The sequence below is a fragment of the Vipera ursinii genome, assembly GCF_947247035.1.
Source record: "Vipera ursinii genome assembly, chromosome: 3".
Taxonomy (NCBI): Eukaryota; Metazoa; Chordata; class Lepidosauria; order Squamata; family Viperidae; genus Vipera; species Vipera ursinii.
The window spans coordinates 189135695-189195294 of record NC_139516.1 but is presented as its reverse complement, the minus strand read 5'-3'; the positions used below and the strand labels follow the sequence as shown (position 1 = coordinate 189195294).

The window sequence follows — 59600 nt, the reverse complement described above, 5'->3', positions numbered from 1 at the left end:
GTAAAACAAATGCCTCAATCTTTCTGTCTTCATGTTATAACTGCAGGAGGTAAGAAAGATGTCACTGTCTATTCCCCTTGATCTCTGTGGTCAATGGCAGTGTAACATATCTCTCATATCTCCACTTCCATTAGGAAAATATTTTGGGTTAGACACTTCTAGAAGAAAAAACTACAAGAGGCACCATTGGCCTAATGGAGCCTCTCAGACTGGATAAGTGGTCACAATTTATTTTCTTGAAGGAGCATTTTCCAAGTGAGAACATGTTACAAGAGTGATGGAGATATCTACAGATTTCCTCTTTTCTCCTTTACTTTGCTTCCTTTATCCCCAATAAAGATTTAGTTCTCACATTCTAGTTCTAGAGTAAAGTTACAGTTTTTGCTAATATTTTTGGACCAAGAAGGATACTTCATCAATGAATTGGGCAGAAGACTCCTGTCTATAGAAACTAGTTTTGAAGGTCATCTAGAACATAAGAAATATATTAACTGTATAATTCCAAATATTTTTCTGGTCAGTTATGAAACGTTTACAAGATTGCTTCTTGTCTCTCAAGAGACATTTAAGCATTTCCACAAATGAGGATTATATTGATTTTATTCTTTCGGCTCCAGCCATTCAGTTGAAAAATACTGGTTTTTTATTACATCCATATACATATTACATTGAAGACTTCTAATGCTTGAGAGTTTTAACAACTAAAATTTTGTATAGTGTGTATACATACACACACACACACACACACACACACACAAACATATAATTTTAGTTGTTAAAATACTAAAGCACTACAAGTCTTCAATGATCCTGGGTTAACAAAATAATCTTGTTTAATGGATTTTAGTACTATGCACAATAGATTTAGTATCAGTATCTACATTTCTTATTTGTAACCTTGAGTTACTAACACATTAAATATTTTCCAGACACACACACACACACACACACACACACAGTGCACTTGTTTTAATAAATTTGAAAATTTGAAAATGGTGATTCATAAGTAAAATTGTCTACTTGTGATCCTGGATTTTATCTTGTTTTTAATTTTTTTATGAAAAGGAGTTCTGCTAAAGTCTAACACTTTCCAATGAATAAATGTTAATAATATAAATGATAATGTCTTTCCTGTCTTTTCTTATATTGTATGTAAGTAGAGCTGTGGCTGCAACAAATAGGCTGTTAGTATTAAGGAAACATTAAAATGGCATGCTTAATCATGCCAGTTAATCAGAGGTAGCATTTTGTGTAAACTGATAAACTTACTAACCCAGTCAGTATTGGGGCAAGTGAGGATAATTTTGAACCAGAAGTGTTGTTCAGTTACTTCTATCTCATGACCTGATAAGCATCTTTTCTCTAGGATTGTTTCTTCCTAACTGCATCTTTGAGTTCAAAGCTTAGTTCAGTGTTTCCCAACCTTAGGAACTTGAAGATGCGTGGACTTCAACTGGCTGGGGAATTCTGGGAGTTGAAGTCCACGCATCTTCAAGTTCCTAAGGTTGGGAAACGCTGGCTTAGTTCATATCATCAGTCACAGTATTAAGTTCACCATGTCTTTTGTTAGCCTCTTTTTTTCTAAACATCAGGGTATCTTCCATTTTAATTATTTCATCTGTACCTTCACTTTCAAGCATGTACACTAGTCAACTTCACAAGATTTGGACCACATTTATTCATATTTATTATAAACAACCTCTATTTTTCTTGCTTTTCCATTATTTAATATTCTGTCATTTATTCTCTTTTAAATTCCAAGTTACATATGCCATAGCTGTCATCACATGATATATACTGACCTTCACTTGTATGTATTTAATAAACAAAATACTTTTTAAGAAGCGGGTGCAAGTCTTGGCTGAATCAATCAGGGTTATATCCCATGTTCCATAACAGGCAAAATGTTGGTTTTTGTTTGAGGAAAGTTGATGTAGAAGTATATTAATCAGAAAATAATGTTTTCTTTGCTTAATATATTAAACACGTATAGGAAATAAATGGAATTAGTCCATACATACAACCCACAGCTATTTAAAGAAAGGATAGAATTATACCGTGAAGTAATTCATAATAAGACTTCCCAACATTTAATAGTCTGTGCCAAATATACAAATATATATCCAAGGAAAACAATTGTTTAAATGAGAAGGTTGGGTTAGAAGTAACAATGCCAAGAATAATCCACAGTAATGGAAATATGAACTTGTTTACTACAAGGGATAAAAAATAAAGGTGTTTCATTTGGTACAATACTAGATTATAGAACATCAAAAGAATAGTATGAGATTGATGGGTAATATGTTGCCTCAGGTTGAACTGGAATATCAAATTTAATATGTGGCAACAGTGATAGGTTTTACACTGTTCCCTTACATCTGTGCAGGCCAAGTTAGACACTTTACTTTTAAAAGGGATTTATCATACATTGCTCTGTGGGTAATATGCTAAACATCTGAATTGATAATATCTTTACAGTACTAGGTCCACATTAATGACTGTGCTGCAAACAGCAAGATAATTACAAACTAGTGGTAGTAGCTTTCAAAAAATGTAATGCGTACAATGCATCATCGTATTTAAAACATGATCATGTAGCATATTTTCCTACATAGCATTATTACAGAACAGAGTTAGAAAGGTTTTTCTTTTCCCCAATCTATTGCACTATAATTGCAGGTTTCAATTACTGCCATGTTTTTTAAGATTCTTAACTGTCTGTGAATGTACCATACGTGACCATTAGCTATAACTAATGCTCTGTCTGCAAATTCTTTCCTCTCTCTAAAAGAAAAAAAACATTTGGCATTTTAACCAAATTCATTTGTTCCCTAGCTTTGCTTTCAGGAGCAACCTAAGTTGTGAATAGATTGGGAGAGGGGATAACCCCACTCAAGGTTATGTACAACAGAGGCTGCCATCTTGACTTTTTTTACTTCTCCCTCCTGTGAACAACTTGGCTGTCATTCTTGAAATCAATACTAATTGGAATGGGAATGGAAAAGGGAGAGAAATAATGAAAGAAATAAAAGTATGGCAAAGGGGCATAAATCTACATAAACATAAGAGTTGATTTTACATTTGTATGCCATCTTCCCTCTAGGAGCCAACTTAATGTATGGGAGAATTTTACCTCATTTATATTAACAACCCAACTTTGAGATTGATCCCAAATCACCATCTCTCAGATCACTCATTCATTGGCTGAAAGTTAAGTAGATCTTAAACTCAAATATTTCTGATCTGATACTTGAACCAATAACGACATTTATTGAAAAAATGTTGTAGGTCATTAAAAATATGAGCAAATAATCCTTTTATTAGATTTAATTTTTGAATGAAAAGTGTGTATAGCTCATTTCATACAGATAATTAAAAATTTCACAAATTAAAACCAAACTGAACACTTAGATAATAATCCAGATCAGGTAAACCAAAACTAAAGAAAATATGGATTTAAATTGATTGTAAGGCCTAATGCAGTGCAATAGTGACTAGCATAACAAAAGAAAAACTTCTTATGTGGAATATTCCTTGTCACTTCATTGCCTAATCAGCCAATTAGTACACAGTAAGAAATAGCCTGCACTGGACGTAGGGGTGTCTATCAGTTCTTCCTTTTACATCATCCCAGAAGGAGAAATTTGCTTTGTTTCCAGTTCCAATTCCACTTCACTACTTTCATTATCCTCAATCCTGTTTTTCAATTCTATAAACATTTCAAAAACTTTTTGGGGGAAATGGATGTTTATGTGAATATAACCAGGGCTGAACCCTTGACTTACTGCACTTAAGGCATGTGTTGTAGCAATAGTAGGCTAATAATCTTCAACAGCTGGGCTGAGACTAATATGTAATCTACTTTAAACATTGGCCAAATAGAGAAGTATGGAACAATTGTCCCTACTTTCTTCATAATATTTTTTTTATTATTTTATGCATTGCGGTAACCCACATATAACTTTCTTAATGTTGTCATCTGTACAAACACAGCCAGCTGTGGTTCATTTAAGCAAACTATGGCTTCATGTAATGCATGACTCATTCAAAAAGTGAGAGGGATTCCATTTTAAAACGAGTGAAGAAACAATATTTTATTGATTTATAGCTTTGTGATTATACACCAGCTTCTCAAGTAAACCTATACTAGGATGCTTAAGAAACAGGCTTAGAATCAATGGGATTGAAGACAGTCATCCTTATGTTTAACTGATTTAATGGGTCCCAGATAAGAACAGCAAATGTTATTTACTCATTCTTTCAGCCAATTTGTATGTTGCATCAATCATGAAGGCAACTGTAGCCAGTTTATAAGAATTAAATGAGACATGCAAATAATGGCCTACCCTCTAGTGTTGTTGTAAGGTTATATGATAATAAGTGTAATAGATATTGAAAACATTATTATTATTATTTGCCATAGTCCCAGACATCATAGACACTGGAGTTATCCAAATGAAACAAATAGGAGTGTTAAATTCTTATATTAAAGCAGACAACAGAACACACACAGAATGATGAGCTCAAGGTGACCAGCATTAGGAAAGGAACTAATGGAGGGTGGGGGTTGAAAAATTGTTTAAAATCCATGAAATCAATGACATTTAAAAATGGTTTATTCCCAAAATTTGTAATTGCTAACTAGGACTGCTTAGGTAGCAGTTGTTTAAATAGACAAAATATTGCCAGAATTGGGATAGCAGTAAAATTAATAGTCTGACCTCATGATAAAGAAATGTAAAGTATTATACTGTATTGGGAAGTGGTTTAATTTGGGACTAGATTACCGTGTTTTCCCGAAAATAAATCCCACCCTGAAAAAGAAGAACTACCCTGATTTGTGGGAATGGGTCTAATATAAGGCCTACTCCAAAAATAAGTTCTAATTAGGACCTTGCCCACTCCATCCCACCTGGCTGCTGCGATGGGGCAAGAGACCACACGGTCCATCGCACTGCTGCCACCACAAGGCAAAGCAGGTGGTGGTCCTCCTCAGACGCGAACTCAGTTGTTTGTTGGTGGCTCTGGTAGGGAGGATATGAGCTAGCTTGTGTGCCAGCTTGAGCATTCAGTGAGGAATTATTTACCCCGAGGTTGCTTAGTGACCGTTCTGGAACTCTTTTCATAACTGGTCTATATGCTGTCTAAACTGTTGACCCCCCTCCACCCCTACTAAGTAAGATAGGGGCCCGGTTTTGTCAACCACCACCCCCGGAATCCATAAATGTCCTGGACTGTTGTAGTCCCCTTGGGTGTTTGGGTTGAGCAGCCTCAGAAGCCACTCTGTCGGGGTGGAGTCTGTCCAGTTTGGTGATAAGGCGTCTGCCCCAACGGAGCTCCACAGGACTCTTTCCAGTGGCTGTACATGGTGTGGAGTGTTGACACAATAAGAAGTCTGCTAACCTGTGATGCCAGTTACCAATGATGATGCGCCTGAGTGTATCCTTGGTTGTTCTCACCATCCTTTCTGCTTGACCATTAGACGACGGGTGGAAGGGCGCGGATGTGGCGTGTCTAATCATGTTTGCTCTGAAGAAGAATTGAGTCCCATTATCTGATACCAAAACGTCAGGAAGCCCATGAGTGGCAAAAAGTTTCCTTAGCTCTTGTATTGTTCTGGCAGTGGTCATGTTTGTGACTGGCACCACCTCTAGCCACTTTGAGTGGCTATCCACCACTATTAAGAAAAGCTGTCCTTGGAATGGACCAGCATAGTCGATGTGGATCCTGGACGAGGGTGTGTGTGTTGCCTCCCATTTGTGGACAGGAGCTTGGGGCATCTCAGGTCTGGACCTTTGACAAGTGTAGTATCCATGTACCTGCCCTTCCACTACCTTATCTAACCCTGGCCACCAAAGGTAGCTCCTTGCTAAAGCCTTCATGTGAACTATGCAGGGTGCCCCTCCTGTAGTGACTGCAGAACTCTATCTCTCAATGTTGCGGGTATAATGAACCTACTACCCCACAATAGGCATCCTTTATGCGCAGATAATTCGTGTCTCCTAAGAAAATAAGTTTGGAATTCGGGGCCTGGACTTCTATCCTGCCACCCTGTGAAAACCCAAGACAGAACTCTGCTTAGGATTTTATCTGAGGTTGTCTCAGCGGCTATGTCCCCTGCATGGAGAGGGAATTCAGGTAGCTCTTGGATTGCCATTATCTGTGCAGCAGGGGCCAGATCTGGCTCGATGTTTGCTAGGGGTAGCCTACTGAGGCCATCAGCATGGCCCATTTCTTTCCCTGGCTTGTGAATCATTTTAAAACTGTAAGTCGATAAGAATATGGACCACCTGAGCATCCTTGGGGAGAGTATGTGGGGGGTTTGTTTGTCAGTGGTGAATAAGCCTAATAGAGGCTAATGGTCTGTAAACACTGTGAATTTCCTACCATACAGATAGTCTTGGAACTTCTTGACCCCAGCCATTATTGCCAGGGCTTCCTTGTCTATCTGTGCATAGTTCCTCTCTGCCCCTGATAATGTTCTGGAGTAATAGGCTATGGGAACTTGTTCGCCATTTTCCTCCAGATGGCTTAACACTGCTCCCACTCCATAGGGTGAAGCATCGCAAGCAATGCAGATGGGCTTCATTTCAATGTAATGGGTAACTGTAGATTTGTTAGATAATAGGGCCTTAACATCCTGGAAGCTTTTTTCATGGACATTGGTCCATTTCCAAGCGGCTTTTTTATCAAGAAGCCTATGCAAGGGTTCAGCTATGGCAGCTTTGTGAGGTAGGAACGAATGGTAGAAATTTAATAATCCCAGAAAAGCTTGCAGTTCAGCTTTGTTTTGGGGAGTGAGGGCCATCCTAATTGCCTTCACTTTTGATTCTGCGGGGTGAATCCCACTGGCATCGATTCTGAACCCCCAAAATTCTGTAGATACAACTCCTATACTGCATTTGTCCCTTTTTAGCTTGAGACCTGCAGCACGAAGCCTATTTAAAACTGCCCTAAGTCTGTCTGCTAGCACTTCCTCTGTTTCCCCTGCAATGAGGACATCGTCAAAATAAGGGCAAACCCCTTGGATGCCTTTAAGTGTTTACTCCATTACCTCCTGAAAAATCCCAGGTGCCACACTTACGCCGAATTGCAGGAGGTTGACTCTGAAGGCTCCTCTATGAGTTACAGTTGTTTGGGCTGCTGCTGTATCCATAGTAACCAGCAGCTGCTGATATGCCTGTGCGAGGTCTAGTTTAGCAAAGATGGCACCGCCTTGGAGGGAAGCGAGAACGTGGCTGACCGTGGGGACTGGGTAAGTGTGCTGGTTGAGGGCCTTATTTAGGGTGCACTTATAATCCACGCAGATACGGATTTCCCCATTAGCTTTGAGGGGAGTGACAATTGGGGTCTCCCACTCCCCCCTTCTACCAGCTTCAGGACCCCCTGTTCAACTAATTTGTCTAGTTCCCTTTCAATTTTATGTTTGAGTGCGAAGGGAACTCGCCTGGGTTTAATTCTAATGGATAAGATGCTGGGATTTAATTTAAATGAAATGGGGGGGCCTGTATACTTTCCCAGCTTATCGAAAACATCTGCAAACTCTTTGCAGACAGATTTGATGTTTCCCTGTGTTCTATGGATGCCTGAAATTACAATGCCCAATGCCTCAAACCAGTCCAATCCGACTAAGCTGGTCCTACAACCTTCAACTACAATGATGTCCAAGTGGCCCTGAAACCTTTTAAACCATACGGAAAGGGTAGCCTCCCCCTTGATTTTTACCTGGGCATTTTGGAAGTCAGTTAAAATAATACTGGAGGGCCTCAATTTTACCCACTGCTTACTTTGGCCACAAACATGTTTAAAAGTCTCATATGAGATGATCGAGACTGCAGAGCTGGAGTCTAGCTCCATTTTACAAGGAATGCCTTGTAATTGGACTTCCAGTTTTAATTTAGGTTTAAGCAGGCGGTGGGCCCTGGTTCGGAAGATGGCCCTCCGGCTTTTGAAAAACCCCACACTGATTGGGCTCTGGGCCCCAGTACCTTTCCTTGATGGATTCTCCGGCTGTTGCTTGTGTAGGCCCTTTCGGAACCGGCTACAGCAGACCACCACGATGTGGTCCGATTTTCCGCAGGCCCGACACATGGCCGACCGGAATTTGCAGTTCACCCGTGCGTGGTTGCCGCCGCACCCTCCGCATTTTGGAAAGGGTGCTGCCTTCTGCTGGTTCTCCCTGTTCTCGCGTCCTCTCTCTCGTTGCTCTGATTTTTTCCGAATCTGGTTGACTTCGGTTTCCTCTTCTTCTGCGATCTTGCTGTAAGTAGCACCTTCATAGTGAATTGATTCGTCTGATTTGCTGGGTATTGGCTTCTGTACCACTTGCACCGCGCCTCCGGCCGCCTCGTTGGCCATGATTTCGTCTTCTGCATCTTGTAGTGTTAGGTTGGGCATAACAAAAAGTTTTTGTTGAAGTCTCTTGTCTCTTAGGCCGCACACAAGCCTGTCTTGTAGGTGTTCGTCTAGCTTGGTAAACCTGCAGAGACAGGCGGCCTGTCGCAAAGCCGCGATAAATTCAGATGCGGTTTCACCCGGCCGTTGCACCCTCTGGTCGAAACGGAACCGCCAGGCCATCTTGGACATTCTGGGCTTGAAGTGCCCATTCAGCTTCTGCTTGAGTTCGGTGAATGAGATGGTTTTGATTGGCGTAGGGGCGAATAGGCTTTCAGCCAGATCGAATGTTGCCAGCCCACTTATGCAAAGCAAGGTCGCCGCTTTTAGGCCGTCCTCAGCAATCTGGTTCACCTGGAGGTAGTTTTCGACTTGCCCGAGGTGAGATGGCCACTGTTCGGGGTGGCGGATGTCGAATTCTCTGGGCATCTTCTTCCTTGTATAATTAGATCCTGTTCCACAGACTCAGACGTGTGATTCTGAGTACATGGCCGCTAGCGTGGTGACTAGCCGGCCTTAGGAGGGGGGAAAGAGGCCTCTTTCCTCCAGCACGCGAAGCCGACCCCTCGTGAATTCAGCTCTTTGAGGTGAAGCAGGATCCCACCTTTGTCGCCACTGTTGTGTAGTGGGTTCTGAAGAGTAGGAATGATGCCAGGCAGATGAATACAGTCAAACAGCTCTTTATTTGGTGACCATAACTGTACTGAGGGGTTAGGGGGTACTTGCACTCTTTATATACCTTTCTGTGTACACAGCCAACCAATCAGTTTGAACCTAAATCTCCCGCCATAATTTACTCCCGCCAAAACGGTTACAGTTCAAATGCATACTGGTAGTGAGTGTTATACAAGTGCTTGGTGTTTCTTTAAGCCTTAATACATAACAGCTCTGTTGCTGCTGTGCACCGCTGGAAGGGCTTTCTTCACACTCCCTCCCACAGATCACACACCTGGCAACAGCCACCACCTCCTTCTCCGCCAACTCTCCCATGGCTTGCACCGTGACCGCCGCTTCCCTTTTTCACTAACCTGCTTTCCAGCTCTGGTGCGTTTCTTTCCTGCTGCAGGGCAACGGAGTTTGTGAGACTAAAAAAAGTTCAGTCAGACCTTCCAACTTCTCGTGAAAAAAAAAAGATCTCACAAAGTTGGAATTTTTTGTTTTCGGGAAGAGGGAGGAGCTGGGTAATGGTGCACCAAGCTCCATAGCAGCGCCGGGAGGAGAAGCGGCAAAAAATGGAGCTGCCATTTTGAGAATGGAGAAGGGAGAAGTGGGGTGATGCAAGGCAGCAAGCAAGTGCTCTTCTCTTCTCTGCATTGCTGTGTAGAGCCGCTCCGCTTTCCGTTCTCTGTTCTCTCCAGTGGCGATGACGGAATGCTAGCTGAGGGAGGCAGTGGTCATGGCACAAGCCATGGGAGAGTTGGCAGGGGAAAAGGAGGCAGCAGCAGCTGCTGCCAGGCAGATGATCTGCAGGGCAGAGCATGAAGAAAGCCCCTCCAGAGGCGCACAGCAGCAGCAGAGCCTTTCGCTGTCACTTTTCCCTGGCTCCGAAATGGCAGAGGGGGACCAGGTCTACCCCGCCCATCCTCCATACGGTAGCATGGCAGTCGGGCTTGGGAAAGGGAGCAAGGAATGGCCTAGTTGGGGGGGCTGAAGGAAGCATGTGCGGGACACATGGGGCAGCTTCACCCCCTCCCCCATCTGCCTCGCCTCATTGTGGCAGCAGTAGTGTGATGTGCCACATGGTTTCCTGCTGCGAGCAGCCGCAGCAGAAGTGGGCTAGCAGCCATGCGGGCTCCTGCTGTATGGGGTTGTTGGCGCTGCTGCTGCGAGGCAAGGCAGATGTCATGAAAAATACCTAATGCCTCTTTTGGAGGCAAAAATAATATAAGACCGGGTCTTACTTTTGGGGAAATACAGTAAAAGTCTTAATCTGTAGTCCCCAGCCTGATACCCTCCCACTGTTTTAAATTGTACTATTTTCAAATCCTTCAGCCAGTACAGTGGTTGGCTATTCCAGTTAGGGATAATGGGAACTGTGATTCAATTTTTATGGAAACAGGCTGATGAAACATATTATTTCTGGACTAGGAGAACTATAATGTTTCAGGGTGTTTTTATGTTTGGGGATGGAATAAAAAGGTAAAGGTAAAGGTTCCCCTGCACATGCGTGCTAGTTGTTTCCGACTCTAGGGGCCGGTGCTCATCTCCGTTTCATAGCCGAAGAGCCAGCGCTTGTCCGAGGACGTCTCCGTGGTCATGTGGCCGGCATGACTAGACGCCAAAGGCGCACGGAACGCTGTTACCTTCCCACCGTAGTGGTCCCTATTTTTCTACTTGCATTTTTACATGCTTTCGAACTGCTAGGTGGGCAGAAGCTGGGACGAGTAACAGGCGCTCACTCTGTTACGCAGCACTCGGGATTCGACCCGCCAAACTGCCGACCTTCTGATCGACAAGCTCAGCGTCCTAACCCACTGAGCCACCGCATCCCTGGGGATGGAATGGTTAGAGTAATAAAAGAAACATAAATCCCTATTTGTGGGGGAGGCAGATAGATAACTTTTTTCCTATCCTTATTACCCTACAGTCTGAAATTCCTCTGAAATTTGGCTATTTTGCCACCCAATAGCAACATTGTGATGTAAGATGCTATATTTGACCTATAGTTTGCCTGCATCTGGATTAAAGGAAAGGTAATTCTAAATCCAGTGGAGAGTTGTAAATTGAGACACGATTCTTAAAATTGATTTGGAAATTCTGCAAAACTTCCACGTACAGGTATGGTGGAAATAAAGATACATATTACATGAAGAAAAAAAACCTACAATGCAATAGTATATTTTGCTAAACTGAGCCAGTTCAGTGATGTTTTAGGCTAAACAAGAAAACACAAACACATTTTGAAAATAATCTATAAATAAATCTAGGTTCTTGCATGTCCATCTTGAAAGTGGAAGGATATATTGCTTGGATGATCTGAAAAATAATATAGTTGGTTTTTTTAGGTGCACATCACACTTATGCAGCTACGTAAGGAGGAGGAGGGGCATCTTTCTCTGGGCCATTTGCAGAGTCATCATATGATGGCAACAGCACCTGAGGAAAATAAAGAAAGATGGTTTGGAAAAATGTAGTATTAAAACAGGGATGTCCAACCTTGCAACTTTAAGACTTGTGAACTTCAACTCACAGAATTCCCCAGCCAGCTATAGGCCTTGTCTTCCAACCATTCATTTAATGACCATTCAAAGTTACAATGGCACTGGAAAAAGTGACTCGCAACCAGTCCTCATACTTATGATCACTGCAGCATCCCTAAAGTCATGTGCTCAAAATTCAGGTGCTTGGTAACTGGCATGTATTTATGATGGGGTTGCAGCATCTGGGGTCATGGGATCACCATTTGCAGCCTTCCCAAAGCAAAATCAGTGAGGATAGCTGGTTTTGTTTAACAACTGCAGTGATTAACAACTGTGGCAAAAACGATTGCGATATGAAGCATGATTCCCTTAATAACTGTCTTGCTTAGCAATAAAAATTCTGGTTCAATTGTGGTTGTAAGTTGAGGACTGCACATACTGGGTTAAAAAAATCAGCTTTTATAGGGAGGAGTTTTCTTTTAACAGGAAAAATAATAGATATATTTTTAAAAAACAAAACATTTTAGTCAGTATACCCACAGACCATTTTCCTACAACTCTTCCCTCTTCAGAGTATTTTCAACTATTGTTTACAAACTATTACTTTTTAAAATTCCTTCTAAAACAGAGCTCACACTTTCAGGAATTTGGAAAGAAATGGAGGAAAAGGAGAGGTATTTTCTACATTGTCAGTGGCAGTTGTGGTTTTAGTTGATACATGTATAACTTTGGAGCCATGGAACTGAAAACTGATTTGCAGCATCATTCATTAATAAAATAAGACTCAATGGCTCAATTCCAAAGCGGAAATGGATCAAGAACAAGCCATTTCAAAATTGGATTACAGCAAACAGCAGTCCCTACAGGCAGTGTCCATATGTTTTAACCAATGAATTTGGCTCCAATAAACCTCCGCACATTGGTTGTGGATTTTTTTCTTTTCTTTTGTTAAATCACTGTTGTGTTACAGAAAACATTCTTTTTACACCAGCACATCTGTAACAAGCACTTAGGAGTGGCAGGAAGCAGAATTATTTTTCAGTTAAACATTGTCACAATGCAAACAAGGAAAGACAAATCATTGATCTGACTGCCAAGTTAACTTCAGCCTTACCAGTGCTAATTGTTATGCTATCTGAGACAGCAAACATGCAAGTTAAAGATACCATGACATGTCATCTGAATGCTGATGATAGTTAATTATATATCTCCACCCCCAATGAATTAAACAATACTGTTGACTTCCTGTCTCAGACACATTTGTGTTTGGAGGCTATGGATGGGGGCAGCAGGCTTTGGGTTTGGGTTTTAGGACTTTCTGGAACTGGAACTTTACCATCTTTGACGCTGGGTAGAATTGCACTACCCCAAACAGACCTGGTATACAATCTTGTGGTCCTTCTGTACTCGTGACACCGTTCAAGAAGCACATGGCAGTCATGAATAAAGGGGCCTTTGCACACCTTTTTGTTGAGTGCCAGTTGCACTCTTTCCTGGATCATGAGGCTCTACTCACAGTTACTCAAGGCCTGGTTATCGCTAGAATGCATTCTACATGGGGCTACCCTTGAAGAGAGTTTGGAAGCTTCAGCTGGTGCAAAATGTGATGGCGTGGGCAACTGTATGTGCCCCTAAAACAGTACATGTTACACCTCTGTCCTGTGACCTGTATTTGCTTCCAGGTTCAATCCAAGGTATTAGTTTTGATTCTTAAAATCCTACATGGCATGAGACTAGGTTATTTGAGGGACCACCTCTCCTGGGTTACATCTAGCCATCCCATTAGGTCCAGCAAGAGAAATATGTTACAGGTCCCATCTGCTATACTGTTCCCTTTGATGGAACCCAGGAGATGAGTCTTTTCTGCTGTGACTCCTGTCCTCTGGAACACCATTCTCCCTGAGGTGAGATTAGTTCCAATTCTATTAGCCTTCCAAAAATCCATTAAATCAAGGTTTTCCAGCAGCCTTGGGGATGCTCTGGAAACAGAGATGGTTATATTGAGTTTAAGATGTTGGTCCATTCTTCCATTGACTTAATTATAACTATGTTTAATTTTTAATGACTTATGCTTATTTTAAATTGTTTGTTGTATGCTGCTAGGAGACACATTTGTAAGTGACTATATAAATTTGCTAAAGAAATAAATGATTAAGGAACTAAGGCAGAAAAAAAAAAACATGGAAGAGAGGTATTGTTTCTCTGCCATTCTGCCATGTATTCAACTATGTCTTTACTACCCAATAACCATTTGTGTAGTAAAGTCAAATTTGGCTATTCCAGTGATATCTGATAGCAAAATATTCCTTCCCACATCTGCCCACTACTGGACTTACGAATAACCAGTTTCTCCATATCTTGCATTCTGCATGATATCAATGTATGGCGGAAACCTTTCCTTTTATTATTTTTTTTTTATGTGAACATGTTAGGAGGCAGTAAAATGAGTTTGATGATACAGTGCATGGATGGACGCTTGGCTTGAAAATGTTAACCAAGGCAGTTGTGATTCAGAGTGCTGGTCCATTTCATGCTGAGAAATAGCAACATGCTAGAATGTGATTTGTAAAGTATTTGAAAAATATTGCAGACTTCCACCAGCCTGGTCAGTGGGCTACAGCCTGATGCATAGATTTTGAAGTAGAAACCTGAATTATTAACAAGGGGGAGAGTCAGGCCTTGACTTCACATCTCCCAGTTTTGTGAGGCCATCTCTAGTGAAAGCAGGGTGGAGGTGATGCCACGGCAGGGATTAGTGTGAGGAGTTAGGTGTCTGAGGGCTTGATTTAATCCTGAAGTTGGTTAATCTACTTAAGAGCACTTGCATTGGATAGCAGGACATTTTCTTGGATAGAGGTAGAACGGCCTGGCCAGGAGGAGTGGATGTCATGTAGTTACAGGAACTGGAATGGTCTAGGGAAGTATGGCAGGAGACTGAATCTTTGATTAATCCCCCTTTCCATCTGTCTGCCCTCACACTGGAAGCCATGGTTCCAGATCCTTGGACCCCAGGAGCTCTGGATATGCTATTAAATACCAGGTCTAGCTGTAATGAGGCTTTCATAATCTTTTATATTATCTGCTCAACCTGATTCTGAAATACTGGTGGACTAATATTTCAGATAGTAGTATTGGACATCTTTTATTTTTTTAAGATTAACAATGACCCATGATAATCATGAACCTGATCCTTTCTTTTCTAGGAAAGGTTGTGGAACAACTGATGGTCTTATAATTCCAAAGAACCCTAGAGCAATAGATTATCTGGGCTTTTGGCAGTCAGAGTTAAGGTCAGGATACTGCCTTGGTCACATTTGTTAATGACTTTCGGGGAGACCAGGTTTGGAGGAATGCAACCCTCCTGTTCCTCCTTGATCTCTCAGCAGCTTTTAAAACCATCAACTGGGCTAGCCTCCTGGACCACTTCTGAGCAATTGGAGTGATGGTCATTGTTCTGCAGTGGTTCTGGTCATTCCTGAAGGGGCACTGACATTCAGGGTGGGTGCTGACAATAGATCTGCCCAGAGACCTCTACACTGTGGAATGCCTTAGAGCAGAGGTTCCCAACCAGGGGTGCAAGATGATATTCCAGGGGGTGCAAAAACTTGGGTTTTCAAAATTATAGTGTATATGCATAATTCGTTGCCATTATTTCAAACTTTTGTAAGGGATGTGAGAATATAACAGAAGCGTTCTAGGGGTGCGGGGTATAGAAAAGGTTGGGAACCACTGTCTTAGAGATCTTTCCTCTCATCATTCCTTTTGAACAGCTAAGTAAAATCACATTTTCATCAGCTGCATCCTATTGGCTGAGATTTGGTCAGTTTGTCCATCTTGGGCTTCAGCAAAATTGTGAAGACCTATCCATTTTGTCCTATGCAACAGAATGGTGTGTTGTAATTGAATGTGGTTTTTATCTTTCATTTTGCTCTTTTTATTTTTATATGTATTTGAGGATTTGAGATAATCATTTTATACACTGACACTGTGAGCCACCCCAGAATTTTGGAACAGGCACCATACAAGTAAAGTAAATGATTAAGCAAACAACTATCATTGTATATTTCACAGGACTTAGAACAGTTTCAAGAGCCTGCCTGAAACACATATACAAAGGAACAGCTGGAATTATTTCTTAATAAAATATCATCTGTTAAATAGTGGAGCTCAGTTTGTCTCTCTGCTTAACTGAGCAGGAAGCAACCTAAATGTTTGTCTATGAGCTTTGCCATTAGAAACCACTCTGGAGCAATTACAAATGGAAATGGACTGCCCAGAGATAATTTATAGCTTTGAAATTCTTTGTGTTGCCAAAGCATTCCTCTGAAGACATTTATTGAGTGAGAGAATATACAGCTGCCCACTATTTGACAGTACTAACTTTTAGAAAATAAAAGAGCTCTCTCTAGACAAAGAACATACACTTATCAGGGGAAGTGATATAAAATATACAGTCTTCTGTGGCAGGATCATCTGGGAGTCATTAAAAGACACCTCCAAGAAATGGGCTTTCTGGGTCTAATTCAGAGCAAACATTAACGGAAAAAGTTTATGTTCCTGGACCGTCCAATATCAGGGTGTGGATAGCTATGGGAATTGAAGCAAAAGGATTTAATTGCATTATTGCACATTAATGATACTCTTTTTGTTTAAGATTTCCCAGGGTGAAGGACTGAATCTTTTGGGTTGAGCAGGTTGTTGGTGTTCCTGGCCCTTACAGGAACTATACCTACTGACAGAGGTCCAGTTCAGATCCATAAGCTAATACTGGGAGCCAATGTTTCTAGAGAATACAAGGTTCAGTCTGCCCACTGTAAGATTTTTTTAAAGACCCATTTACCATAATATCTATATCAGCATCAAGGTTGGAACAAATTAAGATGTGAAATTTTAGTTAGATGTTTTGTTAAGTGTTGGCTTGTTCTATGGTAATTCTAATATTCAAAACTTCAGGTTTAGATAAAAGGCATGCAGCAGGTAATTAACTAGGAAGTGCTTAATAAGGATGGTCAACATAGGGACAGGTTTGGGCACAAGTGAGAATATACATTTATCCCTGAACACTGCAGCTGTAAATATAAGACCACTGAAAGAACCCTGTTAGATCTGGATTTATACACCAATCTAAGCCATAGTATACATTTGTTTTTAGATTTAATGTATCATGAGCTGCTGTGGTTTATAACCTAAGATTCATGGCTAAGTGGAGTATTGGAACCACACTAATTTGGGTCTATTTACTAAACCATGGTTAAAATCAAATTTTACATACCTGAACTTACTGAAAAGATATTTTAATCACTGTTTTGTTACTAGTAATGGCCAACCAGATATCTCTGGGAAGCTCAACAAGAAGACAAAAGCATTCCCTGCTAATGTCCTGAAACACACATTATCCAAAACCACAGAGAGTTTTTCCAGAAATGAATTTAGCTGATTTTTCCTTGGTGAAACCAGAGCATAGAGAAAGTGATATCTGACTTGGGCAACTTGTCGTCTCAGCATAATAGGACCCATCATTGCCTGATAGGTACATAGGAAAGCAACAGCCATGCTGGTCAAAGTTGCATCATTGAAGATTCCCATCACTTTGGATTTTGTACCATCCAAAACAGGTTTTTTCATCTAAACCCAGGAACCTCTCACAGCTCCAGTCAACCCCAATAAACTTACCGCTGTGTCATTAGTGGTAATGTAGACCAGGACATCAGAGTTGTTTCTGTTATTAATGTAACGGTAACAATTCCATACACAACTGATCAAGTAAGCCTGGAAGAAGAGAGGGTGGAGAAAAGGGAGAAGACAAGATGTGTTGAATAGTGAACTGAATTGCTTCCCCATTGTGCAGCTTTTCCAAACTTTGTTACCTTCAGTTTTTACTGTGCTAGCTGAGGATCTCAGGGAACATTCTCAAATTGGAGAAGCTGAATCATATGTTATATACTTCTTAAGAGATTCCTGTTTTTCCTTTCTGTCTTGTTTCCAAAAGCCAACTCTGCAGAACGTTGGCTAGTGTGGGTGACTCCCAAAGCTCCTCTCCTTTCACTGGAGCAGTTTTGTGCTTATTTAGAATAGTTAAATTTACGGAAAAAAGGTATTTAAAAAGACAAATTAAAAATAGGGATAGGCTAAGCCTCAAATGTTAGGAGATAAAATGGCAAAACAATTATTTAAATCATTGTAGACAAGAACCTTTGCTCACAGTAGAAAACAAACAAACCTGTAGTAAGTTCTCTTTGAAAATTCATCTGGATATTATCCTGCATATTCTACATGCATATCAAGGCTTCAAATATTTCCGTCAGGATTAATCTCATCATAAATTTGCTTGCAAGGTAGATTAATGAGATGCAGTGATATAAGCCAGAGCTAATGGATATACAGACACCTTAAAAAGTTATAAAAATGTGCATAGTCATATCACTCCAAATCCACATCTTTCTTTCTTTTTCTTTGGAAGCCAGGGTCACAAGTGTTTATTTTTTTTAAAAAAACACCAGCAGTTCGCCCACAACTGACACCTGGTAGAGCCATCTGTTAGCACATGCATCTGAATATGATTAACTAAATTCAGCAAGCTGACAAAACCAAGTGCCTTGGAGTTTTGCACACAGAAGCACTATTTATATAAATACTGAAATGAAGATTCTTTTTGTCCACCTCTTTCCTGCAGATTTGTCCTTAAAAGACTTTCATTCCGCTGCAAGACCTTCACATTGTCATGAACTGATTTTATAGTGCATACTTTTCCTATCCAGGAATTAGAGAAATGAGATGGTCAGATAAATTTCTTGAGTTTCTACCTCTAAAACAGCTGGTATAACATAATAACAGAATCCTCTTATAGAATTATGAAATCCTTGATACAAATCTCACTTCTGCTGTTTACTCATCCAATAGCTTAATGAGCTGTTCTCAATCAGCCAGTCTCCCACTGATTTTCTTTGTAGTAGAGGAGCACAATTTGGATTTTAAATACATTCCAGGGACCCCATTCACCCCAAAACAGTGTATGAAACCAGGACAAGTGAATTTGATTTCATTTTTAAAATACTTCAGGTTAACCTAAAGTAAATATAGTTGGTGTAATAAGATGGAGGGTTTGTTGCACTGTGAGTTGGGGGGGAGCACGAAGGGAGGCTCAGCTAATCTCAATGTATACATGGTTGTACTTTGACAATAAAGGTTCATTCATTAGCATAATTATACATTCCAAGCATTTCCTCTTCTGACACTTTTAAAATAATTTTTGGAGATTTCGGGGTGCTATAGTCAAAGTTTTGGGTTGCTCTGTATGGTCTGGGCTCTCAAGATTATTGCAAGTAGGCCTTGCATGTGAAACACACAGAATATCCCATAGAAAAAGTAGGAATGTCTGAAATATCCTATATTAAAAGGATATTTAGGAGGATTTTTTTGTGTGTATCAGAGAACAGAAAGCATATGAATTTGGGAGTTGCTACAGCTCATTGATTTTGGTGAACTTCACCTACCAGTTTCAAAACATAAAAAATAAGATCTAAATGGCAGCAAAGACATGTAGAAACTGTTTTAACTGTTTGCTGTCATCTAACAGTGGTCTACTTTTTTTAACAGCTGAGACCTTTTAGGATGCTTTTAAATCAATCTTGTCTACTGACAATTGCTTGGACAAGTCCCAGCAATTTTCCTGATAATATTTCAAAAGTGGTTTGCCATTGCTTCCATCCTAGAGCTGAGAGAGCTGACTGGCGCAAGGTCCCCCATCTGACTTCATGCCCAAGGCAGGATTACAATTCACAATCTCTCAGTTTCTAGCCTAGTACTTTTAGCTAGTACACCTAACTGGCTCTCCAGTTGAGATCTGGCAGCCCTAATCTGAACAAATCCCATTTAACAATATTATTTCAGTAAGAAATTAAGGCAATATCAAACCCTTAGAACATTTAAAACACAACTAAGACCTGGCTCTTTGAGCTTTCTGGCCTGGACTGAGAGTATTAATTGGGGTTTTAATTGGATTCTAATTGGGATTTTTATTTATTCAGGGTTAATGTAATCATTTTAGTTGTTTTAATTTTTGTAATTGTTGTATTGTTTTTTAAAAAAAACTTGTGAACTGCCTACGGGAGAAGAGCGGTATATAAGTCTAATAAAATAAATAAATAAATAAATAAATAAATAAATAAATAAATAAATAAATAAATAAATAAATAAATAAATAAACAAACTAAGTCTGCTTTCCTTGCTCTTACATTCCATTTGAAACAAATGAACATTCTATCAACACAGCCCAGGAGTCAATTTAAAATGTTAGAGGATTTATTTATAGCTTTCTCCCTTTTCTATAACAGAAATTTGTTTTCTATATGCTACCATTTTTCCTTTACAAATGTTATCATTATAGTAATCTCTTAAACATGATAAATATAATATTAATTAGCATCTACTAGCTCAGTGGAATCATTTATTTTTGGTTTAAGCAAATGCAGTCTGGTGGATGTTTTAAAAAAAGCTGCAAAAGAAGAGTAAGGATGGCCAAACATAAAAGAACTCCATCTACAGGAAACCACAAAACAGAGCTGTGCATCTTGCCAAAAATTAATAAGATCCAGCGATTAGTTTTACAAAGCTTTAAAAGGCCATTAACACAGCACAAAGCTTCAATAAATACCTTAAACAATAACACAATTTAAAAAATATCTTTATTATGAGAAAGTAAAGAAGATAATTTTCCTTATCTCCATGACCCCCAAAATATATAGGAATCCATTTTATCTTCATTGAAAAGAAAGTATCAATCAAAACTTTCCCTAATTCAAAACTACTTTTCAAGATACTGTATAGATCAGGGGTGTCAAACTGCCAGCCCATGGGCTGGATGCATCATGGCAAAACCACGCCTACCCTATTGCTGGCAATAGAAAAACATGTCATGTGCCGTAGCGAGTTTGACAATAGATGGCCGAGAAATCAGCTGATGGCAGATAATTGAATGATACTGAAGCAAATGAAAATTGGAACAAACAACTAAAATAGGAGGGAAGTGACTTTAAGAGTGACTCTGATGTGAACAAGAGTTGAGGTTTATAGAAATAGCAACAGCATTTAGACTTAAATACTGCTCCATAGTACTTTATAGCAACCTTTGAGCAGTTTACAATGTCAGCATATTGCCCCGAACAATATGGGTCATCATTTTACCAACCTCGGAAGGATGAAGAATGAATCAACCTTGTAGTCCCTAAATACCAAATGAGCCAACAGCATATTGGAAAGAAACCTAAACCTTCTGTATCATATCCAGATGCATAACAAGTTTTCATTCTTAATAAATGCACCCAAGAGAAGAGAAATCACAATTTGTTGCATTAATAATTTTGTCATGAAAAACAAGAAAACAAAAACGACCTGAAGAAAAGTGATAAAAATCTTCAAATATCTGCAAATTACACTTGTATACTGCCCTTCATCTGACAGATTCTAGAGCAAAATATAGAGGCACAAAATAGCCAGTCAGTCTCCTGACAAGCACCTTACTACCTTTATTTTCAAACAAAGCATTTTGCTGTTCTCCCCCATTATTTTGATTTGCTAATTCTGCTTATCAGACTTTTGTAAGACTGCCATGGGTTGGCATTTCACTGTGCAGCACCTCAACTCCCAATTTTACTTTTATAATTAGAAGAATCTTTAATAACTGAAAAATAAATCGGATGAGACAGAGAGACAAATGGGCACCAAGGAAGATTCTATGGGCATATTGGCACATGCTGGCAGCAGAGTCCCTGTGGTTGTCCATACTCAACAAAGAGGACTGGTTTAAGAGGTCTTTCCTTTTTTTCTTGTCCACTTCAGTTTATGGCAGCAACCTAAATTTAGGCATCCTAAAGCCTCCCAGATTCGCTTGATAGTAGACTGGGTGGCATATAAATTTAATAAACAAACAAACAATAAACTTTTTCTATTATTTCCAGTTCATACTGTTAAGGTGGGTAAAAATATGTTATGCTTACCTTGAAAGCCAATGTGATACTTAAACAAAGAAGAAGAATAACAATTAAGCAGATTGAATTCATTGACATAATCTCTTCCTTGTAGGGGAAATTTGCAGGCTGAAAATTAGAAGGAAATTGTTAGCAATCTCATCAAACTTTCTGCTTTCTTTTTTATAATTTTAAACACAAAGTTCATTTAACATGGTCGTGTCGTGTGAAACTGAGGGATATTTTACAACTTCAGAGTCATCCTGTCAGAGCAGGTTTTTTGATATGCCTGTGTGCCTTCAAGTCAATTTTGACTCCTGATATTTGCCTGGACCAATCCCTGAAGTATTCTTGGCAAGGTTTTTTGGAAGTGGGTTGCCATTGCCTTCTTCCTAGGCAGAAAGTGACTGGTCCAAAGTCACCCAGCAGGCTGGCAAAACTGGAACTCACAATCTGCCAGTTTCTAGCCCAATGCCTTAACCACTACAACAAACTGACTTTCAAGTTCTTTCTCGCTACTGATTAATTCCACAGAGCTTTAAGTGGATTTTATTAAATGACATTCCAAGGGACCCCAATCTCCAGTCTCCAATCTGATACAGGAAGTCCTCAAGTTACAACCATAATGTGGCCTATCCATTACAATCATAAGTTATGACAGTTGTAAAGTGGGTTGGTAACATTATCAACCTGTTTTTATGGACTTTTTTGCAGTGGTTTGTTAAATGAATGCAGCAGTCATCAAGTGACCACTTGGATTAAAGGGATGCTGTGGTCATTAAGCAAATGGCTTAATGGGTTGATTTTGCAGAAAACTGGGAGTAAATGCTGGGTTTTGGCAAAACCATTGTAATACACAATCATGTGACCACAGGACACTGCAAATGGCTATAAATGCAGCTTGGTTGCAACAGCATGAAGTGTGGTCATGTGACTGGGAGTGGGGGCGTCCATTGGAGCTTTGAATCTGGGTTGTATGTACCCCACAGCTAGGTCTGTCATAATTTTGAACAGTCACTAAGTGACTGGCCATAAGCCGAGGTCTACTGGTAATCTATTACAACAAGTAGAAAAGATTAGGAGACAAGCAGATTTAGCAGTCACTATACAAAGGAGGAAAGTAAGTTTTCAGAACCATAAATTAATTTGGAAATGTCACTCAACCTTCTGAAATAAAAATATTGACACAAACTGGATATAGTAAACTCTACAATCCTATAAGGACCCTATTTACATAATTGTATGGGATGGATGTGAAGGCAAGAAAAGAAGATGCCTTTGGAATCGATACTTGCACAGAACTTTGGGCATCTTGTATACATAGAATTCAGTTTCCAGCAAAAAAATAAGCATCAAACTCCGGCAGAGTTTCTGGATGTTACAAAATTCTGTTCCATGTGTTGAATTATGTATGAGTCATAGATTGGATTCACACATTGTATAAATTACACTAAATTGTAATTTGTTTGGTTTTGACTTAATCTGTTGCATAAATCCAGGCAGCTGTGCTTTATTCACTAAGCTGTGGCTAGAATTCAGCAATTAGGATATTGGGCAGGAATTTACCTCTCCACCCAGCTGAGACCACGTTACAACTGTCCCTATCTCAAAACCTAATTTGTCCCAAAGATTGTTTTTAGAATAAAATAAAAAAGCAGAGAGAACCATGTATTCTACTCCCAATTCTTTCTACAAGATATGCAGTGACAGTGTAAAACTCATATAATCTTCATCACACAATTGGAAAAGGTTATTGAGAACATTAGGTCCAACCACTTCCCCAATGAAGCAATCTAAGTTAAAGCAATCTAAGTTAAAGGTTGAACATACCTTCATTTTTTTGTCATTGGTCTTACTATTAAAATGCTCTTATTGTTCCTACTATACATTCCAAGCCAGTTTTAACTTAAAATCTTTTTTTTGCATCTGCCTCTGATATAAGATTGTTCGTTATCATAAAGTGAAGACAGTGCTCTTGTCTACAGGTTGTCCTCAGCTTACAACAGGTTGCTTAACAATCATTTGAAGTTACTAGCTAAGGGGGACTTACGGCCCAGATTTGAGGTTCCAATGGTTGAACCCACCCCCCCCGTGGTCATGTGACTGCACTTCAGGTACTCAGCAACACGGCTGCATTTATGGCTGTTTTCAAAGTTCCCCCAGTCAGGTGACCACATTTGGTTTTGCTGAAAATTGGCACTTCCATTTTTTGGCAAGACAACTGTGGTGTTTGCATTCACAATTGCCACATTTGCTTAACTGCCACAAAAAAAGTCATAGAATTGGGTTGGTCACATGAACAAACCATTTTGCAAGCATTACTATTATGACCATAATGGACAGTTTCCTTTACAGTCATAATCAGTGAACTACCCACGTGATATTTTAGAAACTATTAATCACCCCATCTGAATCTTCATGTGACAGCCATATCCGGACCGAATGGTCATAGGGAAGTTTCTACCACAAAGAAGCAACTGCAACTCTTCATTGAATGTATCTCTTTTTGTAACTTTACAAACCACTCGGCAGTGATCTTTTATATTGGCATTTTAATTACAGAATTCTGGAGGGAGAAACAAGTTCTTTTTCATTCCCAAAGATTGCAGCCACAAACTGTTTGATGTTTTCTGCCAGATTCATTTAAACACAAATATTTCTGCATGCCTTTCTCTTTTGCCAAGTGCTAGCAAGACATTTTCCTCATTTGGAATTTCACTGAAGTGCACCAACTGTTTAATCCCACCAGATGAAGTATAACAGATTGAAGATAAACATTGTAGAATCATGCTTTCACTTCTCTGTTTAAAGAGAAACTACTCAGTGCCAAACTAATATTTTCATCACTCTTCACTTTGTTGGAAATACATGCCTATTTTTGCAGGATAGTAGCTTTGTCTCTCTTCTCTTACAAAGCTTTGCCCAATTCAAACCATGTTCAGCATCTGTCAGACAAAGTCACTCAGATTTGCTCGCCCTGGGATACAGGCCTTGCTGCAGGTCCAGGGGAGGTGGCTGCGGGTGGGGGTCTTGTCCGGTTATCAGGGAATGGTTTGAAATTGTTGAGCTGAGGAAGTGGACAGGTCATCACTTGAAGTTTTTAAGAAGAGATTGGACAACCATTAGTCTGAAATAGTATAGGGTCTCCTGCTTAAGAAAGGGGTTGGACTAGAAGACCTCCAAGGTCCCTTCCAACTCTGTTATTATGGAATAGTTTGCCTCCTGGAGTTGTGGGTGCTCCACTTCTGCAGGTTTGCAAAAATAGACTGGACAGTCATTTGACAGGGATAGTATAAGATCTCTTGCCTTGACTCAGAGGTCCCTTCCAGCCCTATGATTCTATGGTCACTGTATTTTGTAGCAGCTGAGGCTTTCAGATACTTTCCCATAACAATGCCCACATAGAGTATGTTATAGTAGTCCAACCAGGAGGTGATTAGGATATGAATGATTGTGAGCAGAGCCTTCCAATCTAAGAATGGGTGCAATCGACATGAAAGCTGTGCAAAAGGCTTCCTCATCACAACTGCCACTTGCTCTTAGTGCAGGAGCCACAAGTCTAGAAGGATCCCCAAATTGCACACTGGGTTTGTTTGGGGCTGAGAGCAGATCTCTCTCCCCCAATCACCACCAACTGTGGCAACACTGGAGAAGGGAGGCGAAGTGTGGTGGATTGTGCCAATGAAGGAAGGCACACATTACACCTTGTTACCTTCTGAGAGGAAGCTTCATGGTATCCACAGCAGAACATCCAGATTCAGCCATAGTTTCATTCCATACAGCAGTAACCTTGTGAACTCTCAAGCTTCCTCCTTCCATTATATATTTAAGATGGACAATATTTAATATTTATTTATGTATATGTAGGGGTGTGGGTCTATACATATGTGTATATAGTATGGTTAGGTGTGTGTCATGTATGTGTTCCAATTTGAGAGTGGGCAACTAAATTTGATTTTTGATGTGTGCTGTTGTGCCCACAGTAAAAAAATAACAATAAAGTTTATCTTATCTTATCTTATCTTATCTTATCTTATCTTATCTTATCTTATCTTATCTTATCCTACTCTGCAAATTGCTTCCGACAGAAGGAAAAGACTGGAATCTAAGATTAGCAAACCACTAAACTTTTTCAGTCTGCTACATTCCACCCCCCATTCCCCTCCCTTTAAAAAAAAAACACAAAAGTTGTCCTAAGAAGAAATATTGGCACAAAGAGCAATTGAAAGGTGAAAGCATTGCAATATTAAACTATTTGCAATAAATTCTATGTCCCTTTGAGTGGGACACATTTTCCAGTCCAACATTGTATTTTTCAGAATTCTTCCCCCTCCCATTAATCCTGTTTCCCCCCCCCCCCATTCTGGGGAAAAGTTGGGGCTTAAATATAGAGGGGAAAATGTATTCCTTCCTGGAGGATTAAATAACACTTTGGCAGTGCATATTTTCTTTTGGCATAATGTTCCTCCTATTATTTCCTGGAGCAGTGGAACCTGATTTGGCATTCCTGACATTCTGATCCAAACATATTCACATAAATAAATAATGTTTTTGATACTCTTATCACTTTTAATGCTGATCTGCATTTGCTGTTATCTTTGAAGCCCCACGACCACCACCAAGGTGCCAGTTTCAGCCAACAACCCCCCAAAAGATTGATCTCAAATTATAGGAAGAAGTAAATTCTGGCTTTGCTCTCTGTAAGAATGTTTAGGATACCATAGGTTCTAGAGACATCTGACAGAGAACAGGAATGCATGGGGCTACTAATATTCTTATGTTTAGCCTTCATGTGTGGGCAGGTGAAACTTATTCTCATAGTCTGTGGATGATGTCTACAACAATCATTTACATAAACAGTCTGAATATTCAATAAGAAAGTCTTTTACCAGTTGCTGCAGATAATCCCGAACCGTGTTTGGATAAACCAGTATGCTGATAGCAACTAAAGTGTTGAGTGCAAAATCAAAGATTTGGTAACAGAAGAAAGGGATGATCCAGGCTGCATGTTGCTAGACATACAAAATAAAAAGAGAGGAGGGAATAGTTGCTTATAGAATTTTAATGCAATTTTCAATCATTTTTCAATCATTTTTCTCAACTGGTCAAAGGGGTACATACATAAAAACAACTACATTATAAAATATTGGAGATCAATAGGCAGGCATAAAAAGAGGCTTTTCATTCAAGAACTATATATATATATATATATATATATATATATATATATATATATATATATATATATATATATATATATATGTGTGTAAATTACTAACAAAGAATTAAAGGGTTAACATTTGAAACATATATATATATATATATATATATATATATTTCAAATGTTAACTATTTAGATTACCTTGCTAGGCCCCAAACATGGGGCAAATCTTTATTTCCTGTTTTCAGCCTATCTTGAAGGCTATCAAACAGGCAGTAGTCACACCGGACAATTCATATATTTGTGTAAATTACTAACAAAGAATTAAAGGGAAACTGAGATGCATTTCTGACTCCTTAGTCGTCCTCAGTCAGCTATACCCTTCTGAGATTCGAACCTGGGCTGATTGCACTGCCTTGTATGCAATCAGCACAGGTTAGAATCTCAGAAGGGTATAGCTGACTGAGGACGACTAAGGAGTCAGAAATGCATCTCAGTTTCCCTTTAATTCTTTGTTAGTAATTTACACACACACACACACATATATATATATATATGTATGTATGTATGTATGTATGTATGTGTATATGTATATGTATGTATATGTGAAGGGACGCGGTGGCTCAGCGGGTTAGGATGCTGAGTTTGTCGATCAGAACATCGGCAGTTTGGCGGGTCGAATCCTGAGTGCCGCATAGCAGAGTGAGCGCCTGTTACCTGTCCCAGCTTCTGCCAACCTAGCAGTTCTAAAGCACGTAAAAATGCAAGTAGAAAAATAGGGACAACTACGGTGGGAAGGTAACAGTGTTCCGTGCGCCTTTGGCATCTAGTCATGCCAGCCACATGACCACGGAGATGTCCTCGGACAAGGGCTGGCTCTTCGGCTTTGAAATGGAGATGAGCACCAGCCCCTAGAGTTGGAAACGACTAGCATGCATGTGCGGGGGGGGGAACCTTTAACTTTACTTTATATGTATATGTGTGAGAGTGTGTGTGTGTGTGTGTGTGTGTGTGTGTGTGTTAAGTATTTGTCAAGGCTTTTTTTGAATACACCTTGCTAATTAACTTTCTTTCCTGTTTTTGCCTAACCCAAGGCTATCCACAGGATATAGTCAACTTATGACAGCTCATTATTTGTGTAAATTATTCAAATTGCTAGTAAAGAATTAGGGAGGCTGAGATGGCCATTTCGAACTTATTTTGTTCTCATCAGTCAGTTATACCCTTTATCTGAGATTCGAACCTGGGCTGATTATATATGTGGCAGTTGTTTTAACTCCCTGAGCCACAGCTTCTTTCTCTATTAGCAATTTGAATAATTTACACAAATAATGAGCTGTCACAAGTCATCAGCCCAGGTTCGAATCTCAGATAAAGGGTATGACTGACTGATGAGAACAAAATAAGTTCGAAATGGCCATCTCAGCCTCCCTAATTCTTTATTAGCAATTTGAATAATTTACACACACACACACACACACACACACACACACACACACACACACATTAGGTTTAAGTTAGTCTTATAAAATATAAATTAATCTTGATCTATTCCATATATTAAATGAACATCTTTTTATTAATATTCTTTACAGAACATAATTATGTTCGTAAATATTACACAGTAATAGTAATAGCACAGTGCTAAGTAAACTGCTGTAGTACGGCAGGTAAACCTTATAAATAATGTATACTTATTGATATATAAATGATTATCCTTACAATCAAGTTTTCCTGAAAAGGCAATGGAGATGCTCAATCATCCAAGTCATTGTTGCTCCAAAAGTGCTTTTTAAAAAAGTAACTAAACTTTCTTGTTTTTCTCTTGAAGACCTTCAAGTTTCTCATCCAAGAAACTTCAATTTGACTGAATGGTGGGAAATGGAAGGATTTTCAACCACACAACATACATGCACGCTTTAAACCCAAGAATACTAAGACAGAAGCTTGTTCATTCCACGGACAAAACACCTGGATGCAAACTGAGCAATGTGATACATGCAGTACAATGCAGTGAGATATGTGCAGATCTGTACGTTGGAGATACAAAACAGCCACTTCACAAACACATGGCACAACATCGGAGAACAAACCTATCTGGACAAGATTCAGCAGTCCATCTACATTTGAAAGACAAAGGCCACTCTTTTGAAGACATTCTGGACAGACAGGATTGCTGGTGTGAAAGAGGGGTCAAAGAGGCCACCTATGTTAAAACTGAATAGCCCTCTTTAATAGAGAGGAAGGCATATGACACCACCGATATCCTGTTTACAGAAGAGTCCTTTCAACAGTTTCAAGAAGGTTCCACATCCATTTGTGCTATTCAGGTGACCCTGAAGGCACATATAAAGCTCCAAGTGGTCTCAACGGTTCTCGGAGAGAGTGCTAACAACCAGATGACTGTACTGAATATAAATCCACCCTTTCTCCACCATTCAGTCAGAACTGAAGAAGCTTCTTGGATGAGAAGCAAAATGTCTTCAAGGAAAAAACAAGAAAGTCCAGTTGCCTTTTGAAAAAGTACCCTTGGGACATTTTCCTAAAAAGTTTTTCAAAGCAATTTACTGGTCCTGAGAAAAGTTCAGAATGCTTATACTTGTTTTTCTAGGAAGCCTTTCCCAACCAGGTGTTCTTTATATTGGGTTCTAATTCTCAGAATTGCCAGCTATCATGGCCACAAGTTATAATCAAACATAACTGGAGGGCCCTAGATTGGGGAATACACCCACCCCTATAATTAATCTAGGCTAACTTCTTCAGACATTTCTAAATGCAGTCTCATGCTCTGCTGTATGCTTCTCCTATGTGTAATATTTTTCCTCCTTAGAGGTGAAACTCGAAAAATTAGAATATCGTGCAAAAGTTCATTTATTTCAGTAATGCAACTTAAAAGGGGAAACTAATATATGAGATAGACTCATTACATGCAAAGCAAGATAGTTCAAGCCGTGATTTGTCATAATTGTGATGATTATGGCGTACAGCTCATGAAAACCCCAAATCCACAATCTCAGAAAATTAGAATATTACATGCAATCAATAAAACAAGGAGTGTACATAGAACAATATCAGACCTCTGAAAAGTATAAGCATGCATATGTACTCAGTACTTGGTTTGGGCCCCTTTTGCAGCAATTACTGCCTCAATGCGGCGTGGCATGGAAGCTATCAGCCTGTGGCATTGCTGAGGTGTTATGGAAGACCAGGATGCTTCAATAGCGGCCTTCAGCTCTTCTGCATAGTTCGGTCTCATGTCTCTCATCTTTCTCTTGGCAATGCCCCATAGATTCTCTATGGGTTTCAGGTCAGGTGAGTTTGCTGGCCAATCAAGCACAGTAATCCCACGGTCATTGAACCAGGTTTTGGTGCTTTTGGCAGTGTGGGCAGGTGCCACGTCCTGCTGGAAAATGAAGTTAGCATCCCCATAAAGCTCATCTGCGGAAGGAAGCATGAAGTGCTCCAAAATCTCCTGGTAGACGGCTGCATTGACCCTGGACTTAAGGAAGCACAGTGGACCAACACCAGCAGATGACATGGCTCCCCAAATCAACACAGACTGTGGAAACTTCACACTGGACTTCAAGCATCTTGCAGTGTGTGCCTTTCCATTCTTCCTCCAGACTCTGGGTCCTTGGTTTCCAAATGAGATGCAAATTTGCTCTCATCAGAAAAGAGGACTTTGGACCACTGAGCAACAGACCAGGTCTGTTTTTCTTTAGCCCAGGTAAGACACTTGTGATGTTTGTTGTTCAGGAGCGGCTTGACAAGAGGAATACGACATTTGAAGCCCATGTCCAGGATCCGTCTGTGTGTGGTGGCTCTTGATGCACTGACTCCAGCCTCAGACCACTCCTTGTGAAAGTCCCCAACACTTTTGAATGGCCTTTTCCTAACAATCCTCTCCAGGCTGCTGTCATCCCTGCTGCTTGTGCACCTTTTTCTTCCACACTTTTCTCTTCCACATAACTTTCTATTAATGTGCTTTGATACAGCACTTTGGGAACATCCAACTTCTTTTGCAATTACCTTTTGAGGCTTTCCCTCCTTATGGAGGGTGTCTGTTATGTCAGTAGATAGTTGCAAACATGTAAATAGCAAGGTTGCAAAGAAGGTTCCTTGAAGCGGGAGATTCTGGTGCAACTATTGGTTAAAGTTGTAAAAGCGGGAAAATAGAGACTTGCGATTGGATACAGTTAAAACAGCTCTAGTATAAAAGCCTGAGACATTTTGACAGTTGTCAGTTGACATATGTGTATTGAATAAACTCTTTTCGCTGTTAACCTCTCTGAGTCATTGTCTACCTGAACCAAACAACTGGCGACGAAGGTGGGATAGACGGCGGACCAGAGAAGGATTGCGGAACAGCTGCGCGTAGGCGGCAAATTTGAAAAGAAGTCACAGTCAACCACTAGCGGCCGCGGCGGAATCAACAATCCTCCGAATGGCGCAAATCGGGTCCTTAAAAGAATTCGACCCAAACTTCCCAGAGGACTGGGAAGAATATGTGGGACAGGTCGAAGGGTTTTTACTTGTCAACGGTATAACGGATGACCGAAAAAAGGCGGCTGCTCTACTAACCATATGCAGCACACCGGTGTATCGGATTGCTGTCGGACTTTGTCAACCACAGCCGGTCTCAAGCGTTCCGTATGCCGATCTATTGGCCAAACTTAAAGTACATTTCACGCCAAGGAGGTCAGAACTCTTTTGGCGACGCATTTTCGAAAAAAGTAACCAGAGACCGGGCGAGTCGATCCAAAGATTTGTTGCTGCAGTCAGAGAAGCAGCAGTACGTTGCAAGTATGACAACTTAGAGATAAGAATCCGGGACAGAGTGGTGCTGGGCTTGCGAGATGAGCAACTACAAAACAGAATTATCGCTAAGCCCACCGGCGATTTGCAAGAAGTACTGGATGAACTCTTGACTTATGAATCCACCGGGTATCGCGACCCACCCCGTAATAGCATGGCTGCGTCTGCCGAAATTAATCAAGAAGGCCTTGTGGACTGCGGGGAGGTGGACCAGCAATGGGAAGCCGACATCGCCGAAGTCACCAGACGGTTTGGAAAAATGGCGGCAAAACCATCCCGAAGCGACGGGCCTGAACCAAGTCGCCGATTCCAAACCACAACGCCGCAACGACAAACAACTACAACCCAACGACAACTGAGAGACACTGCAACGAGACCGCGCGACAACGACAATAGATGCGGCAGCTGCGGGGGCAATCATCCCCGAGCAACGTGCAGAGTTCGTACCGCCAGATGCAGATTGTGTGGGAAGACCGGCCACATTCAAGCCATTTGCAGGGGTCGTGCACGCGACAGTCGCTTACACGAAGTCGACGTTTGGCCCGAAGGTAAGGTAACCCCTTACTATAGTGGCAAAGAGACCCCTAGACCGAGGGCTAAATTCCCGAACCACGGGGAGGTGGCGCGAGTCAATCACCGTAGAAAGGAAAAAATTAACAATATTGTGAGAGAAAAATTAAAAATTATAGTCCAATTGCAAGGAATTCCTTGCAAAATGGAAATCGATTCTGGGGCCTCAGTGTCCATAATATCCAGTGAAACCCTTAAAAAGATTGAGCTAAAAAGTGGCAGAAAGATTCCACTTAGTTCAACCAAAATCAAATTGACCGACTTCCAAAAAACCCCAATAAAAATTAAGGGAAAAATCACCCTTAGTGTTAAATATAAAGGGTTTAAGGGAGCACTAGATTTAATAGTTACTGAAGGCCATAGAACTAATTTAATAGGCCTTAACTGGTTCCCTGCCCTGGGAATTTAGATAGGGGGAATAAACACAGTTATTAAAAATAAGACCCTCGAATCAGTCTGCGATGAATTCGCAGACGTATTCGATGGGTCTTTGGGTAAATACAAAGGGCCCCCAATTAATTTTAATTTAGACCCGTCGGTTAAACCCATCAGGCTTAAGGCCCGAAGGGTGCCTTTCGCCCTTAAGCAAAAAATCGAGACCGAGCTCGATAAGCTTGTAGGCCAAGGCGTCCTAGAACCAGTCGAGGGTGGTTTGTGGGAAACGCCGATCGTCACACCCCTTAAACCTAATGGGGATGTGAGGATCTGCGCTGACTACAAAGCCACCGTGAACCTTGGAATGAAAAAACATGCTTACCCGGTCCCGACGGTGAAGCAGGTCCTCGCCACGATACAGGACGGCGCCATATTTGCCAAGTTAGACTTGGCGCAGGCGTATTTGCAATTAACTGTTTCTAAAGAGGCTGCTGAAGCTCAAACTATAGTTACCCACAAGGGGGCGTTCCGAGTCCACAGACTGCAATTTGGTATTGCAGCAGCTCCTGGCATCTTCCAAGAGGTGATGGAGAGGACCTTAAAGGGCATACCTGGTGTATGCCCTTACTTTGATGATGTTCTAATAGCTGGAAGAAATGAAGAGATATTAGCCGAGCGTCTGGAACAGGTATTGGGAAGGTTTAGGAGGGCTGGACTTAAATTAAAAAAGGAGAAATGCTGTATTGGGGTTAGATCCACTGAATTTTTAGGATTTAGGATAGATAAAAATGGAATTCATCCTACCCCTGATAAAATCAAGGCAATTAAATTGGCACCAGAACCAAAAAACAAGGCTGAATTACAAGCCTTTCTAGGATTAGTTAACTTTTACCACACATTCGTGCCACACAAAGCTGCCATAGCAGAACCACTACATAGACTTTTAGATAAAAAAACCCCATGGCAGTGGCTTGATAAACATAGAGTCAGCTTCCAAACATTAAAAAATATTCTTTCAAGCCAATCCACAGTAACCCATTTTATTGAAAATAAACCAATTTATTTAGCTTGCGATGCTTCACCTTATGGTGTGGGGGCTGTTATCAGCCACTTGGATAGTCATGGTATCCAAAAGCCAATTGCATACTATTCCAGGACGCTTACTAAAGCAGAGAGGAATTATGCACAGATTGATAGGGAAGCATTAGCAATCGTGGCAGGAGTAAAAAAGTTCCATGATTACCTTTATGGTAGGAACTTTACCATACTCACTGACCACAAACCATTATTGGGACTGTTTACCACCGATAAACAGACACCCCAAATAATGTCGCCCAGAATGCTGAGGTGGTCAATTTTCCTCTCAGCATATTCATTTTCACTTCAACATAGACCAGGTAAGGAAATGGGACATGCTGATGCCCTTAGCAGACTGCCCTTAAACAACACTGAGGAAGACCCGGCTCCTGTGGGACAAATTATGTCCTTACAGGACATTCCTGAATGCCCCTTAACTGCTAAAGATATAGCTGAAGCTACCAATAAAGACCATATCCTAAAAAGAATCATGGCCTGGGTCCTTAGTGGGTGGCCAAGTACTAACCCGGATGCAAAGTACATTCCATATTTTAGAAGGAAGGACGAACTATCATCCCATTTGGGATGTATTTTGTGGGGCAACCGTGTTGTCATTCCTGAAATCCACAGATCTACAATTTTATTAGAATTACATGAGGGTCACCCTGGAATAATACGTATGAAGGCATTAGCTAGAAGTCACTTATGGTGGCCAGGACTTGATAAGGACATTGAAGAATGTGTTTCAGGATGTTATTTGTGTCAGCGATCTAGACCTGACCTGCCTCACACACACACGCATAAGTGGGAATTGGCCAGGAATCCGTGGTCTAGGATTCATATTGATTTTGCTGGACCCTTTCAAGGTTTAACCTTTCTAGTAGTGGTGGACAGTTTCTCTAGGTGGCTAGAGGTAGTACCTGTCAGTTCTATGACTTCTTGTAGAACAATACAGGTCTTAAGGGGCCTCTTTGCCACTCATGGGTTACCTGATGTAATTGTGTCAGATAATGGGCCCCAATTCACCTCTGTTGAATTCCAGGATTTCCTCAGGGCCAACTCGATTAGACATGCAACATCAGCACCCTTCCACCCGTCCACCAATGGCTTGGCTGAACGCAACGTGAGAACCACCAAAGACGCCTTGAAGCGAATCATCCGTGGCGATTGGCACCAAAGACTGGCAGACTTTTTGCTGACCCAACATACAACCCCTTGCACGGCTACCGGGAAAAGCCCGGCGGAAATGAGGTGGGGGAAAAGGCTAACCACCAAACTGGACAGGTTACATCCTGACAGACTACCCTCAAGTGCTGAACTGGACATTCCAAACAGATCATTCAAAATTGGAGACTTAGTCTGGGCCAGGAATTATGCACAGGGGGACAAATGGGTTCCAGGGGTGGTCACTGACATAATGGGGCCTTTGTCTTACACCATTGAGGGGGAAGGGAATAGGTTAAGAAAAAGACATATAGATCAGCTAAGGAAGAGAACTATTGGTAGCATGCCAGTAGATGGGGGTCAAAGTGTACACGGGGGGCTTAATCATAACAACCTGCCAGTTAGTGGGGGAGCAGAAATTCAAACCAGTGTATCCACAGCTAACCCACAACACGGTCAAATTGACTGGGAGCTGTCCTCTTTGAGCAGGCCCGCATTAGCTGAGCATCAACATCAAACACAACAACAATCACCATTTGTTAGTAGAGAAGCATCTGAGCCAGCAATTCAAGAGTCCAGACCCACAAATGTAAGCCAGCCAAGCAGACAATCGGATAGTGATGACTTTGGTAATCAAACCAATAGATATCCATCAAGGGTCCATAGGCCACCCAAATACTTAAGAGATTATGTCAATAAATAACAACAACTGGGGGGTAAGGGGTGTTATGTCAGTAGATAGTTGCAAACATGTAAATAGCAAGGTTGCAAAGAAGGTTCCTTGAAGCGGGAGATTCTGGTGCAACTATTGGTTAAAGTTGTAAAAGCGGGAAAATAGAGACTTGCGATTGGATACAGTTAAAACAGCTCTAGTATAAAAGCCTGAGACATTTTGACAGTTGTCAGTTGACATATGTGTATTGAATAAACTCTTTTCGCTGTTAACCTCTCTGAGTCATTGTCTACCTGAACCAAACAGTGTCAATGATGGTTTTCTGCACAACTGTCAGGTCAGCAGTCTTCCCCATGATTGTGATTCCTACTGAACCAGACTGAGAGACCATTTAAAGGCTCAGGAACCCTTTGCAGGTTTTATGGCTTAATTAGCTGATTAGAGTGGGACACTTTGAGCCTAGAATATTGCACCTTTTCACAGTATTCTAATTTTCTGAGATTGTGGATTTGGGGTTTTCATGAGCTGTACGCCATAATCATCACAATTATGACAAATCACGGCTTGAACTATCTTGCTTTGCATGTAATGAGTCTATCTCATATATTAGTTTCCCCTTTTAAGTTGCATTACTGAAATAAATGAACTTTTGCACGATATTCTAATTTTTCGAGTTTCACCTGTATATTCTGCAAAGTACATCCTTATTCCATCATGTTTTGGACCGAACTGACTGTAGATAATCCTTCTTTATGAATGTATAGCTTTCTTTGTGCTTTTTTCTGCTTTGTGGTCTGCTGCTCAAAGTCTCATGAGTTTTTCTAGCACCATGCCCCTGGCAACTTTGTATGCTATGAGCTACTAGATGCTTTGTGAACCAGTTTCAAAGTAAGTTAATTAAAATAGAATACAACGCCGTACATTATGCCTTACCTTATATGCACCATAGGTGGCCATCGCACAAATGAGAATCATGAGAAGAGAAACTGCAGTTGCAATACACATATCTGAAATAAATAATGAATCAGTCACAGCTCTGTGGAAGCCTGCATATTTGTTTTATTAAATAAAATGTGTTCATTATTATTGGTCCCCAAGGAAAATATTCAGATATTCAACTGAAACTGTTCTCTTAATAGCATTCCATGTTTTTAACAATACACAATGGTACCAGAGGCCACAGAAATCACGATTGCTTTTTTCGTCTTAAACAAGCCTCTCCTTGTTTATGAAACACAAACTGGCCTGAGAGAAAACTGGATTTTCCTTGGTATTCTTAGAAGGTGTTTCCGGCCTAGTTTCTTCTCCTTTGGCCCAGAGAGTACTTTTCTGGTGCAAGAGCATCCTCTGCTGGAGGACTTGGCTTGCTGTGATGTGTCCAAATTATTTCAGACTAAGGTTTGCAGAAGGTACTAATTTTGGACCACACAGCTGTTTAGCCTGAGAAAAGCGTGCCTGAGCTAAACCCCACTGGCTTAACTTTATATTCTTAGCTCCACCGAGCTGATATCCTTGTCCACATTTATGTGTCAGAAGTATCAGACCAACTTCTGCACCTTTTCCATACTGAAGTTGCTCCATCATCATCATCATCACCATCATCACTAATCTTTTGCACTATATATATATATAGTGCACTATATATATAATCTTATTAAAGATATTTATAATATTATATATACAATTTGTTTGGCCTGGGCTTAACATGCTGTGTGAAGACAGTCACTATGGCTTATTTAACAATCAATATTTAAAATGAACCATTTTATTCCACGGGTGCTGAACTCATGGTCTGCCTGTAGCTGCCCAGCAGTCTTTTGTTGCTTCCTGAAGATAGTGAAGCCATTATTTTGGCCTCTTATTGGTGAACATAAAAAAGATATTAAGGCTTAAGTCACACATTTCATCCTCGCTCCCACTAATCAGGTTGATATTTCCTATTATTTGTGGTTTTGATCTAAACGAATGGCCTTCTTAACATTTTGAAGAATTTGTATCCATTATCCTGCTGAATCCCCCACAAACCAAGATGCTGAAAGTTAAGAACTTGCCAAATTGGAAGCCATTTTTCTTTTCTTTAAGGTCTGTCTCCCAACCCCAGCCCCTCTTATGGCACTGGTTTAACTGGGCCTGGAAGATTGAATGTTTCTTACCATTCTTTTCTTGTTTGTCCAGCTGTAGACAAATCCCCTACAACACTGGTTCTCAACTGTTGACCCCTGGGGGAGCATGATGTCCTCAAAGGGGTCCACAAAGTCTTGAAAAAATGTTATGATTTAAATCTTGAGTTGTCTTGGTGGTCCATGACCATGGTCCGTGGCCACAAAAGGTATTTAAAGAGGATCCATGGTGAAGAAAAGGTTGAGAACCACCTGCCCTACCACATCTTCCATAGTATTATTTTAAACAAACATTTAAACATCCCTTTCTTATCTCTCTGCTCCATGACAAAGAGGTCAGGCACATCAGGAGTAGGGTTAAGTTACTATGAAGGTATAAGGGGCAGTTCAGCCCTCTGAGCCCTAATATACCCAGGCAAATGCTAAAATACATCTTTGTAGTCACAACTCTCGGTAACTAAAAATGGGAAATGCAGTCTGAGAAGCATTGGCATGAACACAGAGCTGGGGCATGAGGGTACAGTGCTAAACTATAATTAAATAACAGCTTTAGACCAGTTCACTCTATTACTATTCCAGGTTTTATTTAGTACAATCCTTCGATGTAATTATGTAAAATTCATTAAAAAAAGATAAAGGTTTTTCCCTGTCCAGTCATTTCTTACTCTATGGGGCGGTGCTCATCTCCATTGCTTAGTCAAGGGAGCCAGCCTTGTTCAAAGACACTTCTGTAGTCATTTGGCCAGCATGACTATATGCTGAGGTGCATGGAACACTATTACCTTCCATTGAAGTGGTGCCTATTTATCTACTCGCATTTGCATGCTTTCGAACTGCAAGTTTGGCAAGAGCTGGGATGAGAACAGGAGCTAACTCCATCATGCAGTGCTCAGATCTATAACTGACAACCTTCTGGTTAATAAGCACAACATCTTAACCACTAGGCCATTGTGCCCCCTATACCTTTATTATGTGAGGACCCAGTGGCTCAGTAGCTTAATGACATTGAAACTACCGGACCCAAATGGTCTGCACTCCGGTGGTTCGAGCCTTTCACCATAAGATAGAGTCACTCGAACCCCAGCTCCTACCCACCCAGCAGTTTGAAAGCATGCAATATTGCAAATAGATAAATGGGTACCACTTTACACTGCACATATGAGGTGAGGCGAGACTGGCAGAGGAGCCCAAAAGACTTAGAAACCTGAGTGCCCGAGTCAGCTGGTGTAAGCTAGTTTGCCCCCTGGGGTGCACCACGGATAGGCCTGCAAGTGCCAAGCAGAATGAACTAGCAGTTTTGGCTGTCAGGACTGCATTATGCCCAGCATTTGTAGATTTCCCTGGCATTGTATGCCATATGCTAAATAAATAATACCTATCTTTATTGGGGCTGCAAAATGCTGCTGGCCGTTAGATGTCAGCCAAGTGTTAGATTTTTCTCTATTTCTTTGCTTCCATCTACTGGACTTCTATTTTTTTTTTTTGGAGTCCAGACCTTTTCCAAGGTGAATCTCATTGGGCAAAGCAGCCTGTTTTAATAAATCACTTTCAATTAAAGTCCTTTATAAATATCATCTTTTGTCTCAAGAATTTTAGAGAAGCTTCAGTGCATGCGCGTGCACACACAAACACACACACACACACACACACACACACATATATATTTACAGACAGCAATTTTATGCCAACTATGAAAGTGCTGCCCTGGCACAATATCAGGTCAGTTTAACAGGAGCCAGATTGTAAATTACTAATGAAATGATATATACTTACTGGCATCATCCATAAATTCAAAGTCATTGCTTAATTCAGTACCCGCTAAGTGGTACTGGCCAGGATCTGTCAAAGCGCTCAGTATAATCAGCAGAACCACTGCATTGAGGATCTGGGTAAGAAAAGAAGAAAAAAAAAGGTGGGTGGGGAGAATCAGAAGATCAGAACATACATTCCAAAGTTGTGTTCTATAATGGAAATCGCTAGAAGAGAGCATAGTTTGTATTTTTATTTCATAATGTATACTTAAAATCAGGTGATATTTCTGATATGCTTAATGACTGCATATTTTCATTCTTCCAGATATAAAAATACAAGTGTCACTTTGAGACAGAAAATCCAGACAGCATAAATATGAACATCACGACCCTTCTTTAGAGATTTTATTTGAAAATGCATTCCCTTTTCAAATATGTATAAGCATCCTAGATTGTTAGATGCCTGATAATTCCATTTCACAAGACAAATACAATCTAATTGGATTAATGTTACAAAGGATTTTTCATCTCTTTTTTGCATCATTATTGGACTGGCCCAGTGATAGCTTACCTCAAGATAAACTCTAAAGAGCAGACAGTTAAAGCAAGTCTTAAGATTTTATGTGGTTTATAATTTGGGGTAACTTTTAATAATAACCAAGCTTTAATATATATTCCTGTGCCATATGCCAATTGTATACAAATTGTACTCATTGTAAGAAGCAATTGCTTTAATTTTCGGGCCAGGAGATAAATTCTAATTGATAGAGAATGCTTTGATTTTTAGACTGATGGATAAGAAAAATATTCTGCAATGAAAACAAATGGCAGCAGAGAGGAAGGATTAGGATTAGGCGCCTTACCAGGAAACATAGATCAAAATTTGGAAAATGTCCATGCAGTAAAATCTCTCTTCATCAGATACTTTGTATTTTGCAGCTGAACACAATACAACAGCATAGTCATTCTCTTTCTTCTACTGGCTTTTAAACTCTATCTTGTTGTCCAGTATCCCCATTTTTAATGAAATGGAGTTAAATTGTATTTATTTAAACCATTCTTAAATAAATTGCCCACCCTACTGTTGTGACTCTGGGTGGTGAATTGGAAATTAAAACTAGAAAACAAAAAAAAACACATAATGAATGAAAAAGAAATAACAACTGATGAGAAGCCCAGATACAGAACATTAAAAAAAACTTGTGCCAACTCTAAATAACAAGGTGTAGTTTCAGCTATAGAACTGTGCAATTTTATACATGGGTTATAATGAAAAAATTCCCTGATTAGACCAATGAAGCCAAATTTTTCTTGGTTATTGGGAAAACAGAAATATGAAGCAAAAGGAAGGCAATGGTCAAATATATAGACCACTAAATGAAATCAATACACTCTAGCAAAATTATTTATTTACTACCTCTTTGAATACAGTATGTTCTTGAGTTTCAGTCCAAGGTCAGGGCTCACTCCAGACAGGATACCTATTCTTCTTCCCCGCTTCTTCTCTTTCTCCTAAGTTTTATAGACTATCCAGGATAATTGGATGGGGTAGAAATTGAATCTTGCTTTGCACCATCAGGGAAAATGCTCTGCCACTGACATTCTGGGTCTACCCACCTTCCCAATGATTCTTAGGGAATGTTAAAACTATCTTCCATTTTTACCAGTACTGCTATCATAATAAACATGATTAAAGGGGAAATTATTTTTTTAAAATAATAATATCAGGACTCTCTGAGTGGGGATAATTTTTCAGATTCTTTGGTGGGGCTCACAACAGCTTCCCATCTGCTTATAATTGGTCAGATGGGAAAGAGGAGGCAGAACTTGTAAAGGCTTTGGACTAATTCAAAATGGTACTTTGGTGTTTTACAATAATGTGGCCAGCTGTCCTTAGCTCAGTACTTACAAGCCATGATTTTCTGCTTCATGTATTGCTTTACCTGGGCCCTGAGAAGTAGCTATAAATCTACCCTTTAAAGATTCCAGAAATTGGAAACAGGTCAGAATATCATGGGAGGAGGAGGGGAAAAGCAAAAGAAGTCCAGAGGCAAACAAGCATGCAGATAATATTAGCACATAAGGGATTAAAGGAGGGTGACTGAGCTACAGCATGCTGAGTAATCTGTTTGCCCACTGTGCAAAATGAAGTTCTGGTTATATAAAGGATAAAGCTTGGGCAAATCACTTAGCATGTAGCCCAGCAATTCCATTCAGTTGATGCAAAATGCTTATGTATGAAATCATCATCATCATCTCATAAGTCTCCCGAGCCATGAAAGATACAAAGAAATATGGCGTTTCAGAGAACACTGTCCCAGTTCACATACTGCACTTAAGCTACTGTTTTAACATGGTCAGAAGAAGACACATTTAATTATATACAGTAGCTTGCCCTATCTGTGTTGGTGCGGATGTTTTTTCTGATTTTTTTTGTGCCTCCAGAAAATCAAAGACTCTAGAGATAGCAACATTTCAGCTCCTGAGTTTCCTTCTATTGCCTTTGGAGATTTTGAAATGATTGCTGAAAACTAAAACCACAGCCTCCTGCAGTTCTTGGAAGGAGTTACTTTTAGGCCTTTGGAAGATCTAAGGGAGATTTCTCATTCTTTTCCTCATTTCTTTCAATAAAACCAGAGAAACTTTCATGAGCGTAATGCCTCACTTTCACAACAGACCACAACCTTGTCCTCATCTTAGAGAACGAAAGCAGGGTATGGCCAGAAATGGCTACTCCCCAACTAGCTATATAACCTGTCTATCAGAACTATGACAGGTAAAAAGAAAATGTGAGCATTGTTCAGTGGTTAAAAAAAAGTTATTCTAGGCAAACTCAAAGTTCTTTTCCCCCTTTATTCTTGGATGCAGGGAAGTCTCAACACTGAGTGATTTAATTCTAAAATGTGAAAGGAAAGTGAGCAACTCTTTCTCTGCTATTTTGGCAGAGGAATTTCCAATTCATTAATCTGATCTTCGGTATGTGGTGAGCTGTTGATATTAGCTTTCCAAAGCTGCAGAACAGGCCAGCATTTTCCAAGGTTACTGAGAAAGGCACCTTACTCTTCCCAGAAATGAAAGTTACCAAATAACTGCCTAAGTTTGGTTACTAGTGACATTTTATCATAAATGAGTTTTAAAATATTCAAGCTGAGCATTGGTGGAATAAGATTATCCATGCAGGGCAGCACAGTAGAAAATCTGCTGCTCGTCATCAAATCCTCAAAAAAGGATTTCTGTTCTCCTCAAGCCCATTCATTACCTCTGGCTCTCTGAGCAAAACGTATCTTGCATATATTATCTTTAGCCTGAGGTGCAGGAGAGAAAGGGAAGAAGAAACCTTTATCAAAATAGTTCTCACTTCCAAATATTTTCTCTTCCCTGTTTTGTAATTTCCTTTCAAAAGATAAGCCTAGCAAATTTATCACTAATTTTGAAGCAAGTAACCTCTCCCATTTTGTAAATTATGTTTATTTAACTTGCCTTCCCCACCCACACCTTCCCTCAATATCTCGTTCAGAACTCCTGCTTACTTAAAATTCCAGGGCTTAAAATTGATATTTCTGCTATTGCAAGTTTCTGATATGGACGTGTAGATAATTTTTTTTAAGTTTTTCTGAGCTATTATGGCATGTCATATACTAGTATTCTGAGCTATTCATTCATCTCACCAAGATATCTCATTCAGTTGAGTGTTTTATTTTTCTCCTTGCAATATATGAACACAGCCAAGTCATGAAAACACAGAGGCAGGTTTGGCTTTGATTTCTGGTTTGTTTTCCCATTATTTTGTGAAGGACTTTTGTGAAGCCTTATTCTCTACAGTGTAATACTCAGCCAGCCTTGCCTAATCTTAGAAGCTACTTGGCCCCAGGCCTGTACCTGAATGGCAGGTTACCAGATATTCCACAAACATTGGCCGATTGGGAAGTTTAAAAAAACATGACAGAAGTCAGTGACAGCCCACTTCCATAACAAAATTAAGAAAAATGGCTTAGGCTTTTACTATGCACTATACAGCCTGTTAGCTGTAGTGGGTAAAGCATCACATTAGAAACAAGGAGTCTGAGTTTGATTCCCACTTTAGGCACAAAGCTAGGTGGGTGACCTTAGGCCAATCACTTTCTCTCAGCCCTAGGAAGGAGAAATGGCAAACCAACTTCTGAAAAAATGGAAATTGCAAGGACTTGTCCAGGCAATCTCTGAGAATCAGGCACGACTGAAAAGAGGGAATACACTTAGATTTGTATGTACAAGCCAATATGGTAACAACTGAAGACCCTGCCCTCTTGAGAAGTCTACAATGCTCAGAAAGGTAGACAGAAGGATAAGAAGAAAGTGACCAGCAGCAAGGAAGATGAATCAATTATAACAGTAATAGATATAAAATTTGAAGGCACAGGTTTAGGGACAGATCATTCTGGATAAGGACTATATATATAGTCTCTTGACGTTGGAGAAGACTCCTCAGAATATTGTGGACAGCCAAGAAAATAAATAAATTGATGATTAAACAAAGCAACCCAGAGTTCTCACTGTAGGCACAAATGACGTTCAAACTTCATATACATTACGTAAAGCTCTAACTCTCTGAAGAAGGCTCTAGTGCTGGCAGTGGTAGAAGGTAAGAGGATGAACAATAGCAAAGTGGATGGATTCCTTGTTAGAGTAGGAGCTCCTGAACATATGAAGTGTGCTGAAAGAATACAGAAAAACATAATAGCAGCAGACTCCATTCAAAAGGAAAAATGTTCATAATATAGCTGCTTGGAATGCAAAGGGTTGATTTAACCCAGTTATTAATGAATGCTAACAAGTTTTTGTGATGTAAATGGTAGCTTTATTAAAAAATACAAAGGATAGGAAAGCTGACTTCTATTTAAACCACACGTTGGAGAGAAAGACAGGAGAGAGAAAGGAAGTCCCCTTGTCCCTTAACTCCGCCACTCATTTTACTGACAATTGTTCAGATGAGGAACAAAACACATGGAGAGATTTTTCCTCCTCTCTTTCCCTCAGATAGGGTCATTGGTGCAAAAAGACATTAAACCTGTTGTGGTAGTCAGTCAGTTGAGAAAATTAAAATATGCAGTACGGCTCATAAGAGTATACTGTATTCTTTCAATCAGAGCTTTTCATTCAAACAATTTATAGTGGAATAATAATAATAATAATAATAATAATAATAATGATGATGATGATGATGATGATGATGATGATGATGATGATGATGATGATGATGATGTTGGAAGGGACCTTGGAAGTCATCTAGTCCAACTACTTGCTCGGGCAGGAAACCCTATACCACTTCAGACAAATAGCTGTCCAGTCTCCTTAAAACTTCCAGTGTTGGAGCATTCACAACTTCTGGAGGCATTTGTTCCACTGATTAATTGTTTTAACTGTCAGGAAATTTGTCCTTAGTTCTAGGTTGCTTTTCTCTCTGGTTAGTTTCCATCCGTTGCTTCTTGTCCTGCCTTCAGGTGCTTTGGAGAATAGCCTGACTCCCTCGTCTTTGTGGCAGCACCTGAGATATTGGAACACTGCTATCATGTCCCCCTCGTCCTTCTCTTCATTAGACTAGACATACCCAATTCCAGCAACCGTTCCTTGTATGTTTTAGCCTCCAGTCCCCTGATCATCTTTGTTGCTCTTCTCTGTACAATTTCTAGAATCTCAACATCTTTTTTACACTGTGGTGGCCAAAACTGGATGCAGTATTCCAAGTGTGGCCTTACCAAGGCATTGTAAAGTGGTATTAACCAGAAATGTTGAGAGGCAAATGAAATGTAAAGAATAGGAAAGATACAGTTTGTAGTATTCATTAATAATGCATTTATAGTTTTAAAAATGCTTTCTCAAGCAAAGCTTGACTTCTAGCAACTACATGCACGTGACCATGTTGTTTTGTCAAATGAGATCAAGGTCTGTTGAGGCATAGATTTACGTATCTGCAAGCAATAGTTGTTTTCACACTTCTTTTCCAGGACCGTTTCCATGTATTGATGTAATAGATTGTGAGCCATGAAAACCTTACAATTAATTGTTGCATTTACCGCAGAAGACTGTTATTAAAATGCAGATTGGAAGCAGATTGTAATTTTCCATCTGATAAAAATGACCTCTTTGCCTTTTCTCCAAATCATCTGTGATGATCCAGAACAGGCATGTAGTAACCTCATTAGTTCAGTAATCATTACACTGATTGCTCCATATAGGGGATGATCCATTGGTGGGAAGACTGTGATATATGCAGGCTCAGCTAATCCCTAGGCTTCAGAGGGTCCTATAAGAATACTGCCGCTTTGGAGACTTTAGAATCTCAATTATCTACAAATTCTATGGAAGAAACACTATGATGAATTTTACACCAGTGCAAGATAGTAAGATAGTAAGAAACCTGCATTATAACTGCACGTTGTTTCCCTGGGTCACCAGCCATATAATATGGATGTCATAACTGCCATTTGAAAGTGAAAACTTGCCCCGCCTACTCTTCTTTCCCCTCCTTGTTGTCCTTTCATGGATTTCTTGGTAAAATCCATTTCCTAATACCTTCATTGTTGACAATGTCTGTATCTCAATTATCTCTTTCTTCCATCTGGATTGTTCTCTGTAATTTTAGCTGGCAGGTTTACCAGCAAATGGAAAAGATCTATTGCATAAAAAATTTGAATGTTTATAGGTATTTACAACTTTGGGATTTAAGTGGGAGAAGTTAGAGCTATTGCAGAAAACTGCACACATAGAAAGGAGAGATGTGTAAACATGGCTACCAAGAGTAAGTCTTTTAAATAGCCAGTAGGCTAGTTGCAGTGCAGCTAGATACAAAGTCAAATTGAAATGTGCAAAAGTTATGACATTAGCATATTTTAATATGTTATCAACATCAATACTGGATGAAAAATATATGAAACACCTATTTGAAGACTCTGTGTAGGGTGAGCCTTATTGAATCCACAACTCATTTTCTTTTACACAATCATTAATTATATTTTTAAACTATAAATTTAAACTTTAAGAATTGTTTTAATTATACTTTTTCAGGATACTTAGACTTGTCCTATCTCCTGCACCTATTATCAGATCAGAATGTCTCTAAATATGTCTAAATTCTGCCACATTGCCAGCAGAATTGTACTCAATTTCTGATTTGTTTATTTTTCATCCTGGACATGGTAAACAACTGCTGCTATTTCAAAGTGGGGGAATAAGAAACTTGGCAACAAGAAACATCAGTGGTGAGATTTCTCCTCTATGTGCCACATTCATTTGCCATGTCCCAAATACCATGTTCTATCAGTATCACTGAAATCCAGTCTGGATTTTAGTGATACTGACGGAAGAGAATTTGTTGTGAGGGTTGAACTGATTTATTTTATTTATTTATTTTAATTCCATTTATATCCCGCCCTTCTCCGAAGACTCAGGGCGGCTTACAAGCTTAGCAGTGATGGTACACTGATGGTGTTACCTAGTTTAATAATGAAGGGTCTGTAAGAAAACCATCAAACTCAAAGAGCACCAAAGACCTCACAGATTAGAATGGATTGTTTCCCCCCCCCCAGCTTTTTCAGAAATGATCTGAATGGTTTGTGAGGTGGCTAGGTTTGTTGAACCAACTCATTTGAACAGGGTATGACTAATGGTGTGCAAAAAAATAACTCCTGAATATGAGACATTTCAATTTTGAAACTTCTATTTTGAGCTTGAAACAGATGTTCTGACCTTCCTGTAAATGTTTTGATGCAGTTTCAATTGTTCCAGAAATATTCTGAGCCTGAAACTGACATGTTATATACTCAGAATGCCCCTGGAACGTCCAGGGCAGATTCTGAGCAATTTTATAAGGTCAACATAACCTGTGTTGAGCATGAAAAGTTTTATACATCTCTAATTAATACACAGAGATCTCTGCAAAAGGACACTGAATTGGCAACTGTTAAGTCGAAGTGAATAAATGTAAAGCAACAAACTGGGGTCAAAAAGCCCTAAATTCATCATATTCATTAATTCCAATCTGTGGAATGAAAATATTGATCCAGTCAGTCGTGCTGTGAATATGTAGTGCCATAAATAAATGGAAAACGTTTTGTTGGAAATTGTTCAGAAAGGAAACAAAAGTAAAATTGCTTTTATAGAAATCAACGGTATGACCATATATTGGTTCGGGCACTTCAAGAAAGATATTGCAGAACTGGAAGAGTCTCCAATATAAAGTAAATTCTTCTGCAGGGCCAACCTTTCAAAATATTTTGACACAACATTCACCCATTTTGAAAATACTGAAGCCTGTTTCTAGCTTTTGTCTTCAAAAGGGACTGAGTTGCGATGGTGAAGAAGCTAATTTTTTAAAATTAATGACAAATTACTTTGTGGCAATTGTCTGCACACCAAGGAAGCAGCCTTCCTTGATTAATAAAACCAAATACTGCAGGACTGTAAGCCTAGTCTCAGTTTTGTTTAGTGATTGCCTCACTTAATGACCAAGTTGCCGGTCCCAATTGTGGTTGCTGAATGAGGATTATCTGTATATGGTAGCAAATCTATGAAGCCATTTCAAAAGAATTTCAGCTGCACCAGAAGTAAGCTCTATTTATACCACAATTAATGTTTAGGTTTCTGTGTTTCTTTTTCCCACCTGCTCTAATCAAAGGACTAAAAGGAATTCTCTTTTGGGCAAGAGCTAAAGTTTCCATCCATTCTTGGTTTTTGTAATGGCCTGATCTAGTACCAGGTTGTTTACTTTTGACCAACGAGAACTGACTTTCACAATATCCAAGAACAAGGATAAAGCTATCTGATTTCTCTGAGAAAAGAGATAGTCTTTGTTGCTTGTTAACACAAGACTACAAACAACAGATAGTATTACCAGCCAGGCTGCATTAGTAGATTAATACTTTTAAGTGGAGAACTGCACGATTATTTTGGATTGCATGACTGGATTGGGCAGAAGAACATGTTGCTGGGTTAAATGCTGCGTTGTCCTCATGGAGATACTAAGAAAGCAGGCAAGGCTTTGGTTGTTTGGTTGGAGGGCGTTCTCTGTGGGCGCGCCGGATTTATGGAACCGTCTTCCGGTTGAGCTCCGGATGGTGCCCGACCTGCGCTCCTTCCGGCGCGATCTAAAGACGTATCTCTTCGAACAAGCTGGCCTGGCCTGATGGGATGGGGTTGGGTTTTTATTACTTTTAATGTGTTTTAACCTATTGTAAGAGTTGTGGGCATCCTGTTTAATCTCTTTTAATTTTTGTATTTTGTCTTTTAACATGTATTGCCCTGTTCACCGCCCTGAGTCCTTCGGGAGAAGGGTGGTATACAAATAAAATTATTATTATTATTATTAATAATAATAATAATAATAATAATAGTAATAATAATAATAATAAAATGAAAAAAGTATTTGTAGGGGGCAGCAAAGACATGCTTATCAAGACATCATCGTGCAAACAATGTGATTTAAATACTTAGTCAGATGTCATTGTGATACATATATCCTCATTTTGATGTCATTGTGACTTATTATGGACACTTCTACTAATGAAGTCTCCCCCTGATCAGTTTTAGATGGGATACATACTTGCAAATCCAGAGCATGTTACTTTATTTTTACAGAAGAAAGAAAAAAAGAATTGAGCTATAATAAATATAGGATTTAAAGAACCTTTTAGAGGACTGTGAGTTATGCTGTTTAGTACCAAAGTACCAAACTTAGTACTAAAGATGAACTAATTCCAGTTTTCCCTGGTCTATTACAGGTTGTCCTCAACTTATGACCACAACTGAGACCCAAATTACTGTTGCTAAGTGAGATAGTTCGTAAATGGGTAAAAATTGCCTTATTTTACATCCTTTCTTGCACAGTTAAGTAAATCATTGCAATTGTTAAGGTAGTAACATGGTGGTTAAGTGAATCTGGCTTCCTCATTGACTTTGCTTGTCAGAAGATCGAAAAAGGTGATCCTATGACCCTGGGACACTGCAACCGTCGTAAATATGAGTCAGTTGTCAAACGGTCACTAAAAGAATGGTTGTAAGACTAGCTGTGTCATCTCTGAATGTGCTAGAAATATGATTCTTAGAAATCTTAGCCAGTATAATTCTAAACCAGGCTGGCTGAGACCTCTTGAGACTCAAAGCCCCAACACACCTGGTAAAAACTGGTGGAAAAGGCAGCATTCCTACTCAAGCCATTCCAAGCCATTCCAACCCCTCTCTATAATTTTGGGAGTTTCTTGAACATCCCTCATTAATTGTTATTTTGAACACTATAATAAATCCTTAGAGAACTGAGGTCAAAGGAAAGTCATTTATTCAATAGTAGGCAGCCTAATTAGCTCAGGAGATTAGGTTAAGTCAATTTACTACTCAGCATTTTTATAGATTCTTTTCATTTACCATCTCTCTTCCTATTGAAAGTACAGTCTTTTGGAGAAGTGGGTGTATAAAATGATAATAAGAAAATAAATAATTTAAAGCAAGCTATTTTGAGATATTGCTGCCAATTTTCCAAGTATTACTATCGTCAGTATAATATTACACTGTAATATCTTTGAAAGTTTTCTGAAAGGGTTTCTTATCCCTATACTGCAGACATGTCAAACTCGCCACGTCATGTGATGTCGCGCAATGTATCGGAGCTTTTTCGCCATTGCTGGCAATGGGGGGGCATGGCTTCCCGATGACGCATCCGGCCCGCAGGCCGGCAGTTTGACACTCCTGCTATACTGTATTAACAGACGTATCCTTTTTAGCTTTTTAGAATGGCTAAGGTCAACCCAAATGTTTACCTATTGTTCACTTTATTGTGCCCTTTTTTATTTTTGTAAGCTCCCCACAGTCATGTTGTTTGAGTTGGGCAGCTATATAAATGCAGTACATAAATAAATCCTACCATTTGGCTACAAGCTTGCAAATAAGTCACTTGAATTCAGAAAATAAATAATGCATTTTAATATAGTGATTGTGGAAAGAATAAAATTTCCTGGAAGAGTGTCAGGTTTAATCCTTTGCATTCCGCTTGTTTTCTCTTCTTTCTAATAAGATGAGGCAGCAAGTAAAAAGCATTTTCTTATCCTTTTTAAATAAGTGCATTTGTAAGTTGAATTAACATCAACTTATATTGCATTTCAGAATGGCTCACATCCATTTCTTATCCTGAATATTCACAGGAGATGATGTCCAGACAGAAAGTATTCTTAATAGCACTCAAGATAAATCCATAATATCAGAATAGCCATCATCTAGTCATTTCATATCCGAACAGCTCATTCATAAACATTTGTAAAAGCTTTTTTTTAAAGATAGGTCTGGAGACCAATTATTCTTAGGCCAGAGATTTGATCTGACTGCCAAGTTATAATACATGCAATTCTAGAAAAAGCGTCCGGAAATTTACAGGAGAAAATTAAGGTTTTACTACAAGATCAGATATCTACTGAAGGTGAAACAGGGTGTGGAAGGGAATTTTATTCTAGCCTTCTGAATATTCCAGATCTGACCGCACACGCCTTTAATAATTTTAATGTAGCTCTAGTAAGCCAATTAACTTTCAGAAAAATAAATAAATAAATAAATGTCTTGCTTATTCTATGGTATAGAGCCTCTTTTATAGCTATGTAACGGTACTACAAGATTCCTAAAATATATGCAGGTCTGTACATTTAACCAAAATGTTGTATTGAAACCTATCCAATTTTAACCTCCTCAGACATGTTGTAATTCAACAAATTATTAGAAGACTGTCTGATTAGGGAAGGTTGCAGTATAGCCAAAATTTGCCTTTTAAACTCCCACTCAAATGTCAATAAATATATCAAGCATTAACCCATGATACATCATTCCTGGCTTGAAAATGGTTTGATCTACACGAAGTGAAAAACATAATTGTTGGCTCTCAAATAAATCTTAGAAAAATGTCATAGCTGATTAATTTATGAAAAATTCTTTTCCTCTAAATATATGCAAGATGCTAACAAGAAGTGATCTCACATGGAGTGACTTTTAATCTGTTGGACTTCCAGTCTATATAGATCCCCTGAAGAAAGCTGGATGTAATGAGTTTGGCTGTTAAAAAGAAGAACCAGAGTCTTTCAGGATATAAGGACAGGTCATGACATCAAAAGATGCTCTAGAACAGGGGTGTCAAACTCGCGACAGCATGTGACGTCGCGCGACGTATCGGAGCTTTTTCCCCATTGCCGGCAATGGGGTGGGCGTGGTTTTGTTGTGATGTGTCCGGCCTGCAGGCCGGCAGTTTGACACCCCTGTTCTAGAAGAAAGCACCAATAGACTATTTCTGTTCTGTTGTTCAGAGACATGGAAATAATAATAATAATAATAATAATAATAATGATGATGATGATGATGATGATGATGATGATGATGATGATGATGATGTTGATGTTGGAAGGGACCTTGGAGGTCATCTAGTCCACCCCCCTGCTCAGGCAGGAAACCCTATACCATTTCAGGCAAATGGCTGTCCAGTCTCTTCTTAAAAACTTCCAGTGTTGGAGCATTCACAGCTTCTGGAGGCAGGTTGTTCCACTGGTTAATTGTTCTCACTGTCAGGAAGTTTTTCTTTAGTTCTAGGTTGCTTCTCTCCTTGACTAGTTTCCATCCATTACTTCTTGTCCTGCTTTCAGGTGCTTTGGAGAATAGCTTGGCTCCCTCTTCTTTGTGGCAGCCCCTGAGATATCGGAACGCTGTTATCACGTCACCCCCTACTCCTTCTCTTCCTTAAACTAGACATACTCAATTCCAGCAGCCGTTCCTTATATGTTTTAGCCTCCAGGCCCCGGATCATCTTGGACAACATGTCTACAGTATTGGAATTCCTCATTCATCTCCACCTTTTATTCTAATAAAAATGTATTTCTTATACATACTAGCTCCACAGAAACCAAAGATATGACAGTTACAAAAAGACCAAACATTGCTGCATTAAAATCTACGTGCAGCCCAACCTTATACACTGAAAGTGAGATGCCCAGTAGTGTGTATAGAAAATTAAACTTCATCTATTGAGATCCTATTCAAATGCTGGCTTAGCTGGGTACTCATTGCTTGATCATGGGCCACATGATTTTTGTAACAACAAGGGATAATAGCAATAAATGTTTAGCAGCTATATACAGATGGAACAGCTATTGAAAGAGGGCAGGGAACAGCTGCTCTAAGGATGTACCTTTTTAAATCTCCTACTGAGGAGCCCTGGAACCTGGAGGGAGCTGCTTTTGATTGGATCATGTGTACCATGAGGATAAGTAAATCCACAATTGCATTGCCATGACCTTCTGCTGCAAGGCATGGAGCAGGGCTAGGCAACCTTGGCTCTTTTATGACTCGTGGACTTCAACACCCAGAATTCCTGAGCCAGCTGGCTCAGGAATTCTGGGAGTTGAAGTCCACGAGTCATAAAAGAGCCAAGGTTGCCTAGCCCTGGCATAGAGCCTCCTCCATCCACCTGCAACCAAGGATCTTCTAAAAAGTGGCACTTAAATTTTGATGTTGGTTTTCCAGAGGATCATCATCTCTGCTGTTCTTTAAATGAATGTCAGATATGTGGTTATTTCCAGGGGTTTGAAGCTCAGGTTGGATCATTTTTATGACTTTTTCAACATCTGCTGCTAATTTTATACACACCTGCTTTGGAGGGTGGGAATAATAAGTTTTTAGCATCATTTACAATTAATTATTGATTTATTTATTGGCTTTATATCCTGCCTTTCACCCAGAACAGCTATTACCTTTAACACACACATATATATTAGCAATGCACTTATTCAGGACAGGAATCATGGGGGGCCGGGGGGGGGGAACCTGACCTTATTCACTGCTTTCAAGTCATTACCTGCTAAGTCAGGTAACTTATGGATTTTATTCTGCCTGTTTTTCTGACATGCTCCCTAAATGCTTCGCCTAGAATATTTTATGGCCTCCCTATAAAGAGAGGAAGGAAACTGCCTGTGGGGTTACAAATAGCAGCAGGAAGGGCATTACTGCATCTCAAAAAGAATTATGTTGCTAATGACTCTTTAGAGGGCTAAGCTCTCCAGAAATAACTCCTCTTTTGAAAAGCAGCCTTAGCCGCTGAAGTCAGCATCCCACAGAAGTCTTGCTGAAAAGATACAAGTGTCTGCTAGAAAGAGCAAGGTGCCAGTTTGCAAGGCAAGGAGCCAAGATATCAGAAACCAGCTGGAGAAGACAGGGAGAAGGCAGACAGAATAACAAAGGAGGGATGGAATCTGCCAAGCATCCTGAAGAAAGACAGAAGGATGGGGAAACCTGCATCGAGTGCTGCTGCTAAGTAAAAGCTTAAAATTTACTTATGCATGAGTGAGGCCTGCCAAATGGAAGTAGGCTGTTTGGCCATCTTTCCCCCCTCTCCAAGAACTTCGAGGTCTTCTGGCTGCACCACAGATTTGAATAAACACAGCAAGATTTTTAAAGGGAATGGATTCCTTTCTTCAGATCCCTTAGGAAGAATCAGAGTCCCTTTTCCAAAGCAAAAACAGGGCAAAGGGATACTCACTCCCCGCCTTCCTCTGTGCTCTGCTTCTAATGAATTGGGGTCAGATGTGCAGACCGAGACCTCCCCCCCTCCATAGTTAACTGAACCAGACATAATTCAGTGTAGCACACTGAATAAAAGGGGGCTATACTTTAACAAAGACAAAGGCATTACCCAGCTCACAACAAACTGAATACATTAGTCTAAAATGCTTGGGTAGCTTGGGGCTGATTGTCCTGGAATTTCATCCCTGAGGTTGTGTATTTGTGGGAAAGGTACAGGACTATCAGATCTGGGATGCAAAAAGAGCTTTTGGATACCAATGAAGGGCTGTCATGATTTTTGCAGTCCAAAGTAGCAGCAGCTCTTTCCGAGATGGGAGGGAAGTCTTTTTTCTTGGGCAGCGCACCAAAGAGGATCAGGTGCAAAAAAAAAAAAAAAAGAGTCCAAGAGAGTCCTTGTAAGCCGCCCTGAATCTTCGGAGAAGGGCGGTATATAAATGGAATTTTTTTTTTTAAAAAAAGAGATGGGATTCACTGGGTCCAATTCACAACTGTCCTGCTGTCCAGAGGAAGAGCAGAGGCAGCTGGTGAGGGTGTCCATTTGTGGGCAGCACAACAGAGGCTCGGGGTTGAAGGCCGGGTGGTGGTAGAGGTGGTGCCCCGGCCTCTGGTTTCCTGAGGATGGGACCAGTTTCACCCAGTTCACCAGAGGAAGAGCAGAGAGGAAGGCAGAGAGAAGGAAACCCCATGCCCTCTGCTTTGCAAAAGTCGGATTCTGAGAAGAGGAATCCAATCATCCGGAGCATCTCACTGTATTTAATCAAATCTATAGCGTAGCCTCAGAACTACAGAGCAATTCGTCTCTTTCCCCCCTCCCCTGCCCCCCAGGCTTCATCGAGGGACAGCGACCTAGAGGCTGCGGCCATGCCCGTCGTTTGTCCTTCCTTCTTTGGCACCGGTCCCCAATCTCGGGAGGACGAGACCGCCACTTCTCTGGCCTGGGGAGACCGGCGCCATGGGAGGGGGGAACCGCAAGGGGAAGGGGGGCACCCGAGGGCATGCCCCCTCGTCTCCCCCCTCCGCCCAAGAAAAGAAGCGAGAACCAGCTCTGCAATTCGCCTCCTTCGCCACCGCCACTCTCTTCTAGCCCTCCCCCCCCCCGCCGGCCCTTACCAAATACCAGATGCCCAGGATGATGGTCCCAGTGCGGACATGACAGCACAAGCAGCAGCTGTTGGAGTAGAACCGAGTCCAAGGCGAGCCCAGCATCGCGTCCTGCCGAGCTGGCTCCGGGGCCCTTTCGCAGCGACTCCCAAGCGCCAGGTTGCTTCCTAAGGAGGCCGGGGAGAGAGAAGAGCCGCTCGGAAGCCCGGCCGGGATTCAGGGAGCAGCTTCTCCCGGCGCAACACCTCCAGAGGGAGAGGCGAGGAGGCAGCCAAGCAGCGCCGTCTCTCATCAGCGGGAGAGGCGGCTGGAGGTGGGGGAACCCGGTGCTCTATTACGTCATCGGGCTTCCAGCCTGCCAAAGATGAGGGGCGGAGCCTTGGAACCCCGAGACCCCGCAGCCAAAGGCCGGCAAGCGCCACAGGCGGAAGGATGAAGGGGCCGCGGGGTCAGGCGGCGGGCTGCGAGCCTGGCTCAAGGCCCATCTCGCGGCCCGGCAAGGGGGAATTGCGTCCCAAGGCATTGCGCGATTTCTAAGTAGGTCATATTGCCCGCGTCGGCCTCTCCCTTTCTCCTCCTTTAACAATCTGAAGGATTTTTTTACGTTAGGATAGGTCAGGGGTCGGCAACCTTTTTTACGTTAGGATAGGTCAGGGGTCGGCAACCTTGGCTCTTTTATGACTCGCGGACTTCAACTCCCAGAATTCCTGAGCCAGCTATGCTGGCTCAGGAATTCTGGGAGTTGAAGTCCGCGAGTCATAAAAGAGCCAAGGTTGCCGACCCCTGGGATAGGTTGACAGCCCCCATCGTCTGTACAGGTAGTCCTCAACTTCCAACCATTCATTTAGTGGCCGAAGTTACCACGGCACTGAAAAAAAAACGTGACTTTATGACCGTTTTTCACACTTATGACCGTGGCAGCATCCACATGGTCAGATGATCAAAATTCAGATGCTGGTTCGTAGCCATGACGGTTGCGGTATCCTGGGGTCATGTGATCACCTTTTGCGACCTTCCAACAAGCAAAGTCAACGGGGAAGGCAGATTTTCTGTAAAAAAACAGGTGAAGTATCTAAGACAAGAATTTGTGTCGAGATGTTTATTTCTGTTTGCTAGTTCTGTCTTTGATCAATTGCTTAGTTACATGATCAATTTGCTTAGTTAAAGTGCTAAACCATATTTTGTCTGGCATCCAGTTTATCATTGGAGCAATTGGCCCCCAGCCCTTTTTCCTTCTAACTTCCTGAAGATATTCCATTGTATGAATACATCAAAATACTGGCAATATAAGTGCAGACAAAAAAACCTTAGTTTTTCCCAATCTAGCTTTGTCCAGATGTGTTTGTATTACATCTTCCCTCATCCTTTATTGAAAACTGTATAGATAATCCTGGGCTTACAATCATTTGTTTAGAGACAGTTCAGAGTTACAGTGGCACTGAAAAAAACTGACTAATGACAGGTCCTCTCACTTACAACTACTGCAGCATCCTCTGTCACCGGATCAAAAACACTTGGCAACTGGCATATTTATGGTTTCAGTGTTCCGGGGTCATGTGATCACCATTTGCAACTTTCCCTACTGCAGGGGTAGGCAACCTTGGCTCTTTTATGACTCATGGACTTCAACTCCCAGAATTCCTGAGCCAGCCATGCTGAGGGGAAAGGGAGTTTCCAAGCTGAGCCATGCTGGCTTAGGAATTCTGGGAGTTAAAGTCCATGAGTCATAAAAGAGCCAAGGTTGCCTACCCCTGCCCTAATGGCTTCTGACAAGCAAAATCAGTGGGGGAATGCTGATTTATTTAATGATCATATGATTCACTTAACAACTGTAATGATTTGCTTAACAATGGTGGCAAAAAAGGTTATAAAAACAGGCATGACTCACTTAACAACTGCCTGGTCAAAATTTCAACCCCAATTGTGGTCATAAGTTTGAGACTACATACGTTTGTAGTCTACACTGATAGCCAACTAGCTGGGAAATAAAACTGCACTAAACCATAGTAGATCATGCTGGATCAGCTGCTCTAATCTAAAATGTAATACCCAAATATATATTAAATATGTGTTTCCTAAATAAATATATTTAGAAAAAATATTTTGCATGTGAAATGATCAATTCCACAACTGTAACTATTTCTGTCAGGTGCCGATGATATGAAAAATTTAGCATTATTTCCATCCCTGGAAATAATAATAATAATAATAATAATAATAATAATAATAATAATAATACCAGTAATAATATTTAAGAAAAAGATAAGGTTTTCTCCAGAGTTATTTTTGTTGGGTATTATTACAGATTGTACTGTTATAGAAACTAAATTGATGTTGAATTTAACTACGGCAGCAAGACTCTTGGTAGCGCAATATTGGAAGAAGGAGGAACTGCCTACTATAGAAGACTGGACTTTAAAAGTTTCAAACCTGGTGGAAATGGCAAAGATTTCAGCATATTTGAAAGAACAATTGCAACCGAGATATATTTTGGAATGGAGAAGATGGATTGATTATATTCAGAATAAATTTGGATGGGACTAAAAAGTTTCATTTAGCATATGAGTGAGCATTAGCATTATATGATGTATTATTATTTAGTTATTATTTAGTTATGTTTAAGGGGAGTTAAAGTGTGATAGAATTTTAAGTGTTTTTTTAGTCAGTTAGCATATTTTAGCTTAAGTTTGTAAAAGTTAATACCCTGTATTCAGCTCTGGGAAGTCAGGAGGGGGGGAGGGGGAGGGAGGGGAAGTGGGGGGGAAGGGGAAGGAGGGAGTTTATGTTTTTAAACTGTATTTTAAAACTTTTCAATAAAAAGAAAAGAAAAGAAAAAATTAGCATTATTTCCATCCCTGGTTTTTTTTGTATGTGAAGCAAGCTCTCTTCCTTGAGAGCCTTGAGTAGCAAACATCAAATAACCTTAGTGGTCTTTCTGAGCAATATCTCATGCAGTCATGCAAAGAAAATTAATTAATTGGTAATTAGGCAACTAAAACATAAGTCAGATAAAAAGAAAGGATGTAGTATTATATCCTTATAGTATTTACAATAGTATAGAGTATAAGCCATTATTTCAATTGTCATGAAGCCCCACAGGCTGTCTACTTCTATTTTCCTTGGGAGACGCTCAATGAAATGCATTAAAATGTGCTAACAACATTCTATAATAATTGGCACTGGGAACAGATTTATGTATATAGCTGGCCTTTTCTGCTATATCTCTGTACCTAAACAAATTCTTCTTACGAATGAAGGCAAATATACGTGTCCCAGGATAACGATGCAAGATTGAATTTGGGTCAGTCACTGGGACCAGAGATTTACTCTTCCGAGCTTTTGGATTCATGCTGGAGCCCATCTTCAGGGAACTTCTCTCTACTGGAATACACTCTTTGGACTGTTCTGTGAGTTGTGTTTACGTGATGCCTTCCTACTGGCTAATTGGTGTATTGATAGCTGGTGATTGGCTGTTGTTTCCTTCTAATGCCAAGCCCTTGGCTCCTAAGTATTTGATAAGCTAGTGGTAAATCAGCATATAATAAGATATGATTCTTCTTATATCCTGCTCTAATCAGATTGATTATGTGTGTCAAAGATCCTTTGTTTGAATTCCACTTTAGCATAATTTTAAGTCACTATGCTTTTAGCATCTAAAGAAAAGCCATATTGGGGTCGTTTTTTTCTTTAATGTGTCTCCAAAAATTTATTTATTTATTGCAGTTGTTTGTTTATTGACAGTCTCATGGCTCTGGATGGTTTATGGTATAAATAAATATAAATATATAAATATAAATATATAAATATAAATATACAAGATAACTGCCAATAGTGAATTTTAACCCCAAACAACAACTCAGATCACTACTATCCTGCAGTCTACATGAAATAATTTTGACAGCCTTGTGGGAATCTAAAAAAGGAGGGGGGGGGGCAGCAGTACTTCTGGGAACAAAATAATCCTAAATTTCAGGGATATGATGCAGAAGTCTAAGTGTGAGAGTGGAAGAATCATTTTGAAGGTGAGAGACCCTAAAACAACTTGATGTTATGCCATATTTATAGGTTATAACCAGCATTTTGAACTGGGCTCAGAAACATATAACTAATGCAATTACTGAAGAATTATACTGTGCAATAGGATAATAGGTCTCATCTCTGCAGTTTGTATAAATTGTGGCATCTGAGTCATCTTCATAAACAGCCCCAGGTACTGTGTGTTGCAGTACTGTAATTGTAAGATAATGAAGGCATGAGTCACTGTTGCCAGGATTTAACTGTCCAGGAAGATTTGTAATTGATGTAAAGCTGAAGATGGGAAAAAGCTCTTTTTGCTATGATCTCTTCCTGTTCCTCTAGCTGCCTAGAAGGAGCAAAGAGTCCAGGAGAACCTCAAATTCCTGCTCTTTCAGAGGAGTGCTGTCCCATCCAAAAGTGTCAATGGAATTGAATTAGAACACAGAAGTTTCTGAAAAACAATGTCTTGCTAGAATTACATTTTAGATTGTTTTGTCTCATTCAGTCTCTCGTAACTTCCGTAGACCAGAGCAGTGTTTCTTAACCTTGGCAGCTTGAAAATGTGTGGAGTTCAATTCCAGATTTCCCTCCTTCAATTCAAGCGGAGCTGAAGTCCACACGTTTTCAAGGTACCAGGGCAGAGAAACACTGGAGCAGAGGAAGATTTCCACATCATTTTTGGCCTGGTTTGAGATAGCCA

General features: G+C 40.2%; 1 protein-coding gene across 2 annotated transcripts; it reads right to left on the bottom strand.

The window, feature by feature from the left end:
* Nucleotides 1-9074: 9074 nt before the first annotated feature.
* Nucleotides 9075-55195, bottom strand: LAPTM4B (lysosomal protein transmembrane 4 beta). 2 transcript variants are annotated; one of them, XM_083358961.1, is made up of 7 exons: nt 54893-55195; nt 39228-39339; nt 36268-36341; nt 26389-26511; nt 21530-21628; nt 17208-17303; nt 9075-11490 (listed from the first exon to the last, which is right to left on the bottom strand). In XM_083358961.1, the coding sequence occupies exons 1-7, from the start codon at nt 54986-54988 to the stop codon at nt 11413-11415; spliced, it is 678 nt and encodes a 225-aa protein (XP_083215087.1). In that variant the 5' UTR covers nt 54989-55195; the 3' UTR covers nt 9075-11412. The 2 variants fall into 2 exon arrangements, with proteins under 2 accessions (XP_083215087.1, XP_083215086.1); XM_083358960.1 differs by lacking the exon at nt 54893-55195 and having other exon boundaries at nt 39228-39571.
* Between the last annotated feature and the right edge of the window lie 4405 nt (nt 55196-59600).

What these genes read in the sequence shown, in the direction of transcription:
- LAPTM4B (XM_083358960.1), bottom strand. Translation starts at nt 39,444, where the DNA reads ATGCTCTCTTCTAGCGATTTCCATTATAGAACACAACTTTGGAATGTA. An exon ending in GTATCACATTGGCTTTCAAG is followed by an intron (nt 17,304 to 21,529) that starts GTAAGCATAACA and finishes CTCTTCTTCCAG; the next exon opens with GCTTACTTGATCAGTTGTGT. An exon ending in TTACCACTAATGACACAGCG is followed by an intron (nt 11,491 to 17,207) that starts GTAAGTTTATTG and finishes TATTTTCCTCAG; the next exon opens with GTGCTGTTGCCATCATATGA.